General features: G+C 47.9%; 2 protein-coding genes and 1 long non-coding RNA gene across 5 annotated transcripts in view; 2 read left to right on the forward strand and 1 right to left on the reverse strand.

The window, feature by feature from the left end:
• Positions 1-13,349: 13,349 nt before the first annotated feature.
• LOC113246667 (Fc receptor-like protein 2) lies at positions 13,350-24,819 on the reverse strand. 2 transcript variants are annotated; one of them, XM_044379847.3, is made up of 9 exons: positions 24,601-24,819; positions 23,609-23,629; positions 21,484-21,705; positions 21,059-21,322; positions 20,571-20,852; positions 18,850-19,137; positions 18,271-18,549; positions 15,349-15,669; positions 13,350-14,176 (listed from the first exon to the last, which is right to left on the reverse strand). In XM_044379847.3, the coding sequence occupies exons 4-9, from the start codon at positions 21,303-21,305 to the stop codon at positions 14,154-14,156; spliced, it is 1,440 nt and encodes a 479-aa protein (XP_044235782.2). In that variant the 5' UTR covers positions 21,306-21,322; positions 21,484-21,705; positions 23,609-23,629; positions 24,601-24,819; the 3' UTR covers positions 13,350-14,153. The 2 variants fall into 2 exon arrangements, with proteins under 2 accessions (XP_044235782.2, XP_026343110.2); XM_026487325.4 differs by lacking the exon at positions 21,484-21,705.
• On the forward strand, positions 23,813-37,089 carry LOC113246668 (uncharacterized). 2 transcript variants are annotated; one of them, XR_008960495.1, is made up of 5 exons: positions 23,813-24,205; positions 30,136-30,182; positions 34,884-34,970; positions 35,405-35,493; positions 35,754-37,089. It is a non-coding gene; the product is annotated as an uncharacterized LOC113246668 (long non-coding RNA). The 2 variants fall into 2 exon arrangements; XR_006408371.3 differs by lacking the exon at positions 30,136-30,182 and having other exon boundaries at positions 35,754-37,088.
• A 26,659-nt stretch (positions 37,090-63,748) lies between these two features.
• The window catches only part of CD5L (CD5 molecule like), a 10,897-nt gene continuing 3,787 nt past the window's right edge, over positions 63,749-70,858 (forward strand). The window contains exons 1-3 of the mRNA XM_026487326.4: positions 63,749-63,950; positions 66,921-66,947; positions 69,667-70,017. Of these exons, the coding sequence (XP_026343111.3) occupies positions 63,854-63,950; positions 66,921-66,947; positions 69,667-70,017 (475 nt within the window). The 5' untranslated portion in view covers positions 63,749-63,853. The remainder of the gene's footprint in view (positions 63,951-66,920; positions 66,948-69,666; positions 70,018-70,858) is intronic.

A 70,858-nucleotide genomic window follows, 5' to 3' on the forward strand; every position in this document is an offset into this window, starting at 1 on the left:
GCAGTGTCCCGCTCACTGGGCGCAGGGTCCAGAACTAGCCCCTCTCCTTCTGTCTCTTTCCCACACCGCTTCTGCTGAGTCCACGGGGCTCTCCTTGCTCTTCTCTGCCCTTTGGGTTCTCCCTGACCGACCATACACACACACGCACACATGCACGCACACAAACACACATGCACACACATGCACACACAAACATACGTGCACACACATGTACACACAAACACACACATGTACGCACACACATGCACACACACAAGCACACACACACACACCCCTGCAGGCCCGTGACCTTCGTGTTGCACCTCGTGCCCAGGGAGCAGAGTTGACGCTGCTCACACGCACCAGTGCGGCTTTTCTCGCTGAGGGCACCTCTGGGAGTCTAGGGACCAGAACTCCCCACGGCTTTACACGACGGAGCGTGAATAGCAGCAGCACCTTCGCCCGGCTGTCTCACCCCCTTTCCTGTCTCACCGGGTGGCAAACACTCTCACGGTGTTCAAGAACCAGACACACAGAGCGGCAACGTCTTCGGGCTCATTCGTGTCCCCCCTCCAGGACCAGCAGCGCCCCTGCTGTGCTCGCTGGCTGCGGCCGCCTGGGGAGGGGGCACGGGTTCGATGCGACAAGGGGTCACGGAGGTGCTGCCGTGGGAAGCTGTCCATGAACCACGTCTCCGGGGCGGGCTGTCCCCGGAAGGGAGGTCTGGCAGCGCACTTTCGTGGCCGTCACAGGGCTCCTCCACCCCCGCCGGCACGTGGAGGCCAGGAGACCGCGCACCCCAGCCACGTAGGGAGCTCGTTCTGCAGCTGCACGCGAGCCTCCGTTCACGGGAGACCCCGCGGCCCCTCTGGCCAGCAGGCCGTGGTCTTGGGGAGAATGACACTCAACACCAGGTGACGCGGTCGGTGCGGGGGGCCTTTCTGCAGGGACCCAGTGGTGGGGAGGAGCAGAGAGAGGCTGCCGACAGCCAGGGGGGCCCCTGACCTGGAGGAGACACAGGGTACAGGGGTCACTGCTCAGTAGCCCCTGTTCGCACCTGGCTCAGCCTTAAACTTGATCTGCACGGCATGTGGCCGCAGAAGTGTCCGGCGGGCCCGTGCTGGCCAACCCCTTCTCACAGCCGTCCCTACAACACTGGGGGTCCACCCAGCAAGCGCCTGTCCATGTCAGCAGGGGGCACCTTTTCCCTACTGACGGGGGTCCGTAGCCAGGAAGTCAGGGGCTCCCCTGGAAGAGGGAAGAGCCCACCTGGCCCTCCTCTCAGCCAGAGGGACGGGTGCCTTATTCAGGCTGGGACGATGTCCACTGGGGTAGTGCCGCCGGCAGGACGGCCGGTGGCCGGAGCAGGAGCTGTGGCGGACGTGAGCTCTCGCCGGCTGGCGTGACACTTGCTCTGTAACGTGGACAGGGTGCCGACCCTGTGTCAGCCCCCTCTAGGCTGGGATCCCGAGGAGACGGACGAAGAGGCAGGGTGTGTGGGGAAGCAGGCAGTGGGCTCTGAAGTGCGCTGCCTGGGCAACAGACCCAGGGCCACCTCTTCTGTGTGATCCTGGCAGTCACTCTGTGGGCTGCGCTGTCTTCTCTAGGCGGAAGAGGACGATGGGGAAAGCGGCTCAGGCTCTGGGGCTTGAACCGCACCTACAGGAAAGTGCTTTGAACATGCCCGGCACCCATTGGCTCTTACCGAATGCTGGCTGTTACTCCTGTCCTAGAGAAGCTCGCACTCTAGTGAGTCTGGCAACAAATATTTATCAAGCGTTCTGCTGTGTTCCGGGGACTCTCCTGGGGGTTGGGGATGGTGTGGTGAAGACAGATGTGACCGCACCTGCACAGAGCTTGCAGTCTGGGTGGTAAAGACACATAATTAAATAGTCTAAAGTATTCTAAGTGCTAGAAAGAAATATGGATGTCATGAAGCTCGTGCCAGCTCTGTCCCCACCAAGCAGGGGAGCTCGGGCGAGTGACTTCATCCCTCTGGCCCTCAGTTCTCTTTATCAGACAAGGAAGGGGTCAGACTTGACTGAGGGTCCCGGACGCTGGTGTTGCAGGCTGGCAGCCGCCATGACGAGGGGACCCTCAGATGCACCTGCCCGTTCAAGGGGTCCATCATGGGGAGGTTCACTGCCTTCGAAGACCCCTGTACAACTCCTTGTCCCCTCCGTGCGCATTTCAACAGCCACCGTGGTCCCTCATCAGGCTTTCAGGGTGAGCACTGCCTACCCACAAGGGTGGGAATCCTTGACCAAGTTTATCTCCAAAATTCCTTCCAGCTTCAATATTCAGATTCCATGAAAACTTTTCCCCTCTGGACCTGCTAGCTGGTCTGGGATCCCCTAGTTATTTCTCTGTCAAAATGCAATTATACTTGCATGGGGTGTTCTCTTTGCTGTGGATTCATTGGTCAGATGTGAGTTGCTGGCTCTTGTGACCCCAGGAACCCTCAACGGTGACAGGCTGGAGAAGGACAGTGGCGTAACGGAGGGCCTCTGGGTCCTGGCTCCCAGACCCAGCCGAGGGCGACACGGGCCGTGTGCTTCTGAATGATGACCAGCTTGCACAGGGAGCCTCGACAGGGCGAACCACAGTCCAGGCTGCAATTCCAGAGCTCTGCTGATCCGAACGCTGTCTGACTTGGAAACCGCTCTGCTCTCCCAGCCATGCTCAGGAGGCAGCACGGGGCTCTGTAGTGACGTGTATGTGAACAAGAGTAGGATGGGGTGCTGGTCCTCCTGGGGGCTGGCACTGTGTCCTCCCCCTTCTGGGGGCTGGCAGTTACAGGAAAGGCACCTGTGTCTCCCTTTCAGTCATGAGGGTTGGACGTGCACTGCTCAGAGGGGGCTACTCTTCCTGCACGGTGCCTACCGGCTGCTGGGCTCCTGGCTGTCCTCCATGATGAAAGGACACTGCAGTGCCCCTTGCTGGCTGACCCGTCCCAAAGCTGCACTGAGGTTAGACACGGCTTAGCAAGCCAGTGTCTCTCCCCACGCGAGCCGTGCTGGGGGTAGACCGCTGGTGAGGGTATGACTGCGGCCAGGGCGCGTGGACTCAGCAGTGCTGGCCCGGGCCTGGGGAAGCGCCTCTCCCATGGCCCCAACCTCCTCATCTGTCTGTCTGCTCCTCGGACTCTGGTCCATATGTCTGCCAGCGGGGCAGGCAATAGGGTGGACAGCGTGCCTTGGCCCCTCACCCGCCTCCCGTGGTTTCCCGCCACCCCCAAAGTGACAGCTCTTACTGGAGCACACGGCGTCCCCTACAGTCAGGTTCTGACTGTCTTCCCAGCGTCTCTGTCAGTTTACGCACTGCCTGTGCGTCGGTGGGCTCGGGCTGCCGTGCTGATCACCACGCAGGGGCTGGGAGGCCACGATCCGGGTGCCGGCAGGTCGGTTTCTGGGGAGGTCTCTCTTCCTGGCTCGTGTATGGCCACCTCTGCTCACAGCCTCACGTGGCCGCTCCTCTGTGTGAGGAATGAGCGCACTCCTGGTGTCTGTTCCTCTTCTTCTAAGGACTCCTGTCGGTCAGGGCCCACCCCCGATGACCTTCACTTAACCTGAATCACCTCCTTAAAGAGCCTATCTCCAAATACAGTCACACTGGGGGCTACGGCTTCAACATATGAATTTGGGGACACAATTCCATCCATAGCACTCCCTAAACACATTGTGACTTTTCGTATCTCCGTGGCTGCTTCTCCTGTCCGTCCCAAATGGTACCATCCTGTTCCTGATTTCCCATCCACTGAACTGTTCCTTATTCTCCCACCACTAGAGGGCTGACCAGTGGGGGAGACGGACCACAGTGTGAACCCTAGCCTGCTGTCTCAGACTCTGATGCATGGATGTAGTCGTGTGGTGGGGTTAGGGTTGCCCATCCCAGCGTGGGCACACGGGAAGCCACCGAGGGAACGATTCCTGGTTATTTTATAAACTTCAGTACAATCTGCCGTCTGTCACAACAAATTACACGTCCATCAGAACAGGGTTTGCGAGGACTCCTGCCTGTATATGATGAACTCCCCTTGAGTGAAGATCTCGGCTGACTCGTCTCTGACCGTCTATCCCTCAGGCCATGCACAGTGTACCATAGACGTTCCGTAACAGCAGCTCCAAAGGGTTGGCTGTGGATGGGTCAGTTCTGAACATTCCAGCAGAAGGCTAGCCCTGAGAGCATTGCTTTCCCCATGAGTGTCTGCTGCTTACAGAGTTAGGAGTGACACGAATCGGTGTGTGATGCCTGCCTTGTCCTTCTGCGTGGGGACAAGGCAGGTGTGCACCTGAGAGCAGCAGCCACTGGTAGTTATGGTCAACCTGCCAGGAGGAAGACACCGTGGGTAGGTCAAGGACAGAGGCCACAGACAGAGGCCAACCTGCCTGCACCTGCATCTCGGACTTCCAGCCCCTGGATCTGACACATTTCTGTTGCTGAAGCCCCCAGGCTGTGGCTGGGTTATGGCAATCCCAGCGAATGAATGCAAGACCAAATACGATTTACCCATCGCTCTTTCCTCTGGGTTCAAAGAAAATCAGAGTACCAGCGATACACAGGTTCATTGTAATGAATGAGGCCATGGTCCCTGCTCAGGGTCAGGAGTCAATGTGGGGACCTGTAAGATCTCATGGGGGTAGTTTCAGTTTGTCTGAATATTAGAATTACCTGGGGAATAACTGGAATTTAAAAATCTTGTTTTCCAGGCATCGTCCCAGAATCCTAGAGAGTTTGGCAGCAAGACCCCGGCACCTGCCCTTTCAGGCTCCTCATGATTCCAGCGTGCAGTCAGGATTGAGAACCAGCTGTCCCAGGAGAGAGGCATCCACCAAAGGCCAGGGGAAGCCAACTGCACGTCTAGACCCCCCACAGGCAGCAAGGGCCCAGCCACGGCGGGATGTCCAGGGGGCATGGGGCCCATGAGACACAGACTCTCTGGCTGGGCTTCAGCCCTGACTTTGGAAGGCCTGTGGCTGGGGCAGGACCTGTGTGATGCAGGACATGTCCTTCTGTTGGCCCCCAGCTGCAGTGAAGCTCCTTGACGCCGTCAGGCAGAAGGGGTGACAGGCATGGATTGCATAACAAGGATATGATGTAATCTTTACCCTGGCGGCTTCTAGGAGAGTCAGTAATCCATGGAAAACAGGGATGTGTCGTGTCCCCTAGACTGGGAGTGTTGTCCTCACAAACCAAGGCATTTAGAACACTCACTCAGAGGGAGGCGGCTGACGTCACAGGCTGGGAGCTCTGGGGGATGGCCCAGACCTCTCTGGCAGTCGCCTTGGGTGCTGTTTAGAATGCACAGAACATGCCCGTACCACACCAACCGGGTCATCCTATTTCAAGGGCAGGTGGCATCTTTGGCAACAAGTCACCTGCCTGGGTACCGCCGGTACCACTCTTTCTCGGCGTACCGCTCTTTCTCGGTACCGCTCTTTCTCGGCGTACAATCTGTACCACTCTTTCTCGGCGTACCGCTCTTTCTCGGTACCACTCTTTCTCGGCGTACCGCTCTTTCTCGGTACCGCTCTTTCTCGGCGTACCGCTCTTTCTCGGCGTACAATCTGTATGTACTAAAGGGTCAGTCACTAGGGCTCGTTCCCAAGCCGGGGCCCTGACCGCTGGCGGAGCCAGTGCCTCATGAATCAGGACATGGGACACAGCGAGGAGCCCCTGCGGCTCTTGCAGGCAAACTCCAATGTCCCCCACCCCATCCTGGCCCCGTAAGGGTCCGCTCCTGCTTAACCACCCCTCGCCTTCCCGTTGTCCAAGCCATGGGGTTCATCCCTCCAGAACAGCCCAACTGTCAAGGCAAAGGGCTAATGGCCAGGGTTCATGAGGGGCCACCAGCCAGACCGCTCGGAGAGCAGCCTGTTGGCTGCTATGCTTTGTTTCTGTTTTTATCAGATGGGGTCAGTGTTGGGCTGAATAGTGGCCACAGTCCTTGTGGATGGATTGTCTCGACTGGATTGTCTGTGTACCAGGCATCCGCGGGAATTTCCGCACTCCCCTGCTACAGGCTGCAAGGGCCGGCATGGGAATAGGGCGGGGGCATCAGGGGGAATCTGCATTCTCCGCATGGCCTAGTAGCACCGCATTTCTGGAGACAGTGAACTGGTTCACCGGGCACTCCTCTGCTGCAAGCAGGAGTGTCGCTCAGTCACGGAGGGGGTTCGAGCCATGGCAGAGGGGGTTGCTGGAACATCTTCTCACACCACCCCGTTGATGGCAGGGAAGTTCTCACCATGACACGCTGTCCTTTGGAGAGAGGCTCCAGCTGGAGGAACGCTGGGCCCACCAGTAGGAGCTGCTGCTCTATGGGGTATATTGGGCTTCTGCCCCTTCCAGAGCTGGGACAAACGTCCTAGGGCACTGCCCCCTTCTGTTGTCTCTGCCACATTGCCTGACCCATGCCGTCCAGAGTCACAAACACTTCTAACTCTAATGGCAGCTCTGCTTGGAAGATGCAGGGAGGGAAGGGGCAGAGGGGCAGGTCTGAACTGTTGTGCAGGTTTTAAGGCTTTCCCCAGGCTGACCGACATGGGGCTAGGTTGTCAGTCTCTCTGTTTAGGTGGGGTCCCCACCTAACTGAGGCTAAACCACATTTGCTTCCAGGTTATTTTTACCAGACACTTCCTAGCCTCTTGGCTTTCTGGGCTCCCTGCATATCTTGGGTCTTTCCCACAGCCCACATCCATTCCTGGGATTTGTCAGCCTTCCCCAGATCAGCAATGATCGCCCAACATCACAAGTGTCCTGCCCCAGGACTGGGCTCAGCATGGATATCCGCGTGCCACACCAGGTGCTGGGATGGGCTGGCGAATCTTGGCTTTCATTCCTTCAAAGGGCCTTCAAAGATGGGCTCTAGATGTCCCGTACCGCTCCCAGCACCCCAAGAATTTGCTGTACCTCAAGCACAGATTTGCAGGAAAGTGCAGCTCATTGGACCCAGCGTCTCTGCAGGACAGAGTAATCCAGTGCGCGAGGGAGTGAGCACCTTGACCCCCTGAGCACCAGGCAGGTGCGGCCAGAGGGCCAGGTGGGGGGAGACGTTGCTCATTTTCTCCACCTCCTGCCTGGTCACAGAAAAGCCATCACCTCCCCACCGCCACTCTCCACAGGTCAACCGTGGTCACATCCTCTTGATCCTCCAATAACGACACTAGGTCCTGGGGCCACTGCAACCTCACAGGAGTGGTTCTGGAATGTTCTGTGGGCAGAGAGAGGTTGAAGGACGCTCCTCCAAGAGATGCTGCCATGCTCCCCGGAAGGACGTGCTCGTGATATGGGACTGTGAGAGCCCCTCTTTAGGCCTGTGGTGAAGCTCCGCCATGTCCCCCATGTCATTCCAGACGCCAGGAGCCCTGAGGGTTATGACAGAATGCGGCCCTGGACATGACAGAGAGGAGGTCCCTGCTGCTCCCACAAACACACCGTCCATCTCTCCACCTGCCCAAGAGGGTTAGGCTAGGTCAGCAGTCAGCTCTTAATATGCGGCACCCACAGTCCTGACTTTGCACCCACAGGGGTCACCCCTAGGCCTGAGAGGAGGAACTCTGGACACCATTCTTCCACACAAGCATCCTGAGTCCTGGATGTCCACGGACTTCACATGGCAGTCTTCTGGTGCCTTCAGCCCTCCCTCCTGTCCCCAGATGTAACCGCAGTAGCACCAAGAGCTAGCCTGTAACAAGCCCACCATATCTAGTCGCTGAGATCTGTGGGACCAGGCTCTGGGTCCTCACCGAAATGTTCTTATGACCCCCTGGGGACACTGACCCTGGTTTGGGAATTGCTGGTTGAGATGAATGAACGGAAGTATACTTCTCGTGGTGTTAGTTACCCACCCACTAAAAATAGGGTGGTTGGATGCACAGTATCATTCTCCCTCGCAATGGGGATCAATGGCTCACCCTCTAGAAATATGGGGCGCTCCTTCCCGGACCTTCTGTCTGCACCAGGAACATGTGTCATTTCCTGAGACCACAGCCACTAAAGAGACAATCTTCCCTTGCGCTGGGGAGGGGGCTTTGGGGAGGGGGACACAGTGATCACTCTAGACGTGGGGACCACAGGTGAGTGCAAGATGTCCCAGGTTGGGTCTCCAGTGCAGCAGACCCTCACGTGGAAATTAGCATGTAGGAAATTTATTAGGGAATGGTCTCAGGATCAAGAATTATCATGGGACGGGCGCCTGGGTGGCTCAGCCGTTAAGTGTCTGCCTTTGGCTCAGGGCATGATCTCAGGGTCCTGGGATCGAGCCCCACATCAGGCTCCCTGCTCAGTGTGAAGCCTGCTTCTCCCTCTCCCACTCCCCCTGCTTGTGTTCCCTCACTCGCTGCCTCTCTCTCTGTCAAATAAATAAAATAAAAAATCTTAAAAAAAAATAATTATCATGGGAAGGGAGCAGACTTGTGCTGAGGGAGAAGCAGAAGCTGAGCTTGGAAGCACCTCCACGAAGGGCTCAGCCAATCCCAAGGACAACCTGAGGCTGGGACAGTCTCCCAGCGCGGTCCTGAGTTGTGTAAAGGAGCCTTGCTCTTATGCCCCGTGTTTCCCAGCCACTGGATGCACTGCTGGTGGGGAGGACGGTGATCCTGAATGACATGACCAAGGCACTTCCCGAAGAGGGCCGATGACTGAGCATTCTGCTGGTAGAAATCTCGGCGATGGGGGACGTAAATCTGCATTCTGACGCAGGAGCTGGGTGCACATCACAGCAGCCACTACAGCAATGAGAGGCAATTTTGAGCATGTTTCTGGGGAAGGGGCAGAATCTTACCTCCTTGCTTAGGAACAGACGACCTCCAGATACCGGAACTCACTTCAGGAATTCCGATTTCCCCAGGAGGGTGAGGGAGGGCAAGTGTGGTGACATCACTGGGCACATGCCGGGGGGCTCACTGGGTAGATCTGGGGGGAGATACTGGAGGATATTAACCCTCATGTGAAGACCACTCCTGAGGCATAAACCCCTCTTTCTTCTCATGTTCCCACACTTACCTCAAGCCCAAATGTGTCTCCATGACGCTGTCTCCTATTTGGTCTCTCTCCTGTAAGGCTCCAGGTTTGTGAACTGTGGCCCCCAGTTGTTTTCCACATGGTGTCAGGGACCACTCCCCGTGGCCTCTGTGGCCCACTGATGGGCCTCTGTGGACCAGATGATGCCCTGGGGAGCAGAGAAGGTGACCATGTTTCCTGTGATTCGATGACAGAGAGCTGGAGAGTTGGTCTGGCTCTGAGGTAGGACGGTGAGCAAACACTGCAGAGGCTTCGGGAGTAAAGGGGGGAATCGTTGGCCAGGTCAGAAGCTACACGGCAGGTATGAAGAGTACGCTGACTTAGTCCAGACACCTAAGATGAATGGGGACGTGGGAGGGCTCGCCGCCCCTGCCTCTCCACTTAATCTGTAAATTCAGTAAAATCCCAATAAAAATCCCACTTGGACAATTTGAGCAATTCAATAGACTTACTCTAAAATTTTTATAGAATGATAAAAATTTATAAAAGACTTCAGTAAACATTTTTGACAAAAAAAATTAACTTTGATAAAGAAGAACAAGGAGGGGTCTTGGGTTATCAGGTATTAACATATATTAGAAGGCCAGAGCAGTAAAAGCAGTATAATGTATGTGCAAAATCAGGCAAAACAATGGAACAAAACAGAGAGATCATAAGTAGGCCCCATGTATGTATGGAAACTGAAAGTTGACACCACAAAACAGCGGGAATGTATGGCCTCTTTAATACATAACGTTGGGAAAACTGTTTGGAGGGAAAAAATGGATCTATACCTAATATCAAATGTAAAGGTGGGTTCTAGAAGATCTTATCCATGAAAAACGAAGCTATAAAGTCAAGGGAAGATAATCTAGGAGGTTTTCATTGTGACTTTGGGGTTGGGTAGGACTTCTTCAACAAACACAAATTAAAAGATGAAAAGTTAATGACTTTGCGTGAAAACAAAAAAATCCTGCTCCGTAAAAGACCGTTTGGACGAAGCTGACAGGCAGCAGAATGGGAGGTAACATTTGCAAAGTCTACAACAAGGAAAAGACTTATTTAAAGAGAGCAGAAGCTCATGGATTTCAACTAGAAAAAGGTAAAAATAATATTAAGGAAATGGGCAAATAGTTATTTCACACAAGAGGAAGTCCCCCAAACCCTTACTGATAATTAGAAACATGGAACCAGAAACACTATGAGATCTCTCTTTATGTCCACTGGGTTGGCAAAATGAAAACACTAAAGAACGCCAAGGGCTACCTGGAATGTCGGGCTAGGGAACCTTCACATGCTGTTGGGAGCAGTCGCAATTTGGAGGACCACCTGGCCTGGCTTATGGCTTGAGTCCCCTCCCGGGTAGGTGTCCAGAGAAAGTCTCACACGGTCCAAGCAGGACAGGAAGGAGGGCCTTGTTGGAGTTTGTCAGAGTTGGAGTAGTGAGAAGTTGGGGGTAATGCAGGTGTCCGTCGCTGGGGGTCGGATAAGGAGAGGGCAGTGGAACAGCGCACAAGTCGGGACCAGCGGGCGAGATGTACTTGCAGCAACACGTGTAGATCTAAAGAGAGCACCACGTGACAACAGCGTTATGTAACTACCTTATGTCAATAAAAGATTTAGGTTCACGGAAAATCAAACATTTAAGCAAAGGGAACCCCCCAAACACATTAGAATGGCTGGAGGCTGGGGCAGGGGGTAGAAACTAAAGATACAGGCGATACATAAAGAAAACTGGAGAACGTAGGTGTGGCCGACACTGGGAGTGAGCCCTGAGGGACGAGCTCTGCACCGAGCTGCAAGACGAAGAGGCAGGAAAACCAAACATGACGAAAAGGGAAGGAAGCATTAGGACGAGAAAATGTCATATAGAATAAACGTGTCATAAAACAGAGAATTTCGGATTTGGTGCAAAACCAAAGCTCAGCCCCGCAGGGTGAACATTGCACGCAAGGGACGTGCATAGAGGGAAGTGACTCGAGGCCGGAGCCTGAGGGGCAGCGGAAGAGCCTGCCGTGACCGGGAAGCTCTGAGCTCGCGAACCTCGGGAGTTCAAGGCCACGGCGTCCACACGCCGACCATGGACCGCCGGAAGTGGAAGCAGACTCCAGCGCAGGGAGGAGCCTGGTCCACCGCAGATCAGGCAGATAAGGGTAAGGATGCATGAGATCCGAACAGTGGGACGAGGACGGAGACCCTACGGCGCATATGCCGAACTCCCCAACCTGGGGACAGAGAACTCACTCTCTGTTAAGCACTTGCCAATGATCTACAGAAACTGATCGTGTCTGAGGCCCCAAAGAAACCTTTAAAAATCATACCTGAAATTTAAGTTACGTTAAAAATCACAAAATGAGGGGCGCCTGGGTGGCGCAGTCGTTGGGCATCTGCCTTCGGCTCAGGGCGTGATCCTGGGGTCCTGGGATCGAGCCCCACATCAGGCTCCTCCGCTGGGAGCCTGCTTCTTCCTCTCCCACTCCCCCTGCTTGTGTTCCCTCTCTCGCTGGCTGTCTCTATCTCTGTCAAATAAATAAATAATCTTTAAAAAAAAAAAATCACAAAATGAGGGGAAACATCCTTCCAGGTATTTTTTTTTTTAAATCCTGCTTCAAATCAGCTTTGAGGTCAAAGAAGAAAATAAAACTGATGTTGCCGACCAGAGAATAACAGTAATCGAAACCTACATAAGAAACACAGCCTGAATATCAAAGCTTCCCGTAGAAAGAATCCAAACCTACAAACTCTCATTATAAATACCTATTCAAAAGCCCCCATAAGATGCCATCACGTGGAACTCAGCAGGGAATTAATATGCATCACAGGCAGAGAGAGTTGTGAGAGTTGTTCATTATTAGAGCGTCTATTAAAGTAATTCACCGTATTAAGTTAAAAGGTAACAAAGATATTTTAAAAATTCAACATCTACTTCTGATTAAGCAGTAAGTAAAATCCGTATTAATTTTGGATAGATGGTAATTTCTTGATGTTATAAGTGCATACATCTTAAATTAAAAGCCGGCATCACGGCTAATGGTGAAACTCACACAGCATAGCAGCTACATTGGGGAACAAAGCAAGGATGCCTATTATCCTCACGGGTACTTGACATTGTTCTGGAAAGGCAGCGAGCGCTTTGGGAGAGAAGGAAGCACGCGCTCTACATATAAGCAGGAGGCAGGGGGACCGTCCCACCTGCAGATGCGACTGCACACCCAGGGGCCTGCGAAGAGTAAACGACCGTGTTAGCGATGACAAGAGAATTCTGTGCGAGCCAGGTCCACAGCCAGCTGGTAAAACCCAGTAATTCAGGACGTATTAAAATACACATCTAGGGGGTGTCTGCAGTCTGTTAAGAGTCCGACTTTTGTTTTCAGCTCCGGTCACAATCTCAGGGTCTTGGAATCGAGCCCAGCGTCTGGCTACGTGCTCCATCAGGAGTCTGCTTGAAACTCTGTCCCTCCCTCTCTCTCTCTCTCTCTGCCCCTCCCACTGCTCGTGCTCGCTCTCTCTCTCTCTCAAATAAATAAATATACTTTTTAAAAAAATAAACATCTAGGAAATATGATGGGATAAAACTTCTATACATTGGGTTCAGTGGTTTAAAAAGTCTAAAAATAAAATTGACAAGAAATAGGTAGAACTTAGAAGATAAAAAAAAATTCAACTCTACTGACAGATCTACACAAAGAATAAACGGTGTGATGTAGCTTGGCGTTGGGAAGGAAGATTACTCGGTAAAAAAGCCAAATCCTCGTAAAGGTCACTTATTATTTTAACACAAACCTAATGCAATCACAGTTAAAATACCAATACATGTGTGTGTGTGTGTGTGTGTGTGTTTTATGTCCAATTTTCTTCTCCCCATATCCATCTAGAGTCAAAACTTAGTTACTAATTTCTAAAAGGAGCCATCTACTCAAATGTTGGTTGAGACATGGACATTAGTAAAGTTGAGGGGCCTGAAGCCTGTAGTTTCTTCCTTCCCTTCACTCTGAAACCCAGACCCAACCCCAACCAAGGTACACGGCAGAACCAAGGGTATTTCTGAATCAGGATTCGCCTTCTCGAGAGGGCGGTCTTATGCACACACACACACGCACACACACACACGCACACACATGCACGTCTGTACCGTGTCTGTTAACATTGTATTGTTAAATTTAATAAGCAGTATAGTGATATGCAGTTTACAGTACAATAACCTCAAAAGTACGCCATCACTCAGATATATTCATATATTCATAAAATGCCTTAGAAAACCAGCATATTAATAGCAGTTACATCCGAATATTAGAATCCTGGCTGATTCTTTTCTTTTTTGTCTAATGTGCTTTATATTTGTAATTTAAGAAAGTATTCAAAAAGAATTTTTTTTTTAAGATTTTATTTATTTATTGGACAGAGAGAGAGACAGCCAGCGAGAGAGGAACACCAGCAGGGGGCGTGGGAGAGGGAGAAGCAGGCTCCCCACTGAGCAGGGAGCCCCATGCGGGGCTCGATCCCACGGCCCTGGGATCTCGCCCTGAGCCGAAGGCAGACGCTTAATGACTGAGCCACCCAGGCACCCCTAAAAGAAACTTTTCAAAGCTGGTTTCTTTCCAGTACACTTAGAACGGAAATGATGGGTCCCCTGGGTGGCTCAGTTGGTTGTGTCTAACTCTTGATTTCGGCCCAGCTCATGATCCCAGGGTCATGAGATCGAGCCCCCCATTGGGCTCCTTGGTCAGCATGGAGTCTGCTTGAGATTCTCTCTCTCTGCCCCCGTCCCTCCCCCCCCCCCACTTTCTCTCTCTAAAATAAATAAATCTTTTTAAAAAAAAGGAATGGAAATGAAATGCCCACATTTCTAGCAGATGAAGGGCCCATTTCCGTTCGTTCCTTGTTTGTTGTGTCCTTGGGAGCGGCCATGTCTTTCAAGGAGACAGTACTGGGATCCCCAAAGATCCCTGGGAAGACACTGGAAAGTCTGGGGACTGGGCCAGGGTGTCACCAAGTCTGGCTCCTCTGGGAGCTGCTGTGGCCCCAGATGCAGGCGGGGTGGAGGCCCTGGTGTAGGAGGCACCTTGCAGTCCTGCTGAGGGGCCTTGAGAGCCACAGATGAGGGGCTCAGGTCCCTCCAGCGCTGGGGGCCACCCAGGCCTGAGAGGCCCAAAGGGAGAAACTGCCAGTCTTCAAGAAAAATGAGGCAAGAACACTGCAGAGAAAAGTAAAAAGGTGGTAAGGAGGGGATGGTCCAGGAAGGGATTGTCCAGACAAATCAAAGGTCTCAACCGAGAAGTGAGGCCCAGAGTAAGGAAGAAGGCCAGCCCGAGCCCCAGACCCACCCTCCAGGGGAGACCGTCCCAGATCTGCAGTCTGAGCGTGCCCGGGACTCCTTCCAGAAGGAAGGTCTTCATGAGTGGTGAGTGTGTGATGGGTCCCAGTTCTGTGAGGACGCTGGACCAGGTATTGTCCCACTTCTCGGACAGAAATCATGAGCATCAGAGAAGTTTGCTACTTGTATGGCTGGTGAGTGGGGGAGACAGGCCTGAAGCCCCGCACAGTGGACCCGAAATCCTGGATCCCTCCCTGTGCCCAACGCTGATGCCATGTCCCTGAATGAGCCACAGGCCTTCACATGCTCCTGACGCTGGGCGTCGGTCCAGTGGTTCTGAAGCCGTCTCTCCACAGGACCCCCCAACGCTGCTCCCCGAGTCCCAGCCCGAGAGACTGGGGTGCTCCACCAGAGCGGGGGGCTGGGGCTGGGCGAGCAGTCCCACTGGCCTCACCCGGTCACAAGCTCTGTGCAGGCTTTGCGATCTGTGCCGGCTTTCTTGACTTTACCTCCACCTCAGGGAGCTCTGTCCTTGACGGTTTGTGGCCTGGTTTCCTTGATGGACCCAAAGCCTTTCCGACTCCCCCCCCCCCCCCCCCCGCCTCCCCGGGCCCGTGTCCCATTGGAATCCCGGGTTGGAAACAGCACGCAGATCTTCCCCAGCCAGCATGCCTCCGATTCTGGGACCGATGCTGACGCAGAGTGTTTCGGGGGAGGCCTCTGGGAAGCTGAGAGGATGGCAGAGCAATACAAGCTGGGTGGCCCGGATCAGAATCACTAAAATCCTGAGGCCTCAAAATCATTTCCCTAGTATTACGCCCCAACTCACAGCCATGAAAACATCAGTGCTCTGCCTTTCCAGGTGCCAGATACGGGCTAATACCAGCACGCACAGAGTCCTTTCCGACCCTGCATAACCTCACGTGAACTCTGGGGCTGTCCTGACCACTGTCCCGTGGCGAACAGCGGAGCGGCCTGGAGGTGGCCGTGGAGAGTGGAGGGACAGTTCTCAGAGCTGGGTGCCCAGTCCGCACCCCGGGCCCTGCCCTCACCTTCACACGCTGCACCTGCATCCTCACTGTGATCACAGTCAAAGGCTTCAACCCGCTCACATTCAGCCAGCGCATCCTCGGTGCCCTCGCACAGGGCCACTTGAATAAACACGGACTGGTCCTCCTCCGCCAACGGCGGGTACAGCACGCCAGCAGGGGTGTGCTTGGCCGCTCCGCAGCCCAGCTCCCGGCACACCACGGCCACGTCCTTCATGTCCCAGCCGTCATCACACACGGTACCCCAGCGGCCGTCCTGCTCCACCTCCACCCGCCCTTCGCAGCGATGGGGACCGTTTGTCAAGCGGATTTTGGGTGGGGGCTCTGCAAACAGGAGGCATCGGAGCAGATTCAGAAATGTGGGAGGCAAACAGGAGAGGCTGTTTGGTGGGGGTGGAGTGGGGTGGGGTAGAGGGCTTGCTGACATTGGGAATCCATCTCCTAAGGGCAGCCGCCACCTAGAGACCCCTGGGAAGAGCAACCCTGCATTCTGGAGACAAAGATCTAAGAACGATCTTAGAAAAACTGAGAGAAGGCTGGAACTAGGTCTTCCCTAGAGATGGAGCCTGGGGACTCCTGAGAGCTGCCTCACACCCTGTTCGTGACCTCACCCATCCCAAGCCCGCTCCTTCTGCAGGGGGACAAACATGCCACAGGGTCAACCTGTGCTCTGCCTGTTTGTTTGTTTGCTTTTCCAAACCAGAGTGATTGGTCAGGAGGCCTTTTCTGGAGCGTCTCCAGCAGGGAGGAAGGATGGAGCCCAGAGCTGTCAGAGCAGCCTCCCTCCTGAGAACAAACATGACGGAGAGACACAACAGAGAGAGGGGAGGCAAAGGACAGGACCCTGAGAGCCGGCCACGCACTAAGCCACGTCTGGTCCCCGCTCTCCCACCAGCTACACTTGTTTTTTTGTTTTTTGTTTTTCTGGCCCAGTTTGCATGGCATTTCTATCCTTTGCAACCGAAGTGCCCCATCTGACACGAGCACTTAGCAGATTCACAGCAGAGCCCCTGCAGAAACAGCAAACCTGGAAGAATCACAGGAAGCATGTGCGTGTGATTCTCAGAAACTCACAGACTGAAAACGCGAAGCGTATGTAAGGCGTCATGGAGACTGACTAGGTCACCAACCAGCTTCATCGGATAGAAAAATAAACACCGACCTTTGTATATCCCAAGCAGAAAATTCACATTTCTTTTCAAATTCCATATAGAGGGGTGCCTGAGTGGCTCGGTCGCTTAAACATCTGACTCTCGGTTTCGGCTCAGGTCACGATCTCGGGGTCATGGGATCGAGCCCCACGTTGGGCTCTGTGCTTAGTGCGGTGTCTGCCTGAGGATTTGTTCTGTCCCTCTGGCTCTCCCCCTGCTCTCACTCGCTCTCTCTCTCTCAAATAAATAAATTAAATTAAGTCAAATTCCATATATAGCATTTAAAAAATCCTGACTGTGTGTTAGGCCATAAAGATATTCTTAGTAAGTTCCCCAAAGTAAAAGTCCCGCAGTCCACGATCTTCGATCACGTGTAACCACAAGGACAAGGAGAAATCTATAAGAAACTAATGAAATAAAGGATAAAAGCGAAATCTATGCATAATGAATTTTAAGTCTCCAGTTATAAAAGGAATGAAAACCCATATTCCGCATACTTTAGAAATTAAACAAATGAAAATGTTAGACACTGACACTGATAAGGGGGGATGAAAGCAGTACTTACAAGAAACCTGTGTTTTAGATGCATTTACTATGTGCAGATAAAGATGAAGAGTCAATAAGCATTTATTGGAGAGGTTAAGGAAGGGGCAACATAAAATAAGCCTAAAGCAAAAAGAAGGAAAGATATACTGAAGGCGAGGGAGAAGATGAATTAGAGCCAAACGAACTAGAAAACCAAGACCCAAATAGATTTGAGTTATGAAAGTGCCGCTGAGTCTGGAAAAAGCCATCACACAGGCGGCCGTGGGCCCATCTGATTCGGGAGGAAGTCACGCACCCCGCGGAGCAGGGAGCGGAGAGCTTTATCACGAATGTGGAGGCTGTCTAAACCTGGATGAGAGACCGGCCAACAGGACGTGATGAATTTGAGAATCTAGATAAAATGCCCAACCCTTTGGGTAAAATCACCCAAATTATCTTAACAAAGGATAGAAAAATGGGAAAGACTGATAAGCAAGCAGATCTGACGCTGGGGGTCAAGATCTCGCAGGCTCGGGAAGTCCTTGCGGCCGATTCCAGAGGGGATTCAAGTAGCAGGTGAGTCCAACACCGTTTCAAACGGCTGCGGAGCGCAGCGACCACGCCGCGCTTCTGAAATCCCACCTGTCCCTGACGCCCAAACCAGAAAGTCCTGTGGCTACTGCCCACGAGGATATGGTGGCCACGAAGGGCTCGGCAGGAGCCCGATGACTTCCCGGAGGAGGGCCCCTATCGTGCACGGCTCCACACTGATGAGTTGGAGGGGAAATCGTGTGGCCACCGCAGTGCTTGCTGACCCTACCCCCCCAGCCCAGCGGCAGAGCGGCCTGGGAAAGGTACCGAATCTAAACCCCATTTCCTCGGCCATAAAATGAGAGTTGTTCTGGAGACTGAGCAACAGAACCCCGCTGAAGGTTTGGATCCCAGAATCTGTTTGTTCATGTTTTTTCCGCTGTTTCCTGAGTATTGACGAGGCTCATGGAACCTCTTGCTCACCCCGAGCTCCGCGCGTGCGATGCTCCCCTGGTCCCCTGCTCGCCCCGCCTACCCGCTGCCAGCGCGGCTGGTCCCAGCCAGGGGTGGGTGCGGTGGGGTCGGCGGGGTTAAGGCCAATGCAGAGCGGAGCCCCGAGAGCTGAAGACCAGTTTCCCAATGGCAGGATCATCCTGCGGAAAGGACGCTTGGCATAACCGCAGTTGGTCCTCTAGAAGGAGATACAGACATGTCTCACCTGTGACACTGAGTGACACCGCCTTGCTGCGCTGGGGCCCCAGGCCATTGTCGGCCTCGCAGGAGTAGTTTCCAGAATGTTCTGTGGTCAGAGACAGGCTGAAGGACGCTCCTCCTCCAGAGGGGGCCGAGATGTTCCCCAGGGTGACATTCTCGTGATAAAACCGGTACAGGATCGGGGGAGAGCCGCTCTGGGCCTCACAGCGAAGCTCCATCACGTCCTTGACCACGGCCCGAGTTCCGGGCGCCCTGAGGGTGAGGACGGGGCGGGACGCTGGAACTGAGAGAGACAGGGGGCCATCAGAGAGTGTCTCTCCTGCTGGACGGACTTACAGCCCACTCTGTCCTCGTCCGGGTCCTTGCAGGGTCCCTCCAGCCATGAGGGACACCTCGTGTCCCTTCGTCCCTCTCCTCCAGCTTGTCTGCCACTGCCGCCATCCCCATCCCCATCCCCGACAAGCCGCTGTGGTCAGCTGGCTTCTTCACCTCCTCACGCCCGTCCCTCCTCATCCTTGGCACACCCTCACTGCCACAGACAGAGACTGCTGCAGTGACTGGGCGACGGGAGAGCGCTCCACACCTGTGACAGTGACGTTCAGGGCCCCGCTGCGGGCCAGGCCGTGGCCGTTGTCCGCCGTGCAGTAGTAGCGGCCCGCGTGGCTCCCCCCGACAGCGGGGATCTCCAGCTCTGCTCTCCGGGAGCGCTGACGCTTGCTGCCCAGACGCTCCCCCGTGTCCTCTCTGTGCCAGGAGAACGTGGTGTCCCCTGTGCCTTCAGCCACGGAGCAGACGAGGACCAGACGCTCCCCTGCCAGCAGCCGGCCCCCCTGGGGCTGGGTCTCTAGGAGCGCTCCAGACACCGGGACGCCTGCGCGAACACGAGAGGGCGGGTGAGGGAGGGCTGGGTCTCCAGGAGCATTCTAGACTCCAGGACGCCTGCGCGAACACGAGAGGGCCGTTGAGGGCGGGGCTGGGTCTCCAGGAACGCTGTAGACACCGGGACACCCACGAGAACACGAGAGGGCAGGTGAGGGCGGGGTGGGTCTCTGGGAGCATTCTAGACACCAGGACACCCACTAGAACACAAGAGGGCCGATGAGGGCGGGGTGGATCTCCGGGAGTGCTGCAGACACCGGGAGGCCTGAGTGAACACGAGAGGGCAGGTGATGGCCTGGGGTGCAGGTGGCGCCACCTGCTGGGCACAGGGCCGGTGTTGTTGCTGGAAGCGTGGTGTAGGCAGAGGAGTGTTTGGGGGGAGGGAGGACGCTGAGGCCCCCCGCGTCAGGGCCACCTGCGGCCCCACACCGTAAACTGCAGCCTCGCTCTTCCTTCACACTCATCAGCCCTCGGTAATGACTGGCCCGCAGTGACCTTGCTCCCTCCTCATCTCTGATGCACCGGGGCGGCCTCATTCATCGCATGTTCCTGGTCGGTTCATCTCTCTGGCCCCGCGTTTCCTCGAAGATCGAGTGTGGAGCCTGGTGCCAGCTGACAGAGCTATGGTGATGGTGAAGGGAGAGTCCCGTCCAGCAGCTGTCTCACAGGAGGGTCCAGCGCCTGGCAGCCGTAGTCAGCACTGCTGTCCACCCGCAGGGGCTGCGGCAGGGGCTGACGCTGGCGTCAGCAGGTCTGGGGTCCCAGTCCAGCTGGGCCGCTTCCATGCTGGGTTACCCGGGCAGGGCACTTGGCGGCTCTGTGCTTTGTTTCCTCGTGTGTGAAATGGAGATACTAATGCACCCAAATTACAGATCCCATCACAGGACTGTTCCCCAGGCTCTGCGGGCTCCCCCTAGACCTGCTCAGAGCAGGGCCTGTCTTGGTAAACTTCCGGAAGTCCTCCCTGTCCAGGGATTTCTGGACACCAGAGGGGTCCTTCTAGAACTGAGCACAGCAGACGGCTTCAGGCCTGGCACTCGGGAAGCGCCTTTTCAGCGCTGGGAGCTCTTCCTGCCACTGCTGCTATTGCCGTGGCTCCCCCTGGGTTAGGGATGCTTCCTGGTGGGGGCAGCTCCCTGCACACAGACACCGCGATTACTTGTCTCTTGTTCGCTGAGCGTAACAGACGCTGCTCCGGGGAGAGCTTATGATGGTCATTTCTCAGACTGCGAGAGCAGGGCTCTAGGGAGATGGTACCCCTGTGGCTACCGATAGAGCAGAGCCCAGGGGAGTCCCTGGAGCCCCATACCCGCCAAACCCACCAAACCTGCAGGGACAGGGGAGACACAGCTGGGGTCTCCCCGGGAGCCCTGCTCAACTCTGCTGGACCCCGACGCAGCCTGCAGCCCTGCCCCTGGGACTCACTCTGCACAAGCACGTGGGACCGATGACTCTGCTTCGAGACGCTGTGGGAGGTTGTTGCCACCTCACACCAGTAGTATCCCGAGTCCTCTTTCTGTATGGCCGAGATCTGAAACTCTGATGAGCTCCCGTCCGATCTCAGGGTGTGGTCATCCCTGAAGAAGGAGTAGCGGAGCTGCGTCCCTGACCTGTCCCAGGGGAGCCGGGTGTCACAGGACAGGGTCACTGAGCTCCCCTCGGTGGGCTGCAAGGGCCCAACGGTCAGCGTGGGTGTTGGAAACAGCTCTAGAGGGAGAGATGGAACAGAGCAGACGTCACAGAGTGTGCAGGCCCTGCGGAGAGGAGCTCTGTCTTCTCAGCCCCAGGGAGCAGGATTCATAGACCCAGAGCCGGGGACACACAGCCACCCACCATTGCTCCCTCCCTGGGCAGTGTCCCCTGCCCCACACTCCGGTTCCCCTCTCATGGGCCCTCGAACAGTGAAGCCTCACCTTGGACAGTGAGCCATGCAGCTCTCGTTTTTCCTGTCCTAAATCTGTAGAAGAACAGCTCGTGGACCTCACAGGAGTAGGACCCGCTGTCACCGGGTCTTGCATTTGAGATGGTGTGGCTCGAGATGCCGTGGTAAGTGGCCAGCAGAGATCCATCCTTGTAGTACATCACTTTCCCTATCATGTCACTGCTGTCCCCGGAGCACCTCACAACCACCTCGTCTCCTTCATACACGTGGCGCGGCATGTCAATGCTCAGCCAGTCTGCAAAAGATGCCAGACACCTGCGGGGCCAGCCCTGCCCCCACCCGGCCCCGGCGCCCTGACTGCCGCTCGCATGGGGGAGGGGTGACGTGCACACACATGCAAACACACCCACACAGACACACACACAGCTGTGGGGCACAGATCCCTTGGGACCCTACCGACATCTTGTGTCTTCCATACATCCTGTTAGTGTTATGTCTGTTTAAAAAAAGTCTCCATTCCATTTCAAATACTGATTTTGAAACGACATTTATATCTCTGTATCCGCTCAAGGTGACCTCCTGTCCCTGTGACAGCCAGGATCAACTTTCTCTGCGTCTCTCATTCTTGGAGGCTCAGCCCAGCGGGTACAATTCAAAGGCCTTCCTGGTGTCTTCTTCCTGATGAAACAATCCAGCAGCTGGGACAGTCACCCCAGGGCTGGAGCGTCAGTACCTGGAACCAGCCCTTCCCGAATGCCTGTTCCAGAGGCTTCTGAGAATCCATGCTCGATGGCCCCTGTAAGAAGGGGTGGGCTCCTCTGCTTGTTCAGGGCCTTGCCTGCCCTGGGAGGACCATGGTCCCCAGAGCTAAGGGCAGCTTTGTGCTTGGATCTGCCCCATCAGGGGAAGGAAACCAATAGGCTGGAGGGGCTTGAAGTTCCGAGCTGGAAGTTTGCACAGAGGAAAGACAGCCAGCCCAATATGCTATTGACCCAACCCTGCAGCCTGGGGCTTTGGGGGGAAATTGTTTCAGCTGACAACTGAGCTAGAAATTCAGGTTCAAATATCAAATTAGAATTGTAGTGCCTTGGGCTGAATTGCAAAGATGTTTGCCATTCTGATAAAAAGTCTAATCCCAGGACTGACCTTGGACCCTTCATTCCCCTTCAGCGTGAAGAGAGGCAGAGTTGGACGTGGAGGGATGGGATGGAGAAAGAGGGAGCGCCGGGAGTCTTTGTTTTGTCCATGGCTCTGCCCTGTAGCTGTGAGTTTATGGTAGAGGGAAGGCCCGCTAGCTCTCAGGGAACTGCCTCGGAAAGCAGACCACCCTCGCCTGGGCTCGAGGTCCAAGCTCCAAAATGGGATCCAGAAAGAGGTGGGACTTCCATATTACATGAAACAATTTCTCATTTTTGATTTTTCTGTTTTTGTATATATTTTGCAATGCTCACAATATCTCCCTCCAGGGATCTCTGTCTACATAACATGTGGGACGTGCATGCTCAGAATTTTTGTTCTTAATAAGTTCAGAGACCACTGCTCCCTCCAGACCGCTCAGCCACTTCGAGAGTCTTACTGGTGGACCAGGAGGCGGACATGGCAGTGGGTCAGAAACGCTGACAGAAAGAGACACATCTTAAGCCTTCCAGGAGGCCAGAAGTTTTCTTCCTCCACATGGAGATTGGGCACGTAGAGATGAAGTCAGTTTGATCAAAGAATGTTTGAGAAAGAAGACTCACGTGACCAAGCTGGTGGTAATGGCAGGGCTAGAGATAAGTAAGAGCCAACTCTGGGCCTTACTGAGTCTGGAGCCAGGATCTGGCTGGGAGATACTTGGGAGAGTGGCCTTAACTCTGACGTTTGACTTACAGACCCACTCCCCAGAATGAAGCACAAGTGCATACGCGCACATCTCACCGGCTCCTACGAGGCTCACCCAGACGAGTCTCACTTAAAATCCCAGCAAAAGTGATACAGTTTGTATCATCAGATATAAACCTATCAGCTATGCAAGGCTGCCCTCCTCTCCCCCTTGTAGGAGGGTGAATACTTCCTTGAAGGAGGAGTTCAAGGGAAAATGTAACTTTCCAGTCTAATAAGACAAGTTAGGTGGCTCGTTTGCAGGCCAGGGGAACGTTCAGGGGATGGCCCTGTTTTAGGCACGGCGTCTCCCCAGCGTCCAGTTGTCTCTCTGTGGTAAACGTGTTTCCCATCGTGGCCTCTGGTGCTGCTGGGGGTTCGGAGCCGGGAGAATGTGGAGACTATTTACTCAACAGTAACTGTGAATGGTTTGCTTTCCCTTCCTGGGTAACTTCTTTCTGGTCTGAGGGCTCAGCAGCAAGGAGGAAAGAATTCATTGTCCGGACAGGTTGGGGGGTTCAGCCCATCAGGCAGGCAGGTAGCAGCGCAGAGACGAAGGGACACCGGGGCGCTCCTGCCCGGTGGGGACCGGCCTCCCGCTCACCCCACCCCAGTCCCGGCCCCGGCCCCCGCAGCTCAGCTGAGGGGCTGGACAGGAGGCCCCTGCCTCGCCTGCAGAGTGAGTGCCTCCCAGAGACGGAAGAGAACAAAGGTAACTCACCAGACTGGGCATCCACCGCGCCTGCAAGGGAAGAGGCAGAGATCACCACCCGGCCAGGGGCTGCACGAGTCCCAGAACCATAACCTCCACGCCCTCCCCCACTGGTCTCTCTGCCCCCCTCCCCCTCCGTGTCTTCTTCCCTTTACCCCCCACTTCTCGTCCCTTCTGTCCTCCTCCCCTCATCCTGTCTATTCCTTTCTCCCTCCGGCGCGGCTTGCTTCCTCTTTCCCTCACCCACAAACGACTCCCCGTAGAATCAAGTACTCAAGACCCAAGCGGTTCGTAACTTCGTCCTTTCCTGTTACGGAGCCGCGTGTCACGCGGGCAGATTCTCAAGTGTCGTGCTGCCCTTGCTCCTCTCACACCTTCTCTTGTTAAGACTGACTCTTGTTTGAGACAGGTCACCCGCCTGCTGGCAACGCAGGAGCCAGGAAGGCCCGGGAGGAAGCGAGGTGTCTGCTCGCATCTTGTGCAGCTGTTCCGTCTCCTTCCCTATTCGCGATCCAGCACCGTGTTCGCGTCCACGCGCGAGGTCGGATTTATCAGAGGCGGTGCGGTCTCATCTACAGTTGGCGGGACTTGAAGCCACTCCAAAGTGTAAGTCGAGGAAAGAAAGACAACGGGCCTGGACGTGGTGGCTTGGTGTGGGAGTGGGGCTGGGACAGAGCAGGATTTCAGTGGGGCTGGAGCTAGGATTTACCCTAATAGGACATTCCTTTGATGTCCTTTTAAGAAGCATTCCGATTTTCCAAGAGATAAAGCAGAAGTGGATGTTTTAAAGAGAGAGAAGGGCATCAGTATTCGCAGAAGAGAGGCATAGTCCTCTGTTTTCCCGGGAACCCGCTCTGCTCGGTGCTGATCTGCATGATGCCTGCTGGTCCTGAGTTAGAAGCTGGGGCCCATCCCTACTCACCCCCTCGGAGAGATGTGCGCTCACGAGCAGGCTCTGGGATGCCTGCTCCACCCAAGTCCTGCTCCAGAATCCTACTCACCAAGGACCAGAAGCAGTGACCACAGCAGCATGAGACTGGAGGCGAGGCGTTATCCCCACGACAGTAAGGGGCAGCTCAGGTCCTAGAGCAGAGTCTAGCCCCATGGACAGTGAAGTCAGGATCCAGCACTGTGGCTGAGCAGGGATTTTATAGAAAAATGAAAAAGGAAGTAGGAAAGCTCTCTGTGTGGCAATCAGCATTATCCCCACTCTTCACCCCACAGGTGCTGAGAATACAAATGTTCTTCTTCACAGAGTTTCTCCGATGAGTGTGTATTGATCGGAAATGCTCCTTAAAATGTGAGGTGTCTTCACCCTATGGCTAGGGTCCTCCTAGGGAAGCTTGCTTGCTTTCTCAGTGGGGGAGAAAAGGTCACACCAGCATTAGAAGCTCCTTTTTCCAGCAAAAATCTTTCTCTCTCCATGTTGGAACCTGCCCATGTCCACCTAATGCCATCAGTGGAATAAGATTAAGAAGATACTTAGGTCAGATAACTCAGAACACCTGGATCATCTCCAGTCAGCCAACTAGGGAGCAATACTGGGAAAAAATAAATGAGACAAACGAACACCTTGCTAGCAATTTCAGATCCAACTTCCAAAGGTAGCTCTTTTTAACCTGGCTATAGACCTTCTTGACGTCTTTTCCCTAAGTCAGTCTGCTCCAAGAATATAGAGCGTCCACAGGATTTGGAGTAAGCCAGAGCTTATCTAGGCTGGCAGGTGCAAACCTGTCTCTGATGACTTATGTTTGGAGTCTACGGGGAGTGGGAAGCTGGAGGGGGCAGCATCTGAGGCTCAGACTCCAGGCTGCCTCGTTGACTGTATGGGAGGATGGAGCGTACCAAAGAAGTCATACCCGCGTGCGTCCGTACGCCTTCTGTCTTGCCACCTCTTCGATGCTTCACCCTCTAGAATTGTGGGCAAGTACAGGCTCTGGGTAAGCTTCTAATCAGCGGGAAAAAGAGAGGAAAGTGGTTAAGTCAACGCAATGTCCGAGAAGGAAAAAGATTGTGTGACAAAGATGAGGGTGAACAGCAGGATCAGAGGTAGGGAAGAAATGATGCCACTGGATCCTTCCAACCACGAACCAAGGATTTAACAGTAAGTCCTGACAGCTAAGCAAGAAACAGGTGACAGATTGGATGGCTCCTCCTTATTACATGCTCCTTGGGATTTTGCCGTAATGTATTGACATTTTATCCCCCTCCCTGCCCAGAGACACAAGCACACAAAGGTAAGAGTTTTTCAGATAAATTGGGAGATTCAAAACTTTCAGAAAAGATCCAGGAACATCAGATTAAGAGTCACTAGCCCACCGATGGACAGCACAAAGGGCGACAGCGTAGAGATGAACAATTATATGTTTTCAAAGGACAGATTCCTGAAAAATAGAATATTTTTAAAAGCTTTTAATAGAGCTTTTGCTTTTATAGAGAACTTTCCTGATAAAAGCTAGCTCTTCTCTTGACTGATTACATGACAGTTTTAAGCTATGAGAGGAAATCTGGTGTGCTCCCGCCAGTTTATTATCTGAACAAGAGGACGTAGGCTGTCTTAGGATTTCGGAGCAGGCTCCTCTTATCCGAGCATCCATGCCTCCCTTCTGGAGATGACACCCAGCTGGGGAAAGGGGGATTTCCTGCAGAAAAGGATTCTTGCAGTGTTCTTCAGCTCCACGTTTCTCCTTTTTTTCTGTAGATGTCTGGTCCCTCTCAGTTTGGGGCTTTCCAGGTTGGGCGAGCAAAACCTCACCCAAGCCCAGGAGAACGGGCGGATGTTGTAGGGACCGTAGGTAGGGACCAACATATCCTCAGAACAACCACGACCTGCAGAACAGGAGAGCTCATCCCTGTAGCCTTTGGCAAAAGGGGTTAGACAGACAATGGTCACTGAGGCAGGCATCTGCAAGCCTTGTGTCTTACGGCACCATCATCCCCGGAGGCTCACGAAAACCAGGAGAAGGGGAACTCATGAAACTGTAGCCACACAAGGGGGTGAAGGTTCTGAGATTAGCATAGGTGGGACTCCTCAATCTCTTAAATCTTGTAGCCCTTCCAGAAATTTTGTGATCTTTTACCTTCTTGCCTCCATGTCCCCAGGATGGAGGAGATTGCTATGAGAATGGGAAGAGCCATGAAGGCAAGGGGTCACTTCCCTTCACAGTAGGCCTTGTTTGGAGGTCTCTCATGCCCGCTCGAGCAGAAGGACCCTGAAGCTTCGGGAGCAGGTCCAGTTAAATATGAAATAACCCCCCTCTCAGGCTCTTGGGGACTTTGGGAGGAAGTCTGTGGGTGGCAGACTTCCTGTCTGATGTGTCGGTCCCACTGGTGCCTCCCCGACAATGCTCTCCTGCCCTCTACTAACCCAGGTCACTGATGCTGACATACAAAGATTTTCAAAATCCTCTTTTCTCTTGTTTCCTTTGGTGGGGGGATGGTGTTGGTGTTTCAAGATCTAGCACAGCCTGTGAAGGGTCAGCCTGGAGTCTGGTGCATTAGGCCAGTAGGTGGTGGCCGCGAGGAGCACCTTCTCCTGGCTATATTCTAGGTCTGGCCATTAGCCTAAAGTGAGTATGGGGAGAGCCAGGGTATGGTCAGTGACTGTGACAGGTTCCTATTTATTTATTTATTTATTTATTTATTTATTTGTTCTTTCTTTATTTTTTCTTATACTAATATTTTTTATTATATTATGTTAGTCACCATACAGTACATCCCTGATTTTTGATGTAAAGTTCGATGATTCATTAGTTGCATATAACACCCAGTGCACCATGCAATACATGCCCTCCTTAATACCCATCACCAGCCTATCCCATTCCCCCACCCCCTCCCCTCTGAAGCCCTCAGTTTGTTTCTCAGAGTCCATAGTCTCTCATGCTTCATTCCCCCTTCTGATTACCCCCCCTTTCTTTATCCCTTTCTTCTCCTACCGATCTTCCTAGTTCTTATGTTCCATAGATGAGAGAAACCATATGATAATTGTCTTTCTCTGCTTGACTTATTTCACTTAGCATTATCTCCTCCAGTGCTCTCCATGTTGCAGCAAATGTTGAGAACTCGTTCTTTCTGATAGCTGAGTAATATTCCATTGTATATATGGACCACATCTTCTCAATCCAGTCATCTGTTGAAGGGCATCTCGGCTCCTTCCACAATTTAGCTATTGTGGACAATGCTGCTATGAACATTGGGGTGCATATGGCTCTTCTCTTCACTACGTCTGTATCTTTGGGGTAAATACCCAGTAGTGCAATTGCTGGATTATAGGGTAGCTCAATTTTTAACTTTTTAAGGGACCTCCACACTGTTTTCCAGAGTGGCTGTACCAACTTGCATTCCCACCAACAATGTAGGAGGGATCCCCTTTCTCCATATCCTCTCCAACAATTGTTGTTTCCTGCCTTGTCTATTTTTGCCATTCTAACTGGCGTAAGGTGGTATCTTAGTGTGGTTTTGATTTTAATTTCCCTGATAGCTAATGATTTTGAACATTTTTTTATGTGTCTGTTAGCCATTTGTATGTCTTCATTGGCAAAGTGTCTGTTCATATCTTCTGCCCATTTTATGATTTGTTAATTTGTTTCTCGTGTATTGAGTTTGAGAAGTTCTTTGTAGATCTTGGATACCAGTCTTTTATCTGTAGTGTCATTTGCAAATATCTTCTCCCATTCCGTGGGCTGCCTCTTAGTTTTTTTGACTGTTTCCTTGGCTGTGCAGAAGCTTTTTATCTTGATGAAGTCTCACAAGTTCATTTTCTCTTTTGTTTCTCTTGACTTTGGAGATGTGTCATGAAAAAGGTTGCTTTGGCCGATGTCGTAGAGGTTGCTGCCTATGTTCTCCTCTAGGATTTTGATGGATTCCTGTCTCACATCGAGGTCTTTCATCTATTTGGAGTTTATCTTTGTGTATGGTGTGAGAGAGTGATCAAGTCTCATTCTTTTGCATGTAGCTGACCAATTTTCCCAGCACCATTTATTGAAGAATAACATCCTAAACCCTCAAAGGTCTGATGCCACGGGCGTTCCTGTCTCTCCAGGACTGAGATGATTAGGAACGGCTACAGGTACCAGCAGAAAAGCTCTGTTTCAAGCTGCAGAAGCAGCTGTCAGGCAGATATTGTCCAGGAAGATGAGGCCGTTTTGGAACGTGGGGTACTGAAGCCCCTCTCCAGAGAGCAGAGATGCCCAAGGCAGAGCTGAAGGATCTAAGCAGATGTCCGTGGCCATCGTCTGCTACCAAGGAGGAAAAGGGGCTCCTGTCAGCAAGTTCAGCTGCCTGGGAAACCACCCTGTAGTTCTAAACATAGCCCACCATCTGTATGAGGAAATCCCCAGCGCAGTGTTTCACCACACCAATCCAGGCCCCCGCACAACAAAACACAAGGTCACCTCGGACAGCACATGGGAGCGTTGCTTCCCCAGGACGGGCAAGCCACAGGCAAAGGTGGTAGCAGAGAGTCCAGGAAGCTTTGAGCTGTGGCATTGAAAACGGGGTTCCTACCATTTTCCATGATCCCTGTCATGAATCTGAGCAGACTCCATTCCACAGCCTGGGTCTGAGGTCTCGGGGGATTGAAGACCAATGTGACCCCGACATCGCCTGCACTGTGGTGTGCCTAGAGCCCTGTGAAGTGATTGTCAAAGTAAAAGGTGGCTGACAACGCCCAGAGAGCACAGTCTGACCAGAGAGTTGAGTGGATGAGTCTCTCTGAGCTTGGTTCTTTTAGATTCCAAGTATAGATACTGTGAGATCACACAGTATTGGTCTTTCTCTGTCTGACTGACTTTGCTTAGTATCCTGCTCTCAAGGTCCATCCAGGTGGCCGAAAAGAGCGGACGTTCTTGTTTTATTGATTTGTTCGTTTGTTGTCTGTTGCATGTTTGTACACACACGTCTTCATCCACGCGAGCGTCCATGCACTGGACGCTGCTTCCATGTCTTGCCTACTGTGACTAATGCTGTGGTAACATGGGGTGCAGACATCTTCTCCAGTCCGTGTGTTCCTTTCCTCTCGATATATTCCCAGGACTGGAATTGCTGGATCATGTGGTGGTTCTATTTTTTGTATTTTGAGGATCCTCTCTACTGCCTTCTGCAGTCAGTCTCCAGCAGCGCTAACGTCTTTCGTTACTGCGGGGCACGCCAAACTCAGCGCGCGGGCATTGGTGCCATCATAGAGCTTTCTCAGAGTTCACTAGTTGTCATGCATTTATTTGACTGACTTGTGGGTGTGTGTCTGTGTGTATGTGGCTGTATGCAATTTGATCACGTGTGCGACTTCCTGTAATTATCGCAACAGTCAAGGTACTTAACTGTCCTCTTGCGCTGTCCAGCCCCTCCGCACCCTTCCCTAGCGCCGAGCAGCCATTCACCTGGTCTCTACCTGTAAAACGATGTCATCGCACAAGTGTTTTACGAACGGAATCATGTAGGATGTACCCTTTTGGGGCTGGCGTTTTTTTGCTCAGCACAACTCCTTGAGGATCATGAGTCTTTGCCTGCATCAATTGTTTGTTCCTCTTTTATCACAGAATGCAACGCACTTTGCTGAACCATTCAATTGTGGAAGAACGTTTGGGTAGGTTTCAAGTTTGGGCTATTATGAATAAAGCTGCTGTAAGCATTTATGTACAAGTTTCTGCTTAAAAATAAGTATTCATTTCTCTGCGCATAAGTGCTGGGTTATATGGTAAGTCCATTTTTGATATACCTTTTTTAAATCTGCCCAGTTATTCTCTGGTGTGGACGCGCTGTTTCACGACCCCGGCAGTGTCCACGTGACCTTGCCCTCCACACCATCAGCAGCACCGAGTGCCAGACTTTGTCTTCCCTTTCAGCCCCTCTGGCTGGTGTGTAGTGACAGCTCTGGTTTATGTTGGTTTTTCTCTAGTAGCTGTGTTGCACTCTCCTCTTGGGCTTCCTTGCCATGTTATGTCCTCTCTGATGAATGTCTTCTGTCTGTTTCATAGAGGGTCTTCAGTTTTCCTACTGGCTAATTTTGATGTCTTTAAAACATGGCCTAGACACCAGTACTTTGTTGGCTCCGTGGTTTAAAAATATTTTCTCCCACCCATAGCTTTGATGTTCATCCTCTTAACAGGAGCCTTTGCAAAGCAAGTTTTAAGTTTTTATGAGGCCTGATTTACCAATTTTCCTTTTCATGAATTATATTTTTAGTGTTAAATCTAATAAATCTTTGCTTATTTGGAGATCCTGAAGATATTATCCTTCTTATTTTCCCTAAAATTTTATAGCTATACCTTTGATATTTAAGCCCATGATTCACCTTGAGTGATTTCTGTATAAGGCATGTGAGTTAGGTTGAGAGTTCTGTTTTTATGTTTGGTTTTGCCTGTGAATATTCAATGCTCCAATACCATTTGTTTAAAAGACTACTTCTCCCCATTGGCTTGTTTTTGCCCCTTTATCAAATTTTAACAGGACATATTTGTGTGGTTCTATTTTTGGGTTTTTTATTCATTCCACTGGCTTTGTGTCTGTCCCTCTGACGATACTGCCCAGTCTTGCTTCCTAGACCTACTCAGTAACTCTTAACATTGGGAAGAGTGATTGCTGCTACTCTATTCTTTTCCAAAACTGTTTTCGCCTATTCTAGACCATTTCTCTTTCCATACACATTTAGGGTATGTTTGTGTATGTCTATAGAACCCTTGTTGAGATTCTTTGTTTTTTTTTAAAGATTTATTTATTTATTCGACAGGATAGAGACAGCCAGCGAGAGAGGGAACACAAGCAGGGGGAGTGGGAGAGGAAGAAGCAGGCTCATAGCGGAAGAGCCTGATGTGGGACTCGATCCCGTAACGCCGGGATCACGCCCTGAGCTGAAGGCAGACGCTTAACTGCTGTGCCACCCAGGCGCCCCCCTTGTTGAGATTCTGATAGCAATTTTGTTAAACCTCCAGATCAGTGTAGGAAGAATTGAAATGTGTATTACACTGAACCTTCCAATCCACAAACACAGTACGTCTCTTCAAATACGTGGGTCTTTGATTGCTTTCATTTGCATTTCTTAGCTTTGAGCATACAGATGGGGTACATAATCTTGTTGGATTAATAGCTAAGTCTTTCATTTTTCTTTGAAGAAATGGTAAATAGCGTGTGCTTTATTTTTATTTCCACTTGTTTGCTGTCAGAAAACAGAAATACGGTTGATTTTTCTGTGTCAGTCTTGAATCCCTTGGCTGGATAGAACTCACTTTTTAGTTCTGGGAAGGGTTTTGTTTGTTTTTGGCAGATTCTTGGGGGCTTCCTGTGTAGACAGTCATGCCATCTACAGATAGAGGCAGTACTATTTCTTCTTTTCTAATCCGTATGCCTTTTTATTGCTCTCGCCTTATTGTAGTGGTTAGAACATCCTGTCTTATGGAATAAGAGTGGTGAGAACAGGTATCATTGTCTTGCTTCTATTCTTAGGGAAGAACTACTTGGTTTTTCACCTTAAGTATGATGTGAGCTGTAGAGTTTCAGTAGACGCTCTTTATGAGGATGGGTCTACTATGTGTTTTGACTTCCCCTTGTTTGAAATATTTTTTGTTTTTGTTTTCCAGTTTATTCATTTTTTATTTAGATGCAATTAGCCAACATGTAGTACATCATTAGTTTTTGATATAATGTTCAGTGATTCATTAGTTGTATATAACACCCAGTGCTCATCTCATCACCTGCCCTCCTTAATGCCCATCACCCAGTTGCCCCATCCCCCCACCCACCTCTCTATCTGCAGCCCTCCGTTTGTTTCCCAGAGTCAAGAGTCTCTCATGGTTTGTCTCCTTCTCTGATTTCTTCCCATTCAGTTTCCCTCCCTTCCCCTATGATCCTCTGCACTATTCCTTATGTTCCACATGAGTGAAACCATATGACAATTATCATCCTCTGATTGACTTACTTCTCTTCGCATAATACGCCCCCAGTTCCATCCATGTCAATGCAAATGGTAGGTATTCATCCTTTCTGATGCCTGAGTAATATCTCATTGTGTATATGAACCACATCTTCTTTATCCATTCGTCTGTGGAAGGACATCTCGATTCCTTCCACAGTTTGGCTATTGTGGACATTGCTGCTATGAACATTGAGTGCAGGTGCCCCTTCGTTTCACTACATCTGTATCTTAGGGGTAAATACCCCGTAGTGCAGTTGCTGGGTCGTAGGGTAGCTCTATTTTCAACATCTTGAGGAGCCTCCATACTGTTTTCCACAGTGGCTGTACCAGCTTGCATTCCCACCAACAGTGTAAGAGGCTCCCCTTTTCTCCACATCCTTGTCAACATTCATTGTTTCTGTCTTATTAATTTTAGCCATTCTAACTGGTGTAATGTCGTATCTCATTGTGGTTTTGATTTGTATTTCCCTGATGGCAAGTGATGTGGAACATTTCTTCATGTGCCTGTTGGCCATTTGTGTGTCTTCTTTGGAGTAGTGTCTGTTCATGTCTTCTGCCCATTTCTTGACTGGATTATTTGTTTTTTGGATGTTGAATTTGAGAAGTTCTTTTTAGCTCTTGGATACCAGCCCTTTATCTGATATGTCTTTTGCAAATACCATCTCACATTTCGTAGTTTGCCTTTTAGTTTTGTTGACTGTTTCCTTTGCTGTGCAGAAGCTTTTTATTGTGATGAGGTCCCAATAGTTCATTTTTGCTTTTGTTTCCTTGCCTTTGGAGATGTGTCCAGCAAGAAGTTGCTGTGGCCGAGGTTGAGGAGGTTGCTTTCTGTATTCTTCTCTAGAATTTTGATGGATTCCTGTCTCACATTGAGGTCTTTCATGCATTTTGAGTTTATCTTTGTGTATGGTGTAAAAGGATGGTCCAGTTTCATTCTTCTGCCTGTGGCTGTCCAATTTTCCCAGCACCATTTATTGAAGAAACTGTCTTTTTTTCCATTGGATATTCTTTCCTGCTTTGTTGAAGATTAGTAAACCATAGAGTTGAGGGTCCATTTCTGGGTTTTCTATTCTGTTCCATTGATCTATGTGTCTGTTTTTGTGCCAGTACCATGCTGTCTTGATGATCACAGCTTTGTAATATGGCGTGAAGTCAGGTGTTGTGATGCCCACAGCTTTCGTTTTCTCTTTCAACGTTCCCCTGGTTATTCAGGGTCCTTTCTGGTTCCATTCAAATGTTAGGATTGTTTGTTCCAGCTCTGTGAAAAATATCGATGATATTTTGATAGGGATTGCATTGAGTGTGTAGATTTTACTGTTTCTTTCTGAAATTAATTTCTAGTTTTATTCCATTATGGTTGGAGAGCATATTCTGTGTGATTTCAGCTATTTTATTCTTTTTTTAAATTAAATTTTTTATTATAATAATATTTTTTATTATATTATGTTAGTCACCATACAGTACATCCCTAGTTTCTGATGTAAAGTTCGATGATTCATTAGTTGCGTATAACACCCAGTGCACCATGCAATACGTGCCCTCCTTACTACCCATCAACAGCCTATCCCATTCCCCACCCCCCTCCCCTCTGAAGTCCTCAGTTTGTTTCTCAGAGTCCATAGATGGACTATCAGCTATTTTATTCTTGTTAAGTTTTGATTCATCACCCAGGGAAGAGTCTGAATATAGTCTGTCACGGTGAACGTTCCATGTGCAATTGGAAAGATGGCGCAGGCTGCTGTAGGGGGAGGGTCCTGGGAATGTCACTGCGTCCATTGCTCGGTGGTGTTGTCCAGTGGTTCCGTATCCACCTTTGCTCCATCAGTTGCTGAGAGTGGGGTGCTGGAGTCTCCAACTAGTGTTGTAGATTGGTTCCCAAGGATTTCATTTTTTTTCTCAGCTTTACGATTCTCATGGTTTTAAATACACTTTCAGATACCATGCAGCTTGTACCCTTTAGTGTTCTTTCAAAATTTCTCCGATCATCCTTATTTCCTTAGGCTTATTTGCTCATGTGAACTTTAAAATGAGCTTATCTAGTAAAAAGACAAAAAAATGAATTCTGTATTTTTATCAAAATTACATCAAACTTACACATAAATAATTAACAAGTAACTACATAAATAACATTCATGAAAAATAAATATATAAATAACATTTACAGTGCTGAGAGTGTGAGAATAGGGTTTGCATGGCAGTGTTATTTAAATCTTGTGTTGTCTTACTCATTAGAGTTTGAAAATGTCTTTATGTAAGTTCTGCAATGTTTTGCTTGGCTTACTGTGAGGTACCTTGTCCTTACTTTTTTTTTTTCTATTTACCAATGGGATCTTTTATTCTACGTTGTTACTAATGGTTGGCTTTAACCGTTTTAAGGCCCTTGGTTCCTGTTGTCAAGAGGCTTCCTGGAACCGCAGTACAAGCGCGTGTTCATGATCCTGCTCTGAGCCGATGCCCAGTCAGGTGGGCATTATTGAAACTCTCAAAACTCCCCCGAAGTGACTCTCCATGTTCCATTAAAGTAGAAGTCCGGGTGTGAGCATGGCTGCAAGGCTCTGGCTATGCCTCCTGGCTCCCAGACACACTTTCTGCCCTCTTCCCTCATCGCTTCCCCGCATGCCGCCCATCACCGCAGCCGCCTTGGCATTCCTAGGTAATGCTCGGCACTCCCCTGCATCAGGGCCTTTGCACTGGCTGTTCCTTCTGTTTCGATTATCCCCCCAGCCAGCAGCATGGTCCTTCTCTTCATCTGCTCCCATGTCACCTTATCAGTGAGGCCTTGCCTGGCTCGCTCGTCCAGCAGAGCAGCTCTTTCCTCATCTCCTTCACCGTCTTTGTAAAACATTTATCAATACATGAAACGCCATGTATTTCATTTATCTTGTCTCTCCCCCCAGAATGTAAGCTCTGTGAGGCCAAAGACTTCACCGTGTGTTTACCACGACATCATCCATGTCCGATGGTGCCTGCTCCACAGATGACCTCAGTAAGTGTTCGTGGGAAGAATGAGTAGTGACCCTCACTTCACTGGCTTGGAAAGGGATGATGCTGCAGCGTCTGTCGAACTCCACGTTGCCTCAGATGGCCCCACATGAGTGGGGGGTGGTCTGCGCCTTGAAAGGAGAAGAGAGGACAGTACCTATGAACGGGCAGCAGAGGACAGTGTGGCACATGCAGAGGGCGTCGGACTAGATCTCCGGATATCAGGAAGCACTGGCAAAATCACTTCCTTTTCTCTCCCCACAGGAAGCCGATGTCTGGGTCCGGAACCAGCACCCAACTTCTGCATTTCTGAGGGAAGCTGCCATAGCTTCCCAGAAGGGGAAGGATGTTCCTGAGTCAAGAGAGGCTGTGCATGATGGGGGAAGCCCAGGGGCCCTGCAGCCCCTCTACTTCTTTCATGTTTACTAGAATGGAAAGTGGTCCTGGTGGTCTTTGAGCCAGACTTGCTGTTGGGTCAGAGTCGACAAAATTCCTTTTAGGCTGTCCTCCAGGGACAGAAACCACAGACCATTAGCACTACTTCCCCATCATGGACAAATACTGGTTAAGATTCCTCACTTAAAAAATCTTAACTACCTCTAACCTTCACTCAACTGCAAATCAAAATATGCAAAATAGATCAAGCTAAGTGGTGATTGCATAAGAAAGTTCATTATTGGGGTATTAATTATGCTGAAAACAATCAAATCACCCAATTTTAGGGGAGTGGTTAGGTTAATTATTGTATATTCACAAAAGGGAATAGTGTGTAGTTTTGTATGAAGTAAATACATACTTTTTGATGTAGAGAGAGATACATGATAGGTAGCTAAGTAAACAAAAGGGGATTATAGGGGATTATGGGTGGCTTAGTTGGTTAAGCAACTGACTGCAGCTCTGGTCATGATCTCAGAGTCCTGGGATGGAGCCCTGCATCATCGGGCTCCCTGCTCAGCCGGGGGTCTGCTTGTCCCTCTTCCTCTGCCCTGTCCCCACTCATGCTCTCTTTCTCTCTCAAATAAAGAAATAAAATCTTTATAAAAGAGAGATTATAAAATAGTGTTACGGTAGGATCCTATTATATGTTTATGAAGAAATTACAATTTATTTATTATTATTATTTTTAAAAGATTTTATTTATTTATTTGACACAGAGAGAGAACACAAGCAGGGGAAATGGCAGGCAGAGGGGGAAGCAGGCTCCCGGCTGAGCAGGGAGCCCGATGTGGGGCTCAATCCCAGGGCCTAGAATCATGACCTGAGCCAAAGGCAGATGCTTCACTGACTGAGCCCCCCAGGCATCCCAGAAATTACCATTTAAAAACCAATATCGGGGCACCTGCGTGGTTCAGTCAGTCGAGCACCAAATCTTGGCTTCGGCTCAGGTCATGATCTCAGGGTCCTGGGATCGAGCCCCACGTCAGACTCCACACTCTGTGGGGAATCTGCTTGAGGTTCTCTCTCTCTCTCTCTCTGCCTCTGCCCTTCCCCCACATGCATGCTCTCAGTCTCTCAAATAAATAAATAAATAAATAAATAAACAAACAAACAAACAAATAAATAAATAAATCTTAAAAAATACCTAATATTGACCTGTGTCAATAATCTAGAGATTGAAAACAAATTTTATCTTAGGAAGAAAACCACTCTTTCATTGGAGCAGAACACGTCAGTGGGCCCTTTGGTTCTGTTAGGAGATGTGGTCTTCCCTCTCCCACCCCAGAGCCATACCTAGAGAGTGGGTGGTCACCAAGTGTGGCCAAAGTCATTCTGAATAATAAAATAGAATAAGTCATGAACAATATGGAAGAAAATTTTCAAAAACATTACACAGTCATTTTTCTCGTTGCTGGGTTAGAATTGCAGACTGTTCCCTTGGGCTGGGACTTCCTTCTGTGGGGATGGCCCTTGGTTGCCTCACTCATGACAAACAGCATGTATCCAGCCCTTCACATGTGCAAAGAGCATCATTCACATCATTGGAAGTGTTGGGTCCTCAAAACCACCTGGCAGGTGGGCAGAGGAAAACACTCTTACAATTAGCACTGGGGAGTGAAGAGCTCAGCGAGGGAGCTTCCATGACATACCCCAAATCTCAGTGTTGGTAACTACTAACCACCATCTGTGTATGTGTTAGAGTCAGTAACTCACCCTTATTAGTATCATAGCTGAACACATGAAGTTCAGTCAATTCTCACGAACGATGAACTATCACGCCACCAAGGGGTCCATGAGAGTGAGGAGGGATGGAGCATCTTCCTGCTCTTCCCACCTGCTGTATGGCAGGGTCTCAGTGTTGGTAACTACTAACCACCATCTGTGTATGTGTTAGAGTCAGTAACTCACCCTTATTAGTATCATAGCTGAACACATGAAGTTCAGTCAATTCTCACGAACGATGAACTATCACGCCACCAAGGGGTCCATGAGAGTGAGGAGGGATGGAGCATCTTCCTGCTCTTCCCACCTGCTGTATGGCAGGGTCTCCTCCAACCTCTAGCGTGTTAGCAGGACACACAGAGGGAAGGGCTTGTGATAAGGCACTTGAATGGCAGGAGATCTTGATCCTCTCTCCCCTAAACGGACATTCCCAGCTCCTGCTACACTGTGGCCACTGGACCAGGTGAGGTATTGATCCCCTAGGCCCTTGTTTGACGGGGGTGGTGCCAGAGGTTGCTGGAACCCCTGGACTTCTATTTCCTGAGCCTTCAGGTCCCTTCCGGTTTATACCAAATTGTCCCCAAAACAACACAATAGGAAATACTTCAGGAAGCATTGGCTGGAAGTACACTCTCCTTCTCCCTTTGTCTTGTATCAGCATCCTCACTGCAGATGGTACGGGTGGCACACACATGCCTGCCTGATTGCTGGTCCTTGTGCAGGGCAGTGATTCTCCCGGCCGAAGCAGGGCGGTGTGAAGGACCCGCCGGTGCGTATCAACATCTACGTACAGAATCCGGAGAGAAAGGGGAAGTCTCGGTCAGCACAAGTCTCAGAAGCTCAAGGAGAATAATTTGCTCTGTTTTTCTTTTCACCTTCCACCTACCACCTACCTTTGGGCATTCAGGTAATTGAGAAAAGATTTTCTAGATCTGGTGAACTTTTGTGCCCACTGGAGCATATGATCTCCATTAAAACTGTTACAGAGGAAAATGGCGGAGAACCATGGAGAGTCAACCCTGGTTCTTCACTTACCATCTTGTGTTAGAGTTTCCAAGGTGACAGCTCACTCACTGCCACCTGCTGGTGGTCTAGGCTGCTCCCTGGGAGTTGGGGGCTACCAAGTCTCATCAAACAAATCTACAAATGATTCTTTTTGACGGTGACTCCTGTTGGGAAGAACTTGCCGTGGCCTCTTCCTTCTCTCATATGTTGAATCTTGTGTGCCTGCATTTCCAGAGTCAGCACTTTATTTTTCAAATCCTAGGACTACTTCCTCTATATGCGGCTTCGACCATGATTTTGACTGAATCAGGTTGGGTATTTATGACACCCTCTGTTACCTCACTTCCCAGTGCACTGCTTCAAACAACTTTGTATATTTTGACATTTACTTTCCTTTGGGGGGTTACTTCGAAAATGGGATTGCTGAACCAGAAAGAATTTGAACAGATCTTTCCATATAGTGTGAAACTGTTTTTCTGAAAAACTACCATTTTTCAACGCTACTAGCAATATACTTGCTTCCAAATGACCTACTATTATTGCAATGTATCCTTTTTGTGTATTTTTGTTAATGTAACTGCATTGCCTAGGAAAATACTGAGATATAAATATGCATGCCTTCCTCTTGTTCCTCTGCCTAAATAGAATTCACGGCCTGCTCTGCTCAGCGTCCAGCTCTGACAGAGATAATGGGATGGAGAAGCCCATAGCAGAGGGACTGATTTCTAAAGAGAGGGCACAGAGATAGCTATAGAAAAGATATTCTGAACAAAAAAAGAAAAGAAGGTTAGAGATAGAAGAGGGGAAGAGAGAAGAGAGACAGGGGAACCAGCATTGCAAGATATATATTTTTTTAAGTTTTAGAAGTAATACCTATGCTGAGTGCAATTTTGAGGGAAAGAGGTGTAAAAATGAGACATTAAGGAAATTTGTTTTTGCATTTTGGATGCAACTTCTTTTTAAATGTAGTTAGGAAAGAGATAACCTTCACCATGACTTCCACAGTCTTTGGCCTATGTTAAAAACAACAAAGGAATATATCCTTATCAAGTTATAATGATCTTCAAAATACCCACTCATATTTGAAAGGATACTGCAGAGAACACTGTGATATTAATAATGCCCACTGGGGAAATAACACAGTTTTAACCCCTGGGTGTATTAGATGGGGAACCAGAGCTATATTTTTAATTGAGTTGATGGATATGAAATCTAAATTAACTCCTCCATAGGCCAGACTTTGCTTTTATTTATTTATTTATTTATTTATTTATTTATTTATTTGACAGAGAGAGAGAGACAGCCAGTGAGAGAGGGACCACAAGCAGGGGGAGCGGGAGAGGAAGAAGCAGGCTCCCAGTGGAGGAGCCTGATGTGGGGCTCAATTCCAGGACCCCGGGATCACGCCCTGAGCCGAAGGCAGACGCTTAATGACTGAGCCACCCAGGCGCCCCCAGACTTTGCTTTTTCACCTGGCTTCTTTTCCTTTTTTTTTAAATTTAATTTCAATTGTCTTACATATAGTATACCATCAGTTTCAGATGTAGCATTCAACAATTCATCAGTTGAACATCACACTCAATGCTAATCACATCAGGTGCCCTCCTAAATGCCCATCATCCAGTTGCCCCATTCCCCCACCCACCTCCCCTTCTGCAACCCTCAGCTTGTTTCCCAGAGTCAAGAGTCTCTCATGGTTTGTCTCCCTCTCTGATTTCTTCCCATTCAGTTTTCCCTTTCTTCCCTTATGGTTCTCCACACTATTCCTTATGTTCCACATATGAATGAAACCATATGAGTAGTATTGTCATCCTCTGCTTGACTTATTTCACTTAGCATAATCCCCTCCAGTTCCATCCATATTGAGGCAAATGGTAGGCATTCATCCTTTCTGATGCCTGAGTAATACTCCATTGTATAAATAAACCACATCTTTTTTATCCATTCACCTGTGGAAGGACATCTAGGCTCCTTCCACAGTTTGGCTATTGTGGACATTGCTGCTATGAACATTGAGTGCAGGTGCCCCTTCGTTTCACTACATCTGTATCTTTGTGGTAAATACCCAGTAGTGCAATTGCTGGGTCATAGAGTAGCTCTATTTTCAACATCTTGAGGAACCTCCATACTGTTTTCCACAGTGGCTGTACCAGCTTGCATTCCCACCAACAGTGTAAGAGGCTCCCCTTTTCTCCACATCCTTGTCAACATTCATTGTTTCTGTCTTATTAATTTTAGCCATTCTAACTGGTGTAATGTCGTATCTCATTGTGGTTTTGATTTGTATTTCCCTGATGGCAAGTGATGTGGAACATTTCTTCATGTGCCTGTTGGCCATTTGTGTGTCTTCTTTGGAGTAGTGTCTGTTCATGTCTTCTGCCCATTTCTTGACTGGATTATTTGTTTTTTGGATGTTGAATTTGAGAAGTTCTTTTTAGCTCTTGGATACCAGCCCTTTATCTGATATGTCTTTTGCAAATACCATCTCACATTTCGTAGTTTGCCTTTTAGTTTTGTTGACTGTTTCCTTTGCTGTGCAGAAGCTTTTTATTGTGATGAGGTCCCAATAGTTCATTTTTGCTTTTGTTTCCTTGCCTTTGGAGATGTGTCCAGCAAGAAGTTGCTGTGGCCGAGGTTGAAGAGGTTGCTTTCTGTATTCTTCTCTAGGATTTTGATGGATTCCTGTCTCACATTGAGGTCTTTCATGCATTTTGAGTTTATCTTTGTGAATGGTGTAAGGGAGTGGTCCTGTTTCATTCTTCTGCGTGTGGCTGTCCAATTTTCCCAGTACCATTTATTGAAGAGACTGTCTTTTTTCCCACTGGATATTCTTTCCAGCTTTGTCGAAGATTAGTAAACCACAGAGCTGAGGGTCCATTTCTGGACTCTTTATTCTGTTCCATTGATCTATATGTCTGTTTTTGTGCCAGTACCATGCCATCTTGATAACCACAGCTTTGTAATCTGGCTTGAAGGCTTTGGTTTTCTTTTTCAACATTCCTCTGGCTATTCAAGGTCTTTTTGGGTTCCTTATAAATTTTAGATCATTTTGGGGTGCCTCGGTGGCTCAGTCAGTTAAGCAGCTGCTTTCGGCTCAGGTCTCCCCACGTCAGGCTCCCTACTCAGTGGAAAGTCTGCTTCTCCCTATCCCTCTGCCTGCCACTCTGCCTACTTGTGCTCCAATTCTATCTCTCTGTCAAATAAATAAAATCTTTAAAAAAATAAATTTTAGGATATTTTGTTCCAGCTCTGTGAAAACTGTTTATGGTATTTTCATAGAGATTGCATTGAAGATGTAGATTGCTTTGGGAAGCATTCACATTTTAACAATATTTATTCTTCCAATCCATAAGCATGGAATGTTTTCCCATCTCTTTGTGTCTTCCTCAATTTCTTTCATAAGTGTTCTACAGTTTTTAGAGTACAAACCCTTTACCTCTTTGGTTAGATTTATTCCTAGGTATCTTATGGTTTTTGGTGCCAATGAAAATGGAATTGATTCCTTAATTTCTCTTCCTTCAGTTTCATTGTAAGTGTATAGAAATGCAACTGATTTCTGTGCATTGATTTTGTATCCTGCCATGGTGCTGAATTGCTGTATGAGTTCTAGCAATTTTGGGGTGGAAACTTTTGGGTTTTCCACATAAAGTATCATGTCATCTGGGAAGAGTGAGAATTTGACTTCTTCTTTGACAGTTTAAATGCCTCTTATTTCGTTTTTTTGTCTGATCACTGAGGCAAGGACTTCTAGTACTGGTTGAACAATAATGCTGAGAATAGGCATCCATGTCGTGTTTCTGACCTGAGGGGAAAAGATCTGTTTTTTCCCATTGAGAATGATATTCACTGTAGGATTTTCTCAGATGGTTTTTATGATATTGAGGTATGTTCCCTCTATCCCTCCACTTTGAAGAGTTTTAATCAGGAAAAGATGCTATATTTTGTCAAATGCTTTTTCTGCATCAACTGAGAGGATCATATTGTTCTTTTCTTTTCTTTTATTAATGTGATCGATTACATTGATTGATTTGTGAATGTTGAACTAGCCTTGCATCCCAGGAATAAATCCCACCTGGTCTTTGTGAATAATCCTTTTATTGTAATGTTGGATCCTATTGTCTAGGATCTTGGTGAGTATTTAGGCATCCATGTTCATCAGCGATATTGGTCTGTAATTCTCCTTTTTGATGGGTTCTTCGTCTGGTTTTGGGATCAAGGAAATGCTATCCTCATAGAACGAGTTTGGAAGTTTTCTTTCCATTTCTACTTTCTGAAACAGCTTTAGTAGAATCGTTATTATTTCTTCTTTAAACATTTGGTAGATATGGAAAGCCATATGGGCCTGGACTCTTGCTTTTCAGGAGGTTATTGATTATTGCTTCAATTCCCTTGCTGGTTATTGGTCTGTTCAGTTTTTTTATTCCTTCCTGTTTCAGTTTTGGTAGTTTATAAGTTTTCAGGAATGCATCCATTTCTTCCAGATTGCCCGATTTGTTGACATATATTTGCTCACAGTATGTTATTAAAATTGTCTGTATTTCTTGGTGTTGGTCATGATCTCTCCCTATTCATTCATGATTTTATTAATTTGGGTCCTTTTCTCTTTTCTTGGATAACTCTGGCCAGAGGTTTATAGATCTTATTAATTGTTTCAAAGAACCAGCTTCTAGGTTTTTTTTTTTTTTTTTTTTTTTTTTTTTTTTTTTTTTTTGCTCTGTTATGCTATTCTTAATCTTTATTATTTCTCTTCTCCTGCTTGGTTTAGGCTTTATTTGCTGTTATTTCTCCTTTAGGTGTAAGGGTGGCTTGTGTATTTGAGGTTTTTCTAATTTTTTGAGAGAGCCTTGTATTGCAATGTACTTCCCTTATAGGACCACCTTTGCTGTATCCCAAAGGGTTTGAACAGATGTGTTTTCATTCTCATTAGTTTCCATGAGTTATTTAAAATTCTTTTTTTTCATATTATCAAGTTTTTTAAATTTTTTTTTATTATATTATGTTAGTCACCATACAGTACATCCCTGGTTTCTGATGTAAAGTTCCATGATTCATTAGTTGCGTATAACACCCAGTGCACCATGCAATACATGCCCTCCTTACTACCCATCACCAGTCTATCCCATTCCCCCACCCCCTCCCCTCTGAAGCCCTCAGTTTGTTTCTCAGAGTCCTTTTTCAATTTCCTGGTTGACCTATTCATTCTTTAGTAGGATGCTCTTTAACCTCCAAGTGTTTGAGTTCCTTCCCAATTTCTTCTTGTGATTGAGTTCAAGTTTCAAAGCATGGTGGTCTGAAAGTATGCAGGGAATAATCCCAATCTTTTGGTATCTGTTGAGACGTGTTATGTGACCCCATATGTGATCTATCCTGGAGAAAGTTCCCTGTCCACTCGAGAAGGATGAGTATTCTATTGTTTTAGGATGGAATGTTGTGAATATATTTATCAAGTCCCTCTGGTCCAGTGTGTTATTCAAAGCTCTTGTTTCTTTGTTGATCTTCTGCTTAGATGATCTGTCCATTGCTCTGAGTGCAGTGCCGAAGTCCCCTACTATTAGTGTATTATTATCAATGTCTTTCCTTTCTTTGGTTATTAATTGGTTTATATAATTGGCTGCTCCAATGTTGGGGACATAAATATTTTAAATTATTAGATCTTCTTTGATAGAGCCTTTAAGTATGATAACCTGTCCTTCTTCATCTCTTACTACAGTCTCTGGTTTAAAATCTAGTTTGTCTGATATGAGAATTGCTACCCCAGCTTTCCTTTGAGGTCCATGAACATGGTAAATTGTTCTCCACCCCCTGACTTTCAGTCTGGAGATGTCTTTAGGTCTAAAATGAGTCTCATGTACACAGCATATGGATGGGTGTTGCTTCTTTATCTAATCTGATACCCTTTCTTTTGATTGGGTCATTTAGACCATAAACATTTGGAATAACTATTGAAAGATATGAATTTAGTGCCATTGTATTGTCTGTAAAGTCCCTGTTTCTGTAGATTGTCTGTTTCTTTCTGGTCCATGTTACTCTTGGGCTCTCTCTTCGCTTACAGGATCCCCCTTAATATTTCTAGCAGGGCTGGCTCGGTGGTCACATATTCTTTCCATTTCTGTTGTCCTGGAAGCTCTTCATCTTTCCTTCCATTCTGAATGAAAGCCTGGCTGGATAAAGTATTCTTGGCTGCATGTTCTTCTCATTTAGTATCCTGACTATATCATGCCAGCCCTTTCTGGCCTGCCAGGTCTCTGTGGATAAGTCTGATGTTTGACTGATGTTCCTCCCTCTGTAGGTTAGGAGCCTCTTAAGCTGTTTTCAGGATTTTTCTCTTTGTCTCTGAAATTTGCAAGCTTCCCTATTATATAGTGTTGAACTATTTTTATTGATTTGGGGGGTCAGCTCTACCTCTTGGACTTGAATGCTTGTTTCCTTCCCCAGATTAGGGAAGGTCTCAGCTATGATTTGCTCAAATATACTTTCTGGCCCTCTCTCTCTATCTTCACTCTCAGACATCCCAATAATTCTGACATTGGCATATTTCGTGGCATCATTAATTTCACACAGCCTCTCTTCATGGGCTAGTAGTAGTTTTTCTCTCTTTTCCTCAACTTCCTTCCTTTCCATCAGCCTGTCTCCTAGATCGCTTACTCTCTCTTCTGCCTCATTCACCCTAGCTGTTAGAACATCCAATTTAGACTGCATCTCGGTAATAGCATTTTTTATTTCAGCCTGATTATGTCTCATTTTTGCACTAAGAGATTCTCTAGTGTCTTTTATGCTTTTTTAAAGCCCAGCTATTAACTTTATAATTGTTACCCTGAATTCCATCTCTGACATCTTATTTATATCCATATTGATTAGATCTGTGGCAGAGGACATTACCTCTGGTTCTTTCTTTTGGTGTGAATTCCTCCTTCTAGTCATTTGCCCAGAGAATAATGGATGAGCAAATGAGCAGAATCAAAAATATCAACCATGACCCAAAATAATACACACTAGACAAATCAGAAATGGTCAGACACCAAAACAGAAAAAGCAAACAGAAACAAAACAAAACAAAAAGGGGGAGAGAAGAGAGAATATAATCTCACAGGGTGATCCACTTGTCCTGCGTGTGTTTTGGTCTCTGTGTTAGAAGACACTAAATCCCAAAATTGCAAAGAAATCAAAACTTACAGCCACTCCGGAAAACAGTGTGGAGGTCCCTTAAAAAGTTAAAAATTGAGCTACCCTATAATCCAGCAATTGCACTACTGAGTATTTACCCCAAAGGTACAGACATAGTGAAGAGAAGGGCCATATGCACCCCAATGTTCATAGCAGCATTGTCCACAATAGCTAAATCATGGAAGAAGCCGAGATGCCCTTCAACAGATGACTGGATTAAGAAGATGTGGTCCATATATACAATGGAATATTACTCAGCTATCAAAAAGAACAATTTCTCAACATTTGCTGCAACGTGGATGGCACGGGAGGAGATAATGCTAAGTGAAATAAGTGAGAAAGACAATTATCATATGATTTCTCTCATCTATGGAACATAAGAAGTAGGAAGATCGGTAGGAGAAGAAAGGGATAAAGAAAGGGGGGGTAATCAGAAGGGGGAATGAAGCATGAGAGACTATGGACTCTGAGAAACAAACTGAGGGCTTCAGAGGGGAGGGGAGTGGGGGAATGGGATAGGCTGGTGATGGGTAGTAAGGAGGGCATGTATTGCATGGTGCACTGGGTGTTATATGCAAGTAATGAATCATGGAACTTTACATAAAAAACCAGGGATGTACTGTATGGCGACTAACATAATAAAAAATATTAAAAAAAACTTATATGTAAGAAAAATAATACTGAATAGAGTGAAAGGAGGCCAAAAATGAAGCATATATCTGTAAAATGTAGATGTAAAAAAAAAGTTAAAAAGCGATTTAAAAACAAAGAGCTGTTAATAAAAGAAACTAGTTGAAAATGTAAAAAGAAAAAAAGAAATGGGAAATTTTAGACTGAAAGATAAATGAGTCATGAGAAAAAACCTTGAGTTCTATATGCTATTTTCCCCTAGTGCTGGAGTTTTAGTCTCGTGGGTTCTATAAACTAGTTGTGGCCCTTCTCTTCCTGTCGGTCTTCTGGGGGAGAGGCCTCTTGTGCTGCTTCTCAGTGCCTTTGCCTGGGCTGAGTTGCACCGCCCTTTGCAAAGGCTGGGCTTGGTGTAGTCTGGTCCACTGTGTGGCTTTTTCCCCTAAAGGCTTTTCCCGCCTCTTTAGAGGATCAGAATAAAAATGTCCTTGCCCCAATCTCCAGCCCCAGAGCTGAGATATCACAGCCCGCCCTCTTCAGTAAACCCTCTGGGACAAATGGTCTTCACTTTTGTGTGCACCAACCTCTGTGAACTCCTTCGGTGCATGTCCTCAGTGATCCTCCCGTGGGGACTCCGAGGGTCCCCAGTTACTGCCCTTTGTAGGGCCCTAGTGCTGGCAGCGGTCACAGGATTGTGCCTGTACCCACTCTGCTTTTTGCGGGTGATGGCTGTGTGTCACCCAGTAATGTCCTTTACAGGGTTCCTGCCCCGAGAGCTGTTGCCGGGTTGTGGGCTCACCCGTTCCACCCCTCCTGGGGCAGGTGGATGGTCCCTGCGTTCCAGATGTTGCAAGGTGCCCAGGCGGAGAGCAGTCACCTGATCAGGCCCAGCTCCGAGTTTGTGGCTAAGTGAGCTGAGAGCTCCCTCCTGTGCTCACTGACTATAAACCAGATTCCCTGCTCCACTGCTTGGGACTTCTCTCAGCTCAGGCACCCCCATTAGTTCTGCGACTCCTGGGATTCTGAGACCACACTAACCCACCTAGAATTCTGTGCATTTCATCCCCCTGAGCCCCTTTTGGGCAGGGCTATCTCTCACTGGAGCAGATGTCTAAGGGTTCTGATTTCGCCCTCTGGGGCTCTATCACTTTCCAGTAGCCATCTTATAGAGGTTCCTCCCCCTCCGTTTATCTTCTGATGTTTCCCCTCAGAATCACTTCTCCGCACCTCCTACCTTGCAAAAAGTCGTCGCTTTTCTACTTGCAGCGTTCCAGATTTTTTTTTTCTTACATCTCAGGCTGAATTCATGGTTGTTCAGAATGGTTTGATAGTTATCAGCTAAATCCAAGGGACCAGATGAAACAAGTTCCCCTCCTCTTCAGCCATCTTGCCTCTTCTCCCCAAAATACAATTTCCTAATAAATTAGAGTCTTTCCTAGAAAGAGAAAGGTTTTGGGTAGCCTTTTACCCTTCCGCCATGAAAAATGGCCTCCTGCGGACCATGTGGCCCTTGTGTGCACCATCAAACACGTATCAAACCGCAGTTCCAGGCCCTGTGCTGCCAGCAACAAGAGAAATTCATGGCGGGGAAATGGTAGAGGTAGACCCCAAGCTGGTATAAGATCCTTCCCTGCCTCCCCAAGCTCGCAGGTTGAACAACCTGGGAGGAAAAGAAGTATCGGGGTTAAGTGAGGCTCTGCAAGGTCTCGGTGATGCCCGAAACATCTTCCATGAGGGTCACAGCCTTGGTAACAATGCAGGACTCCCAGGATGTGGCAAGGGAAGGGGACCCTAGCAAGGATCAGGGAAGAGCGACATCGGGTGGCACCAGGAAGGAAAGAGGAGACAGACCCTCTTTCTCACTCCTCAAGTGGCAAATATAGTCAGATATCCGCCCCACAGCAGCCAGCTAGTCCTGCTAACGTACTTTCCAACAGGATTGTTACGAATTTCCAAAATATAAGGTTTCCTATACCAAATTGTGGCCAACAATTGCGCTGAGCCGGAGAACACCACCCCGGAGGGCGGCAGAGAGCAACTGTGAGAACCCAGTCAGAGCAAGGTAACACCAAGGGCAAGGATGAACTTTGAAGTCCAAGGGACCCTGAGAGACCCAATTAAATGTTTTAAACCTTGTTAAACGATCACACTAATTTCCCTAGGTAAAAATTTGGCAGGGACTAAAGCTAAAGTGCTAAATATTCAGTCTACGCCTCCTCCTTGCCCTCTGCGGAAAATCCCTTGTTTGTGCTGCTCAGTTGTACGGATGAATATAATCTGAGGAGATTATATTAGATCGGTATGATCCAATGTGAGTTTTAGAGTGTATTTGAAAGTGGAGTGAGGACACATAAAAGACTTTGCAGATACTTATGGTTAAATATTGTCAATATACTTGGTAACAACAGCAACAAAAACTAAAAAAGAAAAAACAATACCTAATACAAGTTTTTGCTAATGAAAGTTTAACACATATTTTTAAATGGGGGGGGGGGTTAGAGCTTAGTTAATTAAATTTCCTAGACACTTTCAACTGTGTTTATAAATGTAAATCCCAGTAAACTGTCTGACTAATAAATCTTCTCAGGGTCTTAAGTAATCATAAATCAAATAAATTACACTTAGAAATATGGAGCCTGGGGCACCTGGGTGGCACAGCGGTTAAGCCTCTGCCTTCGGCTCAGGGCGTGATCTCGGCATTATGAGATCGAGCCCCACATCAGGCTCCTCCGCTATGAGCCTGCTTCTTCCTCTCCCACTCCCCCTGCTTGTGTTCCCTCTCTTACTGGCTGTCTCTATCTCTGTCGAATAAATAAATAAAATCTTAAAAAAAAAAAAGAAATATGGAGCCTATTATGTTCTCCGCAGTGATGTTTACAAACAGTACAATTCTCTTGCAACTTTCAACTTAAAGCCACAGTCCTATGGGTTAATTCCTCCTCCCCCATCAAGTGGTCTTGTTGATTCAATTGATCACCCAAGAAAAAAGATGGAGTGCTATGATTTTTCTAAGTGAACAGTTTGGAACTATCCAGACTATCATCAGGATAGGCTGGTAGGAATCCCATGCTGCCACTTACAATGCTTGCCCTGTGTTTGCTCAAAGAAGCTTCCTGTAAAAGGTTTGGAGCTCTGACGCGCTTAGTTAGGATACTTGGTTCTCTAGAGTCCCCACACCCTGCTGTGTAAGGCATCTGGCAAGATGGCTGCTGATTTCCATCCCTGGCCGCTCTTAAATAAATGCAGAGATACCATTTATGCTCTTATTGAATTAGGTCACTCTATGGATTCTATTTTTATATTATCAGACAGAAAAATGAGAGCTTGTATAAATTATTAAATGGAGGGAAAAGTGAGGACCACAATGAAGTGAGAAATAACACACTACGAGGCATCACTTCAAGATTATCAGATTTGACCCATGGAATATTAGGGGAAAAGTATCGCTTTCAAGAAAACATGCCAATAATTTAGAATATTTGGAATTCTTTCCTTAAAATATAATGAAAATTCTTTCTTAATTAGAAACAATTTTAGAGAATTATGTGCAAAACACATATTGGAGCTCAAACAAATACTGACTTTTTTTTTTTCTCCAAACACCTGGCACAATTCTCAATCATTTATTTATTACACATTTTTAAAATGGCATTCTCATGGTTAATTTATTAGGTACTTAAATATCCACATTATCTTAAAATTACATATATTCAAAGTACCAAATATACAAAGATTATTTCTCAATATAGTAGAGAAATATTAACAACGTGCATTTTCTTTATTTTGCTGTATCAATTCTTGCTTCTTTTTTTTAACTGGGCTAGAGTCCCTGATCCAGGAAAGAAACAGTTTTAGCATTTGGATGTAATTTGGGGTTACTGAACACTAGGAATTTGATTAATTGCTAGTTACAGAAACCTGAATGATGATGGCTTTACAGTGTTAGGAATTTGTTTTCACTTCACCTGAAAAACGTCTATTCCTGCGAAAATGGAATCTTCACAAAGGTCATAAAGTCATAAAGTCTGATGAGTCACGCAGGGTCCCTTCCACTTCAGGTTCCACCTTTCACCCACGGTATTATCTTCCTCCTACTGAATTTGACAGTTTATGTTATTTCCCGTGTCCTGGACTCTTTCTAGCTTTCTTTTCTGTCGTCCTTAGCATCCTAAACATTACCTCAAGGTGGCGGGTCCAACATTCCCCCGTGAAGTAGGAAGAGGGAAGAACAGCAAGGCTTCCATGTTGAGTTAGTCTCCTTCCCTCTGCTGAGGGGTTATTCCAAAAGGCTTCTGTCTACACACCATTGCCTAGAATGCAGCCACGTGGCCATTCCTATCTGCAAAGGAGATGAACCTGGGTGTTCATCTGTTACATCACTGCCCCCTGCTGTTACTAGACAGGCAGGGTTGGACTCTTTGGTGGGCACAGCTGCCTTTATGGTTTAGGGACACACCCTGGCTTTATGGTGTGGGTGGACTGATTATGCATGTCGAACACCTGAGGCTACAGACCTGTAGGGTTGGTTTTTTCAAACCTGTGAAAAATAAGTTGATCTCTGTTTTATAGTCTCCATGACAGTAAAGACTTTTATCCATACCCTATAAATGGGTTAGTCTTGCTACTCACTGTCCCCAGATGCAAAGTACATCTTGACAAATTTTCAAACCTGGTTTGAGCCTAGGACCGTCCCCTTATCAGGCCCCCATCAGGTGATTTGCCATTAGGTTGGTTTTAACTAATTGTATTCCAAACCCTTTTCGTAGTGTTAGGTGGTAGGAGCACAATACCCATAGATATTTATACAGCATCGATTATGATCAGCATATCTTTTATTTTTAAAGATCTTTTTCCTTTTTTAAAAGTAGGCTCAATGCCCAGTGTGGAGCCCAACATTGGGCTTGAACTCCCGACTCTGAGGTCAAGACCTGAGCTGAGATCAAGAGTTGAATGCTTAACCAACTGAGCCACCCAGGCGTCCCTGAAATCAGGGCATCTTACACACCAGCTTCTGGATCTGAAGTCAGAGCTTCTAGGGTCTTTCTGATGAAGAACGGGGACTTGTAGGTACACAAAGGTAAGATATAGAAGAGAGCTCTAGATGGCAGGAGGGACAAAGAGAATTAAGAGATTGGGATAGGAAGTCTTCAGTGAAATCAGAAAACTGGAGATTGGGGAAGCAAAGAAAAGAGTTTGGGGTGAGCAGATGCCATGATGCATTTTCAAGAGTGATCTCTAAGGGAGAATTTTAGAAAGTTTTACTGTGTGCTCTATGTTGCAGTATCCGTCACATCTTATCCTCTCTGGTCACCTCCTCCAGAGACAGTCAATAAGGCCTGTGTTACTGTTAATCCTTCTGAATTTCTGTATTTTTTGCAAGTGTCACATTGCCAGAATGGATATCGAGAGGTAGCAGAGACCCAATTTATTGGAATTCAGTAGTGTCATGACTTGTGATACCCAACATCTGTTCTAGGGAATTCAGTGAGAACACAGTTGTATGTGGTGGACCCCACACCTCCAGGTAAGTTGTGGGAAATTCAAGACTCATGTCTGCTTTGTGGTCAGAGCTCTGGCAACACTAGGCTGATAGAAATTCTCCATTCTTCCAACACACAGAAGTAGGTTGGAGATGGCTATGTGGGGAACCAAGAAACAAAGAGTCCATCCATCAGCAAGCATTTATTGAGCATGTATTATATTTCAGGTATTCTATACACTGAGAACAGAGGTGAACAAGATAGATAGCATCCCTTTTCCTGAGGAGCTTGTATTTAGAGAGCTCGAGGCAGCCTATCACATCTCCTGCAGGGGCTACATTTGAGACAGGGAAGCTAATTGCATAGAACGATGACCTGAGACCCTTCGGGGTGTGGACAACTTAAGAGACACCGATATGGAGGGATGACTTTGCTTGAAGGCCAAATGGCATGATCCAGACATCTACACAGATATAAAGTGTCTACTGAGAACCAGATCCCCAACATGTGCCTTTCTGCCCTCTATCCTGCACACACCTGATTCTGGTATCCTTATCAGGGATGGGGGGTGGGAACATTGGGTTAATTGAGAAAACTCTGATAGACCTGAAATTAGCCTGCATTGGCAAGATTGAAGTCTATTTATTTATTTGGCAATAGACAGAATGGAGACTAGAGACAGAAATTGAATTTAGTTATAAAACTTATGAGAAAATTGTCATTGCTGTACACTTGGTTTCTGTCTTATCATATTTCTGTTCCGTATATCTGGTTATAAATCTAATTGAATTGGGATCATCTAGAAATCTCTTTGGTGTCAGTACGTGGCATGGTAATTAAGATTAGTATTGGATTGGCGTTAAAATATGTTCTAGGAGATATTGATCATCAGGATCGCTAGGAAGTTTTCACGTGATTTTGGTATGAATACACCCAGTATTAAAATTAGCTCACTTCCGTATTTTGACAACTTAAGGATCACTGCAGATGTGAGAATGTGTTTAATTTTTCAGTGAGATTCAGGTAAATTTTAATAAGAAAGTAAGGATTACATTGTGGGGATTTTTAGAGAAAGAGTTATAATCCAGGTAGGTATAGGAAGTATCAATGATGCTCCTGCTTCAGGATTGATATCTTGAGTGGAGTATTTATGAAACACGTGGCTTCAATTTAAGGCTATAAATGATGAGTAGATGCCAGTGTTGGGCTTCATCAGGGTTTGCATTGAGCTTAAAAGAGTCCAGTTGCAGATGTTCACGTCATTGCCTTCTTGAGGATATCCTGAGGCAGAGACGGTCCAAAGACAGAATGTCACATAATTAAATACCCAATACTTCAGAATCAAGTTGAGGGAGCGACTCAAGTCACCTACCAGGGGTTCAGGCTTAAAGAAGACCAGGAGATGGGCTGACAAAAAAATAGAAATAGAAACAAGTCATGGGATAAGGGTTAGAGGAAAGAAAAGTGTTAGAAAGTTCAAGGAAAGAGAAACTGCATTTAGAGGTTTTGATGGTGTCATTTAAAGTTTTAGAGAAGCAGTTCTGGGCAATGACAAGGCCCGAGCCCTAGGGCTGGGAGGCAGTGAAGATGGGAGTTTCAAAAGCTGGGAGTTTAAGGGATTGAGAAGAGGCTGTCAGTAAGGGGCTTATCTAGATAAAGGAGATGGGGTGGGATGTGGGGGGCAGGGAAGTCCAAAGCTGTGTGAGACTGGACAGTTGGCTGGAGAATATTGACATCTGACACAGATCAGAGGTGAGAAGCCATCAATATCAAGGGGCTTACCCACTGTGTTTCCTTCTAGGAGTTTTAAGATTTCAAGTCTTGCATTCAAGTCTTTCATCCGTTTTGAGTTTATTCTTTTTACAGTATAAGATAGGCATCCTGTTTCATTCTTTTGCCTTTGACTGTCCAGTTTTCCCAACACCATTTATTTAAGAAACTGTTTTTTCCCTGTTGTGTATTCTTGGCACCTTTAATGAAAATCAATTGACTATATATGCATGTGTTTATTCCTGGGCTCTGTTCTGTTCCATAAATCTATGTGTTTATTTTTGTGCTAGTACCATACTATTTTGATTACTACAGCTTTGTAATATAACTTGAATCTGAAATTGTGATACCTCCAGTTTTGCTTTTCTTTTTCAGGATTGCTTTGGCTTTTTAGGATCTTTTGTAGTTCCATACAAATTTTAGAATTCTTCATTGTAGTTCTGTGAAAAATACTATTGGTATTTTTTTTTAAAGATTTTATTTATTTATTCGACAGAGATAGAGACAGCCAGCGAGAGCGGGAACACAAGCAGGGGGAGTGGGAGAGGAAGAAGCAGGCTCATAGCGGAGGAGCCTGATGTGGGGCTGGATCCCATAACGCCGAGATCACGCCCTGAGCCGAAGGCAGACACTCAACCACTGTGCCACCCAGGTGCCCCACTATTGGTATTTTGATAGGGATTGCATTAAATCTGTAGATTGCTTTGTTTGTTCTTCCATACCATGAGCACAGAATGTCTTTTCATTTGTTAATATCTTCTTCAGTTTCTTTCTTCAGTATCTTATCATTTTCAGAGTATAAGTCTTTCACTTCCTTGGTTAAATTGATTCCTAGGTGTTCTGTTTGTTGGTTGGTCTGTTTGTTTTGGTGCAGTTGTAAAGGGAATTGTTTTCTTAATTTTTCCTTCTTCTGCTTTGTTATTAGTGTATGGAAACAGCAGATTTCTGTATATTTTGTATCTTGCAACTTTCTTGTATTCATTTAGTTCAAATAGTTTTTTTGCTGGAGTATTTAGGGTTTTCTATGTATGGTCCTATAACATCTGCAAATAGCGACAGTTGTACTTCTTCCTTTCCAGTTTGGATGACTTTTATTTTCTTTTTCTTGCCTACTTGTCCTATAAGACTGTGGGACCTCCAGAACTATGTCGAATAAAAGTGGTGAGAGTGGACATTCTTGTTTTGTTTCTGACTTTAAAGGAAAACCTTTCGGTTTTTTACTATTGAGGATGATGTTAGCTGTGGCCCATCATCAACGGCCTCTATTATGTTGAGGTATATTCCCTCTAAATCCACTTTGTTGATGGTTTTTATGATGTTGATAGTTTCATGAGCAGATTTTGAATTTTGTCAAATGCTTTTTCTGCATCTATTGAGATGATCATTTGGTTTTATCCTTCATTTTGTTAATGTGGTGTGTCCTGTTCAAGGATTTGCAGATACTGAACGATCCTTGCGCTCCTGGAATAAATCCCACTTAATTGGTGAATGATCCTTTAATGGATTGTTGAATTCAGTTTGTTTATTTTGTTTCTTTGAGGACTTTTGCATTTATGTTCATCAGGAATATTTGCCTGTGCTTTTCTTTTCTTGGGAGTGTCTTTGTCTGGTTTTGGTATCAGGGTAATGCTGGCCTCAGAGAATATATTTGGAAGCTTTCCTTCTTCCATTTTTTGGGGATAGTTTGAGAAGAATAGGCACTAACTCTTTTTTAGATGTCTAGCAGAATCCACCTTTGAAGCTGTCTGGTCCTGGATTTTGCTTGTTGGGGAGGCAGGAGGCAGGAGGCTTCTGCACAGAGTCTGGGGTGGGAGGAGACAGCTGCAGAAAATGCTAGTGTACCGATTTAACAACTGCCTCTTTATTGGCTGTAGCCCCGTGGGTCTTGTAAATGATGACCCTGTTGGCTCTCGGAGCTCAGTGATTTGGGTGCACAGCCCCTGGGTGGAAGCCATAGAATTTGGAGTGCTGGATGTGTGGTCCAAACCCTTTCCTCCTCAGGGAGAAGCTGGAAGTTGGAGGTTCCCCCCGAATGTGGGTGCCGTGGCACAGGGTGGGGTTTGTGGTGAGGGTGCGTCCCAGCTTTTCCTACCCGTTGCAGGATGGGTATTTTCTGTGTTGTGCAATGTGTACGAGTCACTCAATTTGTCTCCAGATCTCTCGCAGAGGGAATCAATCTGTATAGAGTGTATACTTGGTGTGTCCATGGGAGGAGGGAAATTCGGGAGCCTCCTATGTTGCCATCTTGGTGAGGACCAAGAAGGGTTTTAACTCAGGTTGGCTGGCAGCACTTCACGGTTGATTACAAACTCCAGTCCCCTGGTTTCACAATCTTTGAACATGTTCTGAACAGACGGTCTAGCGTTCATGTTTCCAGGACTTGGGGCCTCTGCCCGTCATGTGACCACATGAAAAATCAGATTTACGAGCACAAGAGGCACTACTAAGGATTTTACAGGGGAGCTATGAGAGAAGTTAGAGAATTTACATTACCACCACACAACAAAAAATAAAATCAAATAAGTTCCAGTTCAACCTTTCAATTCTTCCTAATGTGTCTCTTCTCAGCCTCAGAGATAGTGATTCTTGGTTCTACCCCTAGAGATATAAAATATCTGCGTCTGTGTTTATATCTGAGTCTGTACCTGTATTAATATATATCTACGTAGAGTTTTCTCCATTTATACAGTGAGGTTTTTAGCCAACTTTCTTATTATTCACAACTTACTGATATTTTCAAGTATCAACAATTAACATCAAGTTACTAATTTATTTAAAATATTAATCAGTTATGGATTGATAATTTATATTATTTATAATTAATTATTAGTATGATTATAAAGAAGTATTAGTCAAAATATTAATTATTTAATTAATTGACCAAATAGAAAAGATAAATACTCTAACAGTTACAAGAACACACTAAAAAACTACGAATGTAAGTGTTATTCCAGAAATGTTACATTTATACGGCAGCATTCAGAATATACTGCGTTTTAATACAGCACTTATGTCTTTATGTAAATGTCTTGAACTGTCCTGTCCTCCTCCTTCTAGAGTCTCAAACACATCTCTACGCAAGACATAATCAGTGAATGTTTCTAATTAACTTAATAAGATTTGATTAAAATTTTGTTACCAGCTTCAAGGCACTGAGAGAGCAGTGACAGAGAATGTCCACACTCTGCTCCTCCTGGCCCCTTTCTCCTTCTCTGTGCCCTCAGCCCTCCCCTCAGGTCACTGTCATCTCTGCATTGCATTCCCACCCTCTTTTGAGGGACAGGCGACATGCTCCAGAAAATACTAGAGAAAAGAAAAGAAACAAAGGAAACACTCCACCCACATCCCATGGAGTGGGATGGTGTGGACACTCAGAAGAGGATCTGTAGACCCTGGAAAAGAGACATCTGGGCTGGACAGAACAGAAATGGTTCTCTTGGTTGCACAGATTAATGAAAATCGTCACCTTCTGGGTGAAGAAGAACTGACATTTCACAGCGCAGCAACCCAGAGCTGAGTGGGAAGCACAGTGGACTGAGCATGTGACTCGTTCCAGAGTGCTCATTTCGCCACTAAGATTATGTCCTCCGTGCTCAGGCCACACAGTAACCCCTGGGACCCTTCCCAATCCAGGGCCGGCCCATCAGACAGCTCCTCCTGCCTTCTTCTCCTGGCCCTGTCCTGGAATACGTATTCTTACGTTACCAGAATAGGGGCTTTTTAACATGGGGATGTCCGTCTTTCACAGGAACTAGGTTTAGGATCAGGGATGTTCAGGGAACGTGTTTTGGGTCAGGGAGGAGCTAATAAAGGCTATTTAGCACTAGGAAGCAACTGGCCTTCCCTGATGGGGGCTTATCTGAGGTGTAACCCCATAGACTACTTGCTTTGCTGTCATTTTTTATTTCCCATTTAAAAGAGGAACTCGAAAGTGGATTAAGCAAGATTACATTAAATATTTATTCAATAAAAGGCAGAAATGAAAACTGATCATTCTAGCAAAAAAATAAAAATTTAAAAAAGGTCTCAATCCTAGTCAAGAAAGCTATTTGCAAAGGGCCAAAGTATCTTGCTGGAGGTCACATAGCTATTAACCAACTGAGTTAGAGCCCTCAGGAACACCGTCTCTTGCCTATTACGAACACATTGCCTTGTACGGGCTGGGGGATAGAGGCCATGGGATCTGCAAGAGGGAAAACTGACGGGAAATAAGCAATCTGTCCATGTGGGGTTCGCATGATCAAAGGAAGATCTGAAGCGCTAACCGTATACTGAGGTCCACCTGCCTCCAAAGCCCATGCTCTCAGCCTCGGCACCGTGATGCCTCTTTGTAAGGACGGTTCTGGGCAAGTGGAGAAAAGCGCGGGAGAAAAGCAGGATGTGGACGGCCAGGCAGGATGCAGAGGGGGCAGCCAGGTTTACAGGCGTCCTCTCTGTGGGCCCCATTCTTCTGACCACCACCCCCTGGCCTCCTCTCGCTAGGATTTCTCATTCAGGAGAAGAATGAGAGGTCTCTACAGCTTCTCTGTTTTCCCGGGCGAAGCCACAGCCCGGGGGTCCTGTCTGCCCCTCAGTATGCACACTGGCCCCCAGACTCGCAGGCAGTTGCTTGTTTCTAAAGAAGTTTTTAGGAACTTTTTCCTGACACTGATGAGAATGTTTTTGAAGCCCGGAGACTTGAAGACAAAAAAAAAAAAAAAAAATCATTAGTAATAACGAACAAACCATAAATAATGGAATATCCATTGACAGGCCATGTGACTGAACACCTACAGTTATGGAGAGTTCATGTTCTCTAGGACCATCTATTCTGTCTTTAGATTTTTTTCGTGTTGAGTTGAAAAAAAAATATTTTCTTGTAGTTTCCATACATAGGTCTTGTTATCTCTTCGGGAATCTCACAGAAAAAATCAGCCCAAAAGCACCCTAGTCATTCGGGCAACCACCTCAGAATACCAGTTCTTACCTTCTCCTCCTAGAAATCACACCCCAGTGGCTCTTACCTGTGGGCTCAGTCCCACCTGTCCCAAAGCCAGACCTATGTAAGATGGTGCACATTAAAGCCTTGTCCCCCAAAGAGTGACTGCAATGACTCTCCTGGAATAATAATCTATCCATCGTTATGGTGGTGAACCCCTGTAGACTTGGTATCCTGTTAGCGCTTCAGATCTTCCTTCAATCATGCAAACTCCACATGGACAGATTGCTTATTTCCTGCCAGTTTTCCCTCCTGGAGACCCCATGGCCTTTATCCCCCAGCCCATACAAGGCAACGTGGACATAATGGGCAAGACATGGTGTTTCTGATTGTTCTAAAGACTCAGTGATGGGGCACCTGGGTGGCTCAGTCGTTAAGCATGGCCCAGGGCGTGATCTCAGGTTCCAGGGATCAAGCCCCACATTGGGCTCACTGCTCCACTGGGAGCCTGCTTCTTCCTCTCCCACTCCCCCTGCTTGTGTTCCCTCTCTCGCTGGCTGGTCTCTTTCTGTCAAATAAATAAATAAAATCTTTAAAAACTGTTTTTAAAAAAATAAAGACTCAGTGATGTTCTCTGGCTGCCAACAGTCATGCACTCATTCCGGAGTCAACAATCATTTATTGCCTGCCGAGCTCTGGGAATATGAAGGGAGACAACTCAGGTAGTTTTCTACTCTCATAGAGACCACTAAAAATTGACATACTCATTACTTGTAGAGGGGTTTCACGTTGGCGCTCAGACAGCAGGACAGGGAGCTCATCCCTCAACAGAGTTCCCCAGGGAGCGTCTTCTGTGCTCTCATGCATGTCATGGATCGCTGTCCTGCAGACAACGATCCTCTCCCACACAGCTTCAGACTTCCCCACCCCCCACACTCCACCCCATCTCCCTCATCTGGATAAGCCTCTTACTGACAGCCTCTTTTTAATCCCCTAAACTCCCAGCTTCTGAAACTCCCACCTTTGCTCCCTCCCAGTCCCCAGACCTGGGCCTTGTTATTGCCTAGAACCGCTTCTCCTCTAAGACCTTAATCACCCTTCTCCGAATCTCCCGTCCTTCCCATCCCGTGAACTTCCTAAAGCTTGCCATCTCCACCCTTCCTCAGTGACATCCCCTTTCACACAGTGTATTTCTGTTTCCACTTTTTCTCAGCCTATTTCCTGGCCTCCTCTATGTCTCGCAGGCCCCTTGGGTTGCTGTCTGTCTGAGCCCCAGCTTGAACACCTCTCAGCATGTTTTCCTTACAAGCTTCCAAGTCTGGATCTGTGGTGCCCACGTCTCTTCCTGACCCTCTGACTGCAGCTGGAGAGGGCGTCACAGCCAGGCCCATGGTGCCCCTCACACAGGTGGGTTTCCAGCCCCCTGCTGAAAAGAGTCACACTGCTCGCCCTTACCTGGGTCCCTTTCCTCTCCACAATGGTTTCACCTTTCACCAACCCCTCAGAGGCCCCTGTCCAATCCGGCCTCCCTGGCTCCCCAGAAGCAATGTATCCCCCATGACACCCCCCAGACACTGTGCCTACGACATGCAGTCCTCTACTTTTCACCTACGGTTGCTGACATTTACCTGTATTTTCACCCTCTGTCACCTTTTTCCCTTCCAGAAACCTGAGAATTACCTGATACCACTAATCACCCTCATGTTCACATCCAAAGAGCAAAGTCCTCTTTGGATTCTACCATTAACTAGGTCTGGAAGCCCTCCAATCCCTCAACAGCCCTCATGCGCCCCACCTGCACCAGCGTCTCTTCGCAAGCCTCCCTGGGCCAGACTTCCCAGCTCCCCTCTGCGCTGGAGTCAGAACTCGCGCTCCATGTGGGTCACATCTTGTCGAGGCTCCCTGTGCCTGTGGGCTAATGCCCTCTCCTTTCCTCTCCTCACGTCCCTGAATATGCCGGTAAAATATTGTATTGATGAGAAAGCTTTTGTCTTTATTTTTTCTTCCTTTTCTTTCATCCAGTTTCCACACGAGGGGGAGACATAGATCTGAACCTGGAAGCCTGAGCTCCCTGCTGGTTGGTGGGCCACAGGCCACAGGCCACAGGAAGTCCTTTCTCCTCCAAGTGCAAACTCAGTAGAGCAGGTCTGCCTCCTGCAGTTGAAGGTAATGCACAGGATCTGGGATCCCAGTTGCAACCTAATCAAGATTTCATCAACAGGCTGGTGATGGGTAGTAAGGAGGGCACGTATTGCCTGGTGCACTGGGTGTTACATGCAAGTAATGAATCATGGAACTTTACATCAAAAACTAGGGATGTACTGTATGGTGACAAACAATATAATTTAAAAAATTATTATTTAAAAAAAAAAGATTTCATCGACAGGAAAACAGATGTTTTGAGCCTTCTCTGCATTCTGAGTCCGTGACTGCATCATTTCAGAATTTGGAGAGTGAGGGTGTGAGGAATTAGCATTTATAAACCCATTTGTAATAGACCCTCCACTATGTGTTTGTTTGTTTGTTTATTTATTATGTTCAGTTAGCCACTGTCTAGTACATCATTGGTTTGTGATGTAGTGTTCAATGATTCATTAGTTGAGTATAACACCCAGTGCTCTTCACAACACATGCCCTTCTTGATACCCATCACCCTATTGCCCCATCCCCCCACCCCCTGCCCTCTGAAACCCTCAGTTTGTTTCCCGGGACCATAGTCTCTCTTGGTTCGTCTCCCTCTCTGATTTCTCGCCCTTCAGATTTCCCTCCCTTCCCCAATGGTCCTCCATGCTATTGCTTATGTTCCATATATAAGTGAAACCATATGATAATTGTCTTTCTCTGCTTGACTTACTTCACTTAGCATAATCCCCTCCAGTTCCATCTATGCTGATGGAGATGGTGGGTAATCATCCTTTCTGATGGCTGAATAATATTCCATTGTATATATGGACCACATCTTCTTTATCCAGTCATCTGTTGAAGGGCATCTCGGCTCCTCCCACAGTTTGGTTATTGTGGACATTGCTGCTATGAACATTGGGGTGCATGTGCTCCTTCTTTTCACTACATCTGTATCTTTGGGGTAAACATGTTGCCTGACTTCAAGCTATATTACAAAGCCGTGATCACCAAGACAGCATGGTTTTGGCACAAAAACAGACACATAGACCAATGGAACAGAATAGAGACTCCAGAAATGGACCCTCAACCCTCTGGTCAACTAATCTTTGACAAATCAGGGGAAAAATCCAATGGAAAAAAGACAGTCTCTTCAATAAGTGGTGCTGGGAGAATTGGACAGCCACATGCAGAAGAATGAAACTGGACCATTCCCTTACACCATACACAAAGATAAACTCAAAATGGATGAAAGACCTCAGCATGAGACAGGAATCCATCAAAATCCTAGAGGAGAACATAGGTAGTAACCTCTTCAACATCGGCCGCAGCAACTTCTTTCAAGACACGTCTCCAAAGACAAAGGAAACAAAAGTGAAAATGAACTTTTAAGACCTCATCAAGATAAAAAGCTTCTGCACAGCAAAGGAAACAGTCAGCAAAACTAAGAGGAAACCCATGGAATGGGAGAAGATATTTGCAAATGACATTACAGATAAAGGGCTGATATCCAAGATCTGTAAAGAACTTCTCAAACTCAACACTCAAAAAACAAATAACCCAGTCAAAAAATGGGCAGAGACACAAACACACATTTCTCTAAAGAAGACATACAAATGGCTAACAGACACATGAAAAAATGGTCAACATCACTAGCCATCGGGGAAATATAAATCAAAACCACAATGAGATACGACATTACACCAGTTAGAATGGCAAAAGTTAGCAAGAGAGGAAACAACACATATTGGTGAGGATGTGGAGAAAGAGGAAACTTTGACACTGTTGGTGGGAATGCAAGCTGGTGCAGCCACTCTGGAAAACAGTAGCGAGGTTCCTCAAGACATTAAAAATACAGCTACCCTAGGACCCAGCAATTGCACTACTAGGTGTGTGTACCTTTAGACACCAGTATCCCTGACACCTGACCACCGAGCAGGCTGAGACCTAGCCCTTCCAGACCAGCCTTCCTCTGTGAGGTGGATGACACTGTTTTATTTGTCGGCCCACTCAGAGCAAAGCCTTTCCTGCTCCGATTCTCCAGGCCACTCACCCTTCACCCCCCCCCCCCCCCCCCCGCCGCTCAAGAGTCATCATTTCTGTAAAGTCCCTGATTAGCCCCAAGTAGAAGTGACCATTTCCTCCCCTGTGTTCCCAAAGTGTCGCATACTTTCCTCTCTCACAGCTGCCCCCACACACTGTCACAGGCACGGGACCGTGTCCCATGGAGCGCCAAACCCCTCCATTTATTAGTGCGTCCCTGTGCCTGTCACATCCCCGGCGCTCAGGCGGCTCAGAACGCTTTCCTGAAAATAGTAGTAAGTAGGTGAAGAAATACAGGAGTAAACAGGCAGGTCTTTAATGAACCAAACTTTGTGCAGAGTGACCTGAATATTACAGAGAAGTGACAATGTGTAGCTGTGGAGGGAAAACCACGTTGTGGGGAGCAGCGGGAACACTGTCAGCGGATGTAGTCGAGTGCTCCCATGGTCTGGTGTTGAACAGCTCTTGATGCACAGTGGTGCTCAATGGCAAGGCGAGGGGGGTGCGTTGGGAATACTGGGGGTCTCGCTGCTCAACCACTGTCCATCAGATCCTGGTCCTAAGAATGACTTGACTTCATTACCACAGGGAACTCCTTCCACTCAGCTTCCAAAGATGGGCATAAACCAGGACAAGGACAGGAGAAGAGCAGATCCATGGGCTCAGCCCTCTGTTTTGTGCTGGAAAAGCCGGTTTGAAGGAAAGCCAGCCCTAGATGCAGAGATTGACCCCTTGACTCTGGATTATAGTGCCTCCAAGGGCCACTCAAGATGTCTGCTATGGTCTCTGGTTTCTCTGTTCTCCAGAGGTGGATGGAGCTGGGATGCAGCAGAACCAGGTCAGGACAGCTTGGGGTTTTTTGTAGTTTCCTTTCTTTTTCTGTGTTTTTCTGCCAGTTCTGGCTACCTCCCTTCCTCTGGGGTTATGCTGAGCTTAGCAAGCCCAGTTTCACCAGCTCTGCCCCTTGTGCCCATTGGCTTCTGGTCATCTGGTCATCTGATAAGGCTTCTGATAATGCTTCTGCTGCACACAGGACCTGCCTTGCTCTGTGCTGCTGGCACACTTGGCGGCCAAAGATGACTCTTGCTGCTCCAGGGCCTCCCCCCACCTCAGATTTCAGCTCAGCACGTCCAGCAGCCTGGCTCATGGCTCTGCTATTCTCCTTGATCCTCGGTGAGTATCCCTGCCCCTGCTGGCTGAGGCTTCAAAGTCTCCCCGGAACTTTGATCAGGAGAATGCTCTCCCCGCCCAGCCAGTGAGGATCCTGCTATCTTTCAAGGAACAGCTTCACCTGCTCTCCTGCCTTCTCTGTGTCTAAACTCAAGCCGTTTAATCCATACCCAATTTATAATCCATTTGATCACCCGAATTTTTTGTTTCCCTTTATTTGCACTGACAAATTTATAATAATAGTTTATCCCATTTCCCTTTTTACATACATTTCCCTGAATGTACTCTTTATAAAAAGACAAATGAACTGTGGTTTGCAGCATGTAGAGCAAGAAAAGGAAGAGAACCGCAAGACAGATACCTTTCACAGGTCATACTGTCCAGGTTCCTCTCAAAGGTGTTCCATAGAATGTTTCCCTAGGGTCCCCCAGTTTCTTATCACCCAGATTAATTTACTGTAAAGGGAGATTTTGGAGTCAAAGGGACCTGAGTTTTAATCCTGGTTCTTAGGATTCTTAGCTGTCTGAATTTTTAAAATACCCTCTCTCTCTGGAATCCTTCTTTCATCTGTGAAATGAAGGTAATAGTATGTTCTTCAGAGGTTTGTTAGGAGACTTTCCATGAGATAATGAACTTGGGGCATCTCACAGTGCCTACGAGGTCTTTTCCCTAATCAGTCACATCCATTTTATTGTCTCGATGATCTGATGCGTCACCAAAACCCACGCTAGCACTTCCGTGCTCTCGGTGGGGTGCTGGTGGAGTTCCGAAACACCAATATATCCCCTGTATCACCTGCCAGCTAGTCCAGCTCCATCCAGAGTGTCTTAACACCACTTTCCCTGCTTTCGTTCAGCCCCACCTCCTTCATGAAGCCTCTCTGGCTTGACTACCCATAGTCATCTACCCTGCTCCAGAACTTTCAAGTCCCTCTGGGGCTCTCTCACTTTCATACCTGCATATCGGGCTTGACACACTTGGTTTCCACTGAGTGTACACAGGCTTTGAGCTCTTTACTAGATGTGTGGGGTTATATGTCATATACTCTTGAGTTTTTGACAGTTACAGACAAGACCTCAGTGAGTCTGAGAGTGGCCACATCCTGGAGATTAAGGACATAGGATTATTTAGAAATAATTTGGAAATGAAAAGAAGAAAATATTCCAGAACAAGCTACAGAAATTCTGGAATCTGCCTGAACAACTCTAGACCAAAGCTATTAGCTCCTTCAGAAATATTCCATAAAGGATGCCTGGGTGGCTCAGTCAGTTAAGTGTCTTCCTTTGGCCCGGGTCATGATCTCAGGGTTCTGGGATCGCGTCCCTCATCAGGCTCCTTGCTCAGCTGGGAGCCTGCTTCTTTCTCTGCCTGCTGCTCCCCCCGCTTTACCCTCTCTCTCTCTCTCTCTGGCAAATAAATAAATAAATAATCTTTCAAAGAAAAGGAAATATCCTGTAAGATGCAGGGGTGGGGCATGGCTGTTCTGCAGTTCAGAATGCCTAGGGCCTTGGGGACCACTGATGGCCACAGGGCTCAGTACTCTCCACAGCATTAGAAGGGAGCCTAATGCAGCAAGGATCATCCAGAGGTCCCACAGGGAGAAACTGTGATGTCCTATGATGTGCTAGTGCTTAAGCCTGGGGTTTGGAACCAAATGCTTTCTGACTTGTTGATCAGGAGTCAGCAAACTACAACCCACAAGCTAACAATGGTTTTTACATTTTTTTTAAATAAAAATCTTTATTTTATTTTTTTAATGTTTTTTTTTTATTATATTAGTCACCATACAGCACATCCCTGGTTTTTTATGTAAAGTTCCATGATTCATTAGTTGCGTATAACACCCAGTGCACCATGCAATACGTGCCCTCCTTACTACCCATCACCGGTCTATCCCATTCCCCCACCCCCCTCCCCTCTGAGGCCCTCAGTTTGTTTCCCAGAGTCCATAGTCTCTCATGCTTCATTCCCCCTTCTGATCACCCCCCCTCCTCATCCCTTTCTTCCCCTACCGATCATCCTAGTTCTTATGTTCCATAGATGAGAGAAATCATATGATAGTTGTCTTTCTCTGCTTGACTTATTTCACTTAGCATTATCTCCTCCAGTGCCGTCCATGTTGCAGCAAATGTTGAGAACTCGTTCTTTCTGATAGCTGAGTAATATTCCATTGTATATATGGACCACATCTTCTTAATCCAGTCATCTGTTGAAGGGCATCTCGGCTCCTTCCACGATTTAGCTATTGTGGACAACGCTGCTATGGACATTGGGGTGCATATGGCCCTTCTCTACATTTTTAACCAATGGGAAAAATCAAAAGAATACTATTTTGTGACAGGGAAATCTGAATGTCCACGTCTGTAAACAAAGGTTTATCGTAGCATGACCATTCTCATTCATACTCATACACACACGGGGCTGCTCTCCTGCTACAGCGACAGCGCGGAGCGGTGGTAGCAGAGCCCGCATTATCTGTGATCCCGCCCTTTACATGGAGAGTGTGCTGAACGTGGCCCGAGAGCAGTGCCAGTGACACAGACAGATCCTGCCATTTCCCTGCTCCGTGCTGCCCCCATAGCCTTGCTGTCTTCTGCACCAGGGCCCTTCCCCGTGGCCTCCAGCATGCCTTGCTGTGGAGCCCAGAGGCCGCACACCACCCATCCGCTTCAGGCAGTCGTCAGCCACCATAATTGGCTAGAATAGAAAGCGAATCTATCCGTGCCTGGGGTAGAGCTACGTCACATGGGCTGTGGTAGAATTGGCCTTTGTGCTTCCCAGTCAGTGTCCATGTGTCCTTCAGGGCTGGTGGTTGCAGGAGAAGGTTTCCCTAGGACTGACTTTGGAGGCTCTGTACCCAGCACTCTAGCTGCCCCACGAAGTCTGGCAAAGACTTTCTAGAGACTTGTGTTGTTTGAACAAAGTCTTGGGATTGACTCTATGATCTCACTTTCTTCCTTCTTCTCTCCTCAGCCGTTTGCACTGGACCTGGTCTCTTAGGTAAGACTTTCTGGGGCCCCGAGAGGGAGGCCTCCAAGTTCTGGAGATGGCAAACTTGAAGCTTCCTGGGGGCATGGAGAGAGGCTCTAGTTCAATACAACCTGAGTAGATTTCCTTTCCGCTTTCTCTGTCCACCCGCTCCGTCCTATGTGGGTGGGTTTCCACCTCCAGAACCTGGAAGGGATTTGGGTGGTGTTTCCTGCAAGGGGATTCCCTCCCACTTGGCCTCTGTGACCTAAAACTCTTGGCCACCTCCAAGTAGCGGACGGCTTTGTTTAGGGGCTCAGAAGGTAGCTCACCCCCTTGCCGGCATATCTGGGAGAAGAACTTCCTTTTGCCCTGCTGGGCTCTACCACTTCCAGGTCCCTGCGCCAGCCTGCATGGCTCCTTTTAACTAGAAATGCATCTACGTATGTGCAGTGTGGGGTTTGACCAGCAGGGGCAGGCTGGATTTCAGCCTTCTCTTGCCACCTGTGTGAGGGGTCCTTGGACCACGCACAACCTGCACAGAGAACTGGTCTATCCAGAGGAAGGCTGTGGTCTCCAGACTCGAGGGGGTTGGTTGTGGACCATCAGCTTCTTTTTTTTTTTTTTTAAAGCTTTTATTTATTTATTCGACAGAGATAGAGACAGCCAGCGAGAGAGGGAACACAAGCAGGGGGAGTGGGAGAGGAAGAAGCAGGCTCACAGCGGAGGAGCCTGATGTGGGGCTCGATCCCATAACGCCGGGATCACGCCCTGAGCCGAAGGCAGACGCTTAACCGCTGCGCCACCCAGGCGCCCCGGACCATCAGCTTCTTATACATTATCCCATTGGTCTTTTTCTCTTGATGATAGAGGCTTTACCAGAGAGGGACAGCCACAGACTCTGCAGTGAACATGGGGACCCACACCAGCAGGATGTAATTCATTTCTTACAGCATTGCCGCCTTGGGTTCTCAGTCTAACGATCAGATTACATGGTCTTTTTTCCTGTGGTGTCCAGGGCTGTCCTCGCCGCTGGTGCAGGGACCATGGCTCTACAGCTTTCCCACAGTCCAGGTCACTGCTCCTCTACCCCCAGCCCTGCTCTCGAGCTGTCAGCCCACAAAGTAGGCTGAGGACACTGCCCGGGAGGCAGCTGTCCCGATGGCCCCTCTGCCCTTCTCTCTGGCTTTCAAACCTCTTCTCAGCTGAGTTTCTTTGACACTGAGGTTGCTTCTTTCTTTCATATTTTTTCTTTCTAAGGGGTGTTCTAATCCCCCTTTCCATGGAAAATAAAACTCATTTAAAGCCAGAATTTTACAGTTCAAAATCAGATAACACGTGCATGATCGTGATAGCTAGTGTTTCCTGGAGTACAGAATAATGCCTGTCTAAACTCTAATCTTGCAATGCTATTTCTGGTGACTCTTCTTGAGTTATATTTATACCCTGTAAATGTAGGTGTGCAAGAATGAAAGCTTTTCTTAGTTTTCTGTAGTAAAATTTAAAAATCCCTTTCTAGCCTCCATTCCTCATATTGCTTCCCTCAAAACACACATGGAAGAAAAGGAGACACAAAAACAAATGAACAAACCAAATGTCAACTTCCAATGCACTCTAAAATCAACGAGCTCAGTGTTTTCTCACTCAGAAACTTCTTCTGGAGTTGATTCCGGGTTCTAGGGAGTTTGTGCAGAGCTGAGGCAAGGTAGATGGTGGAAGATCTGGTCCTCCAAATTCATATTCCATTCTTGCAGGTGACTGAGTCACCCACATGTCCATGAGGTCATAGGTGACACTGCTCATTATGGGGTATGCCATAGACCAGCGATCACATGTGGCTCCTCCATGTGCCCCAGACCTGTCTAGACCAACAACCCCATTCCATGGAGGCATGGCCCATTCAGCTCTTCTGTATCATGTTGTCACTCGGGGGCTGCCAGAACCCTTGTGGGGTAGCCCCAGACCTCTTAAATATAATTTCCTGGAGGGCAGCAGTGCTCTGGGTTCATAAACCAATACCTACAACATAGTATATGTTCAACAAAAGTGTGTTGCTTTATAGGCTCTTCTCTGCTCTCCCACCGCCATCTCCACTCCATGTCTGTGTCTTGGTGGAAGAGGGAGAGGATTTGCATCAGCCTTTTCCACCCTCAGAGTTATGGTCGGGAAACAGAATCATGTTCTGGATTCCTCAGAACATATCTGGAGGCTCTGGAGAGGCTGTCTCCTACCCCAAGCCCTAGAACCCTCTAGACTAAGAATCTGACGGGTCAAGGCTCTGAGCCTTCCTTCACCCACTGCTCTTTGCATTCCTCTGAGCTTGGTTCTTGGACATAGGAAGATGTCATGAGAAGCAGCAAGGATGGGTAGTGGGGGATCATGAATATTGGGAGAGAAAGAGACTCAGCTTGTTCAGCCCAAGTTATATCTAGACAGCCTGCCTCAGTCCGGCTGCCACAGGGAGAGACAGAGTCAAGAAAAGACAACACAACAGAGCATATCTCTACACTTACGTTCTGACCTGGGGCTTCCACTGCTTGGCGGTGTGAGCATACGTATGTAGTGTCTTGAAGCGGAGTTTCTTGGCGGGGTAAGTTAAGAATGGAGCCGAACTGGAACTTAGGAATGGGGTCCTGAAGCTCCTCTTCCGCCACTTCCCTTTTAAGCCCTCCTTTCTCAGCCCTCAACATCCCACACCCTCTGGGAGTGGTGGAAGAGTTCCGAGATGCCTGAATTCTCTCTCACCCTCCAGATGCCCAGCCAAGATCCCATCCCTTTGGCGGGTCTTCGTCCAGAGTGCGGGTGGTGGGAGGTGGCCACCGCTGCGAAGGGCGGGTGGAGGTGCAGCAGGACGGCAAGTGGGGCACCGTGTGTGATGACGGCTGGGACAAGAACGATGCAGCTGTGGTGTGCCGGGAGCTGGGCTGTGGAGCCGTCAAGAGGGCGATCAGTGGTACTTCGTTTGGACCACTGACGCAAGAAGATCAAAAAATCTTCATCCAAGAATTCAAATGCAGTGGCATGGAAGAGAGCCTGTCTCAGTGTGAAAGGGAGGATTTTTTCGACTGCACCCACGAGGAAGACGCAGGAGTTGTGTGTGGATGTAAGTACTATAGCCCCACGCCCTGTACCACCCGACCCGCAGGCCACCCTCCCCTGTCTTTTTTTTTTTTTAAAGATTTTATTTATTTATTTGACAGAGATAGAGACAGCCAGTGAGAGAGGGAACACAAGCAGGGGGAGTGGGAGAGGAAGAAGTAGGCTCATAGCGGAGGAGCCTGATGTGGGGCTCGATCCCAGAACGCCAGGATCACGCCCTGAGCAGAAGGCAGATGCTTAACCGCTGTGCCACCCAGGCGCCCCCACCCTCCCCTGTCTTAACCGCCACTGTGCACTTCACACGTGGCTAAGCAGCTCCTCCCTCTTTGTACCTCACCCTTCTCCACCGTGGGCCCTGCAGAGGAACATAAGAGCCTGCTTCTCTCCTCCACACATGCACGCACGCACTCCCAGATCCATGCACCACTCAGTGTTGGGAGAAGAGTATAACCCATGTCTGGAGCTCGGAGTGGGGGGGAGGTATGAGGAAGAAAAGAGCCGGCAAGGTATGATGTACGTTTCCTGGTTTTCGCCCCTAAGAAAACCAAGTACGACGCGTGATTTCCAGCTCTCAAGGGTTCCACCCATGAAAGAGTGGACAAGAGATGCTCTTAGGAAACCAGCACAACGTTTTGCCTTCTGTGCATTAATAATCCCCTCCCTGTATGCACTTCCCAGTAGACTGTGATTTGCCAGAGGGGTTGGTCCTTATCTGCTCTTTGTCACACTGCAGACTGTTCCCAGGGAAGCAACCAATAAATCTTCGTGCCTGATGCTGAGTTCTCACTCCTACTTCTTAGAAAGACTGAAGGTTGGGAGCACTAGGCCATGATACTTGGGTGACA

Source organism: Ursus arctos, unplaced genomic scaffold (assembly GCF_023065955.2).
Source record: "Ursus arctos isolate Adak ecotype North America unplaced genomic scaffold, UrsArc2.0 scaffold_2, whole genome shotgun sequence".
Classification (NCBI taxonomy): domain Eukaryota; kingdom Metazoa; phylum Chordata; class Mammalia; order Carnivora; family Ursidae; genus Ursus; species Ursus arctos.

Coding starts and splice junctions, on each gene's coding strand:
- LOC113246667 (XM_026487325.4), bottom strand. CDS start 24,631: ATGCTGCTGTGGTCACTGCTTCTGGTCCTTG. Junction 18,550..18,849: donor CCTGAACGTCACTGTCACAG/GTGTGGAGCGCT, acceptor TGTCTCTCTCAG/TTCCAGCGTCCCGCCCCGTC. Junction 15,670..18,270: donor GGTGTCACTCAGTGTCACAG/GTGAGACATGTC, acceptor TCCTGTTTGCAG/AGCCCCCACCCAAAATCCGC.